Source organism: Musca vetustissima, unplaced genomic scaffold (genome assembly GCF_032173495.1).
Source record: "Musca vetustissima isolate MV318-11 ecotype Yass unplaced genomic scaffold, APGP_CSIRO_Mvet_v1 utg9860, whole genome shotgun sequence".
NCBI classification, from domain to species: domain Eukaryota; kingdom Metazoa; phylum Arthropoda; class Insecta; order Diptera; family Muscidae; genus Musca; species Musca vetustissima.
Window position 1 is genome coordinate 864 of NW_026888490.1, and position 72089 is coordinate 72952.

A 72089-nucleotide genomic window follows, 5' to 3' on the forward strand; every position below is an offset into this window, starting at 1 on the left:
ACGCAATTTATTCGAATAACTTCACAACAACAACTACTGTATAGATTTTTCTACATCCTTCCATTTCCTCTTTCATTTTCTATTTTGTTATTGTCGTACAATTCTTGTTAAACGTCATCATTGATGATCGCTTAATTCCTCTTTCTTTGTTACCCCCTCGCCTGTATATGTGTTGTTGTTATTGTTTACTCAATGTAAGTTTGTATGTGTTGTTGTTATTGTTTACTCAATGTAAGTTTGTATGTGTTTGTTGCATTGGTACATTGTTCGTAATCTAGGCGTACCAGATCGTCTAGAAATTTCTGTAGCGACAGGCAGGGCTCATATAAATAGAGGAAATGGAAAGGCAGTTAGTTAGTTGTGAATCAGATCGCGAATTGAAACCTTCGAGTAAAGTAAAGTGCAAAGTAAAGTTGTGTGAATAAAATCATTGTAATAATCGTAATCAGAAAGAACCCGCGTTTTATTTGATACGAATTGTATCGGGAAATAAAACAACGACTACACGGGATTAACTAAAATCCAAGAACGTAACAATTGGTGTCGGAAGTGAGATTACGATAGTACTACGATGAAGTTTAAGGATCTACGAGTGGAAGACTTGAAGAAGGAGCTGAATAAATTGGAATTGTCCTCTACTGGCAGCAAGGCTGAACTCCAAAAACGTCTGTTGGATGAGTTCGAGCGCCGTGGTATGAACATCGATACATATGAGTTTGACAGTAAGGATGAAGTGGATTTATCGGAAATGGGCGAATCCAACGGTGGAGAAGTCTCGTCAGTAGCTGCCAGGGGTGACGATTTCAGAGAAATGCTGGCTAAAATGTTCGAAGAGAATTCCAGAAACACGAGACGAATGTTCGAAGAGAATTCCAGAAAGTCAGAAGAAAACTCGAGACGAATGTTCGAAGAGAACTCCAGAAAGTTAGATGAACTCAAGGCAGAGAATTGTAGAATGAACGAGAAACTCGAGAACTTTACAGAAGTTATTGGAAGGAGAGTGGAAACCGTGGAGGTCCAAATTAAAGAGTTGGATAAGAAAGTGCAGTCGGTTGACGAGAAGATTCTGTCTGTGGATGAGAAATTTCTGGCCCACGACCACAGGTTTACGAATCTGGAGAAGAAAATGTCGGAACTGGAAATCAAAGGTGGTCCGGTGCGAGTTCCTGATAACACACTAAAAATCAAACCTCCTGTATTCGACGGCTCTACATCATTCAATGTTTTCAAGTTACAGTTCGAGAGAGTGGCTTCTAGAAATTCGTGGAACGACAGCGACAAAGCGGTTGCACTACTTCTGGCATTGAAGGGCAGTGCTGCTGATGTTATACAGAGTATTCCTGTCGCTTCTAGGAACAACTATGAAGATGTTATTGCTGCACTGGAACGTAAGTACGGTGGCGAACATAAACAAAACATCTACCTTATGGAACTAAGGGGAAGAGTGCAGAGGGCAAACGAGACGTTGCAAGACTTTGCAGCTGAGGTGGAACGCTTGGTGCTAATGGCGTATCCAGGAGAGAATCACCCATTGGTGGACCGTATTAAAATCGAAACCTTTGTGAATGGCATACGTGACCCTGAGATTAAATGTGCAACATATGCGTCACCAAAAGCGTCATTTGCCGAAACCGTGTCGTTTGCCCTTGCCCAAGAGACGGCAAGAATAATTGTTAAGCCCCAGACCCACAAGATTCGCCAACTGGAGACCGAAGGTTGCGAACCTAAATCTCTCGTTAACTCGATCAAGGACGCAATGAGGCAGGTAATGGAAGAAACAAAGTTAGTAGGGATGGCTAAGCCCAGGGTTAGATGCTACAACTGCGATAAAGCAGGTCATATTACGCGCGAATGCAGAGCTAAGCGCAAACGATCCAGGTCATTGTCACCACCTCCAACGAAAGATGGTAGAATAATGGCTCAACAGTCCACCAAGGAGTCACCGTTAAACTAAATCGAGCCAGTCCAGCGGGGCATGAACTGGCTCCCATCGACGATGGCCCCACAATCTCCATAGCAATAGGACAACAGAAAAGTCACAACCTAACAACAACTGGGTACATCAATGGTGACAAGCGAGTTCTGACGTTAGATACTGGCGCATCAAAGTCCATCATAAGATCGGATCTGGTAAAGGGAAAAATAACGCAACTTAATGGAGTCAGACTGCGCACAGCAACGGGGGAGCCCGCGGTAGTACACGGCAAGATTACCCTGAGACTAACTATTGCCAATAAATCGGAGAATTACGAGTTTATAGTTGCCGATATCGTAGACGAAGTGATAATAGGCGCAGATTTTATGATTGCCTTTGGTATCAATCTGGATATGAAAGAGCGTGTGATGACCTGGTCTAACGTCGAAATTCCGTTAAACGTGGGCTACGATGAAAGTACACCCATTAGACGTCTGACTACGGACCATCCAGAGATGATACCGCCCTGTGCCGAAGCAATAATATGGGTACCAATGAATGGAGATTGTGGAGCCGAGAAGTTGTGGGTGGTGGAACCAGCAGAAAACAGAAACAGTAACATCCTAATAGCGAATGCCCTGGTGAAAAGCAACAAGGACGGATTAATTCCTGTTAGAGTGTTGAACCTGTCAAACAAGCAAGAGCAAATTTGCCAATTTTCCGATGTTGGACAATGCACACCAGCTGAAGCTGTAGTTAATTTGGAAACTAGCACCGAAAAGCCAGCTGCCATGGAGAAGAAGCACCTCGACGGCTACATAAAAGAGTGGACACACCAATTATCACCTTCCGAGAGGAACAAGGCTAAGCAGCTATTATGGAAATATGCCTCTACCTTTGCGTTGACAAAAGAGCACCAAGGAAGAACATCAGTGGTGAAGCATGAAATCAATACAGCAGACGCGAGACCCATTAAACAGCCTCCAAGAAGTGTTCCCCTGGCAAAAAGAGACGAGGTTCAGAAGCTGATAAGTGAAATGGAAAAGAGTGGTGTAATAGAACCATCGTCAAGTCCATGGTGCTCCCCAGTGGTCTTGGTCAAGAAGAAAGACGGAAGCACCCGATTTTGTGTGGATTACAGAAAGTTGAATGATGTCACCAAGAAAGACAGCTATCCGCTCCCAAGAATCGACGACACATTGGACACATTAGCCGGGACGTCATGGTTCTCCACCCTCGACCTGCAGAGTGGGTACTGGCAAGTAGAGATCGCCGAGAAAGATAAGGAGAAAACAGCGTTTGGCGTAAATGGGGGTCTCTGGCAGTTCAATGTCATGCCATTCGGACTCTGCAACGCTCCGGCTACATTTGAAAGGCTGATGGAGCGTGTGTTAAAAGGGGTGCAGTGGAAGTCGTGCCTCATATATCTGGATGACATCATAGTCATGGGACGCAACTTCGACGAACACATCAAGAATTTAAAGGATGTTCTTCAGCAGCTTTCGTCTTCAGGCCTCAAGCTGAACCCAAAGAAGTGCAGTCTCTTCCAACGAGAGGTGAAGTTCCTGGGGCATCACGTGACGCCGGAGGGCATATCGACGGATACGGAGAAAATTCAAGCCGTCAGAGATTGGCCGCAGCCCCGAAATCTCCATGAGCTGCGAAGCTTTCTGGGTCTCTGCACCTACTACCGTCGATTTGTCCCAAATTTTGCCAACATCGCCGCCTGTCTACACCGCTTAACGCAAAAAGGCCGGAGGTTCCAGTGGGGCAACGACCAAGAAGAGGCATTCAGAAAGCTCAAGAACATGCTATGCAGAGCCCCCATTTTGGCATACCCTATACCTGGCGGCAAGTTTGCTCTGGACACAGACGCAAGTGCGTGCGGCATCGGTGGCGTCCTTTCCCAGGAAATCGACGGACAGGAAAAAGTCATCGGGTACTACAGCCGGACATTGTCGAAACCTGAGAGGAATTACTGTGTGACGAGGAGAGAGCTGCTTGCTGTCCTTGAGTGCGTTAAACACTTCCACAAATACCTATATGGCCAGCATTTCCTGCTAAGGACCGACCACGCTGCTCTCCAATGGTTGCTACAGTTTAAGAATCCGGAAGGTCAACTAGCCCGTTGGATCGAGAGGCTCCAGAGTTATGACTTCAGAATCGAGCACAGAAAAGGCGGAAAACACGGTAATGCTGATGCCCTGTCTCGTCGGCCATGCAAGGTAGAATGCAGGCACTGCTCAAAGGCTGAGTGCAAAGAGAATATCGTTGATGTCCGATTATTGCAGTTTGAGTCGGGTGAAGATTGGTCGACGAAACAACGAAGAGATCCCATTCTGGGCAAAATAATTTCGGCCATAGAAACGGGCAAGCGACCTAGTCGGAAAGAAATTACCTCCGAAAGCCCTCTTTTAAAATCCTATTGGGCCCAGTGGGACAGTCTACTTATAATGGATGGTTGCTTATATCGCAAATGGGAAAGTGAGGACGGTAAATCTCACCGGAACTTGATCGAGATGATAAGAGATGTCTTGTCGGAGTTTCACGATGGGCCAAGTGGAGGACATCTTGGCATAGCAAAGACCGCTGAAAAGGTAAAGCAGAGATTCTACTGGGTCGGCTGTCAAAAATCCATTGTCGACTGGATCGCCAATTGTGAAAGGTGCATAAGAGCTAAAGGTTCAACACGGAAGAGTCGAGGCTACATGCAGCAGTATAATTCAGGAGCCCCTTTTGAAAGAATCGCAATGGATGTAGCTGGACCGTTCCCCACAAGCGACTCTGGGAACCGGTATGTCTTAGTGGTCATGGATTACTTCAGTAAATGGCCAGAGGTTTATGCTATCCCAAATCAAGAAGCCAGGACAATTGTGGATGTGTTCAGCAAAAATTGGATTTGTCGCTATGGTGTTCCATAGGAGGTTCATTCCGATCAAGGTAGGAATTTTGAATCAGCGATCTTCAAGGAAATGTGTGACTCCTACGGAATCAAGAAAACCAGAACGACGCCCCTACATCCACAATCAGATGGCATGGTGGAAAGATTCAATCGCACCCTTGAAGAACATCTACGGAAAGTGGTGGACAGTGGCCAACGAGACTGGGATGAGCATATTCCAAAGTTTTTACTGGCTTATAGATCGGCCATTCATGATTCCACATCCCGGACTCCAGCCAAAGTTCTGTTCGGAAACGAATTAAAGCTACCTGGCGATTTGATATTCGGTGCTACCCCAAACGACGATGTGAACCAAGAAGAAGACAGTCAGAACTCTTTTAGTAAAGTCCACGATGCTGTTCGCCATCGGATAAAATTAGTTAGCAACCGCATGAAGGCAAGGTACGATCCAAGAAGGGCAACTGGTACTGTTGTTCAACCCACAACGAAAGAAAGGACTATGCCCCAAATTTCAAACGCACTGGGAAGGACCCTACAGGATTGTCACGAAAATAAATGACGTCGTTTACCGCATCCAGAGGAGCGACAGTCCCAGGTCGAAGATGAAAGTTGTACATTTGGAGCGGCTGACCCCCTACGGAACGGGAACTGTGCCTATTCGGGACGAACAGGCTTAAGCGGGGGGCAATGTTACGAATATAACATTAGATTTAAGTTAATTTAGATGAATTCCGTTAATTTAAGAATTTGAATTGTAACGTAAATTTCTACTACGCAATTTATTCGAATAACTTCACAACAACAACTACTGTATAGATTTTTCTACATCCTTCCATTTCCTCTTTCATTTTCTATTTTGTTATTGTCGTACAATTCTTGTTAAACGTCATCATTGATGATCGCTTAATTCCTCTTTCTTTGTTACCCCCTCGCCTGTATATGTGTTGTTGTTATTGTTTACTCAATGTAAGTTTGTATGTGTTGTTGTTATTGTTTACTCAATGTAAGTTTGTATGTGTTTGTTGCATTGGTACATTGTTCGTAATCTAGGCGTTACCAGATCGTCTAGAAATTTCTGTAGCGACAGGCAGGGCTCATATAAATAGAGGAAATGGAAAGGCAGTTAGTTAGTTGTGAATCAGATCGCGAATTGAAACCGTCGAGTAAAGTAAAGTGCAAAGTAAAGTTGTGTGAATAAAATCATTGTAATAATCGTAATCAGAAAGAACCCGCGTTTTATTTGATACGAATTGTATCGGGAAATAAAACAACGACTACACGGGATTAACTAAAATCCAAGAACGTAACAGTATGCTTCATGTCCATTCTCGGATAAAAGACAAAGACACTGATTCTTCTGGAAGCAAACGTCCGAAGACACCTACTACCTCAAAAATTACGTCATGGATACCCAGCATAATTTGGCATCTCTTTCTGACATCATTCAACGAAATTCGGCAACATTACTTCCTACCATTCTGGCCAAGATATCTAAAACTTATACTCTTCATTGAAACAACAATTATGAATTATCTGTTGCATTGTTAACACATAGATTAAGTACATTTTTTAGAATTATCTTATATCATTGAAATAACCTATCCTAATATCAACATCGAATATGAATATAACATAGTTTTACTTTTATTCCGCAAAATGGCTAAGATCTAACCTAGTGGCCCTCGACCCCGGTGGTGGCGGCAATGTTTACGCCAAGCGTAAAACTGATTAAAATGTTTATTTGCATTAAATTCCCTAAAATCTTTTCGTGTAAAAACGCAATGAAATGTACTAAGAGTAACAAATACTTTTAGTACAATTCATTGCTAGATTCTATCCATCTTGCAAACTTTTATTTCCGTCAAAGATTTTGCTCTTCTTGCACAAACTCTTGAAATATACACACGTATTTTATAACAACATATTGTAACCAATAAAAATCAATTTCCAACGAATTAAAATCCGTGTATTAATTATTGCATGGTTACATTGATTTTATTTTATCCAATGCTGTGAGCAAACAACCAAAAAAAAACAACCTTGTTGTTTATATATTGTCTTTGGCTAGAGAGAACAATCCACCCATTGCTTGGCAAGCTGTTTGATAAAAACACTTAGATATTACCAACAATAGTCTTTACTGCTTTATTTTTACATGGCTGGGGAGCCTTTTCTGCTTTGTAGTTTTTTAACTAAAATCCATATATTATATTTAGCCAACAAATCTACTACGTTGTGAAAATAATTGGTTTTCAGTTTTTACCGTTGGTACGCCCACAATATCAAAAAAAAAAAAGAAATGGTGGTCCACATTACCGGAAGTTTCTCTACATACGGCAGATTAAATAAATTAAGTACGGGAGAACATTTAATAAGGAACAATTTCGAATTGTATGCATGCCCAATTTTCCCGTTAGGTGATTTTTTAAAACATAACTTGTCATATTCATATTGACAGGAGCATTAAACGGCATATATGTTAGAATTTTTGCCGGGTTAACCTACTTTATGAGGATTTATTTTACGTATACGCAAAGGAATTGACAATTGAAACTCACTGGGTTAACGAAATCCGGTTAAATGTTAACGTACTATTACGTTCGAATCAAATCAGCTGGGTTATGTATTTGTACCATACTATAATCTGTAAATTTAGACATATATGATGTCAAAATTAATTAATAATATTGCTCTAAAGATATAACTATAGATGTTACAAAATATATTTATAGATTATAGAGGCTGGAGACTTCAAGATAATAAACATTTTGTAATTATTGCCACTGAACACGTGTTGTGCGTACATTTCGAAGGAGGATATTTTTTCATTTAAATTTTGAAAACTGATTGTTGTGAAAAGTAAAATTATGAAAAAATTAGAATCATATGTCTGCATGAGACTACCTTGTGTAATTATGCCATGCAACATTGGTTAGAAGAAAATTATGATTTGTGGATGAATCAAATATATGTAATATTATTTTGAATATATACCCTACCTTATATAATTGTACCATGGCGAAGAAAAATGAAAACAATTTTGCAGCCTGTTTATGTATTTCGAAAGAAAGGTTTCTTTCGCTTTCAATGCGAATGAAAATCACTTTTGGTTCATATAAAAACTTGTTACAGGCAAAAGAAGTCGAACGATAAACAACTCGAAAGAAAACGTAAACGTATATTTTTTCTTTACAAATTGGGTTTATGTATGATGAAAAAGCTGTCATCGTGCGAACGAGAATGTCAAATTCACTCACTTGCTTTATAGCTTTCGAATGAATTGCAACATCGCGAACTTGCAATTAACAATTTTTTTTTACAAATATGAGATTGTATTTGTTTAGTTTATTCTCATTTCCCATTTGACTCTCATTTATTGAACATTGTTGTAAAACTTTACATTTAATTTAGTAGTTTTTCGCATGGTATACGTAACGGCAAACGAACGACAGCTTTCGAAATACATGAACGCTTTTTTAAAAGAAAGTGAGAGAGTTACTTTCGCATTGATTTTCGTTCGAAATAGAAAAACAGGCTGTTAATTCAAAATTCAATTTTTGTGAAGAAAAAAATATTTTTTGTTTTTACAAAATAGTCAGGCTGAATCCCAGTTTGTTGTTTTTATAAAAAAAAAACAACTATTTATTAGTGGGGAATGTATGGCATCATGGTACAATTATAAAAGGTAACAGCAAATCCCAGCTGATTTGATTCCAACGTAATACTAGTGTCAATATGAATTTGACAAATTATGTTTTTAAAAATCACCCAACAAGAAAATTGGGAACGCATACAATTTGAAATTGTTCTTTATTAAATGTGCTCCCGTATTCAATTTACTCAATCTGCCTGCAGGGAAAGTTTCAGGAAGCAAATCTTTCTTCAAGGAATAACTCGCTATTCCCAACATTTTCATATGTGTTACACATATATGTGGCAATGGCTCAGTTATAGGAAAGATGTGGAAGCGATAGAAATATAAATTTGAAAAATTTTCATTCATGTTTTTCAATTTTCATTTTGAGGATTCGAAAATATTTCATTTTGAAAATAAAAATAATTTGATGATAATTTGTTTGTTTGTTTACATTTTTCTGTCAAATGCGTTGACACTAGTAGAACTTACAACAACAAATTTCCATGTGGTTGTTGCATCGTTTTTTGTACAACAACACTTGCTGTTACCTTCTATTATTATACCATGGTATGGCATTGTTTGCCGAGGGGTAAAATATTTTTTTTTTTAAATTCGAATTCATTTAAAAGGAAATTATTGGAAAATATTTTTCACATTTTTAACCACTAGTAACCACACACATTTTTCGTTTCATTTGATTTTTCCAAGATTTAAAATATATTTTTCATGTGTTAACAAATTAATTTTTGAATATAAAAATCTATTTCGGCATTTTTGTGAATGTGTTCTATGGTTTTTTATTGAAATTCAAATCAAAACAACATAGTTTGACCAAATATGTAGATATCAGGTGTACTTACTGAATGAAGTAATGCATACGCCTTGATGGGGCCATTAACCCCTTGACGTATCAGTTAGCGCAAAGGAATTCGTGTCCAACTGTTCACACACAATTTGCACAAAAAAAAAAGATCAAACTTCTTGGTTTCGAATAATATGTATTTTTTTTTTTTTTTTTTTTGAATAAAACAAAACTTTTTACACTTTTTTAACGCAAAAAACAAATGCTCAACACATCACTGATTTCATTTTAATAAACAACTGCTTTTTTACCACCTTTTATAAACATTTTGTGTATTTTAGGATAATTTTTAATCAAATAGTAAAAAAGCGTTCATGTATTTCGAAAGCTATCGTTCGTTTGCCGTTACGTATACCATTCGAAAAACTACTAAATTAAATGTAAAGTTTTACAACAATGTTCAATAAATGAGAGTCAAATGGGAAATGAGAACAAACTACACAAATACAATCACACATTTGAATATAAAAAAAAGGCAAATGGAAATTTTCAGTATTTGTGAGAATTGTGTACAATTTTATTTTACAAAAACATGAATAAAAAACCCAAACGATACCTATAAAACATGTTCCAAAAATTTTTATTTTGTTTAGAGACTGTGTTGTGTGAAAGTCTTTGAAATTTTGGTACATAGTTCGCGATTTTGCAATTGATTCAAGTGAGTGAATTTGACATTCTCGTTCGAATGAGGACACTTTTTTTCGTCATACATAAACCCAATTTTTAGAGAAAAAGTATACGTTTACGGGTTCTTTCGAGTTGCTTATCGTTCGACTTCTTTTGCCTGTAAAAAGTTTTTATATAAACCAAAATTGATTTTCTTTCGCATTGAAAGCGAAAGAAACCTTTCTTTCGAAATACATAAACAGGCTGTTAGTTTTCGCCTCGGCAAAACAAATTGACGTTAAACTTAAGTTTTTTTATGAATTCGCTTACTGGCCGTCCTTTATAGGCCTTGCTATGGTTATTTTTCTGAGTTGTAAAGCCACATAGCCCAATATGCCTGATGAGCCGCTTAACCAACGGCGAAACGCGTCGCATAATGGTGGGTACGTAGGTTCTTCTCCTGGCTTTCCTTTTCATTGCAAAACTTAGATCATCAAGCTCGACTCGAAAGAGTATAAATAACCACTTAAAATGAGTTCAATATATTTTTACTAAAAATTTAGATATCAGTTGCCGTTACTGGAAGACCTTAATATATAGACCATGTTCATAAGAGTAACAGGGAGGCGAATTCGTAGTCTTCATTGACTGTCAAATTTATTATTTGAAGAATAAATCAAGGCCTATATAAGGTCGGACTGTAAGCACAGTTGTGAAATCATATGTTGAAACCTACACATACATACAAATTTATGTTAGACGCCAAAACGAAAATATTAATATATTGTCAACATTCAATTTTAATTTATATCGCCCAATGCACATATATTAGGAAGTCGCATCGGCGAATTACTACAACAAAGCAACTTTTTTTGGGAACATAATATGTCAAAATTTGTAAACAAGGCAAATAAAATTCAATTCGCCTTGACATTTCAAAATTTAGGCAAATTTGATTCAACCAATCTGAACAAAATGTTTTAATACCCTACACATCTATGTTAAAACTATGTGTTGCCTCAAGAGTTTGTAGCTGCACTACTCGTAGACTCAAATTGTTGTATATCGTTTATCATATATCCGTCTGTCCATTATAATTTGTAATCTGATTATCATGATCCAAATCAAATGGTGATTGAAAAAATTATCTTCTGAAAACACAACATTAGCACTATTTTGAATTAACGAATCAGTATGTGTCGGCATCTTTCAATAATTTCCCTTGATGAATTCTGGAAATTTTGTATGTATATACGGCAGGGATGGTCCGTGTAACGAATTTTTAAGTTTTCGACTGTCAAAAAGTTGTAAACGTCGAAAACGTCATATACCTGTATAAAATGTAATAAATGTAGTAAACGCCATTTATTTCAATTTTTTCGCCAGATACAGTTATTTTCATGAATATATATTTTTACGTATATCTGATTATTCCTTCATAGTCCTGACAAAAAATTCTAAACTTATTTGAGATTTTTTTTTAATTTTGATATGGGTTTAATTAAAGCATGTGTAGTTTCCATATTGACTAATGGAAAAACTCTTTTGTCAAAAACCTAATGGGTTTTCATGGGTTTCCGACGTTTCAGACGTATGTATTATACGTCGGAAATGTATGTCATTTACGTCACTTTTTCTGACGGACCATCCCTGGTGTCAATTTTCAAATGATTTACTCCCTCCATCATAAAGTGGAGTGTATATTCCATTTGTCAAAGCCCTTTCGTTCAGCCTCATTTCTTGTAGCTTGGGCATGTTATAGCACAAACTACAAGAAATGAGTCGTACATCTACAAACTCTTAGGCAATCCATACTGTTAACATAGATGTGTAGAGTATACAAACATTTTGTTCTGATTGGTTGAATCATTTCTTGTAAATTAAAACACCTTTCACGAAAATCTTTCCAGTGTTGATGTAGCCCTCATATTAAATTCCTGTTCATTTTTAGACATTTTGGTCCTTTCGAAGTAAAATTGGAAAAAAATCACGAAACTTCAATTTTATTTACAAAAATTGATTAATTTTTAAAGCGAATTAAAAATTACAACAATTTGTTTTGACATTCAATGTTACAATGAACTGGGTCGATGCGACTACCTAATACATCTACCTTGATATCGCCTTTGTGAAGCACATTTGAACTTTTTCAAGATTTTAAAGAACATTTTCAAGTAAATTATCTTACAAAATTATAAATTGTGTTTGTGTTTTGGTTGTTTTTTATTTAAAGGCGAATCAATTAGTGTTCGCCTCGACAAAAAAATTCAATTCCCCTACTGGCCGATCTTATATAAATAAACAAAAAAATTTGAAATAACGTTTTTTGAATTATATTTTAAAATTTTTATCCTGTTCTGGTTGGTATTTCGCGATTAAAAATATGACAGCAAGAGAAGAATAAGGCATGAATTCGCCTGCCGTTTAACCTTATGAATAAACCGTGGTACCAAGGTTTATTCATAAGGTTAACAAGGAGGCGAATTCGAAGTCTTCATTGACTGTCAAATTTATAATGTGAAGAATAAATAAAAAAAATAATAATAATTTTTATATATGTACATTACTATCATTACGTTTTCTTGAAAGATATTTTGAGTTTTTATCCTGTTCTGGTTGGTATTTTAAAATGTTGATAGCAAGAGAATATAAGGCATGTATTTGCCTGCCTGTTAACCTTATGAATAAACCTTGCGTGGTACAAATTGTTACTGAATGTTGTTTGATAACCATGACATAATTATACAAGGTAGTGTCATACAGACATATGATTTCAACTTTTTCATAATTTTACTTTTGACAACATTTAGCTTTCAAAATGTAAGTGTTCAGTGGCAAAATTTTCGAAACTATTAATAGCTCTGTCTGTTTACTCGATATTTGGTAACAATTGTTATCAAATGTTACTAAATGTTGTCTATTTACCCAAAAATCCAGTAAAAGAGAGTCAAGTGAGAGAGCAAGTTTGACAGTTGAACAACAACAAACTTACTGGAGTTTACTGAAAGAATTTTATGCAGTAAGATTTTGCAAACTCAGCTATTTTTGGATCAGCTGTTTTATGATCAAACACGCAAATTATTCAAAACATTTTTTTAATTTGCAAAGTACAATTTGAAGTTAAGTTGTATAAAAATTACAGAAAATGGAAGAAAATTCGTAACTAATGCAAAGTTTCATTAAATTAGAAACTAATTCCTTATATAATTTTAGACAAGTTCCAGATAGAGGGCAATGTATTGATGCAGGAAGCTTAAATGTTCCCGGGGAACATACCAAATCAGTTTTTCTTTTATAGTTCATTTTATTTTTAATATTAAATGCAATACAAATAATTGTGTTTGTCCTTTGTTTGTTGTTTATTTTGGCTCAAATCAAATGTTTTCTTGAATCAGCTGTTTATTTGCTAAATCTTACTAAATGTTGTCAGTTTACTTTTCTCAGTATTATCGCAAAAGAGAGTAAAAAAAAGGGTTACTCTCTGAACTAGAACATACTGAATAAATGTTACTGGAAAAGTAACCAGACACACTTAATATTGGTTAATAATTTGAATTTGTTTTCTTTCAATCATAAAATACTTAAAGGCCTTAGAAAATATTAATTTTTAATTTGTTTAAAATGTGCCAATCGCCATGCGTACCAGTTTTTGGAATTTATTTTACATATTATTTGAAATTGATATTGATGATTGCCATTATAAATTTTTTAAATGTAAAAAACAATTCAATTGTTTTGAAATAGATTTTTCATATTTTAACAAATTTAATTTTTGTGTATGGGTACTATGGTTTTTTATTGGAATTCAGATCAAAACAACATAGTTTGACAAAATATGTAGATATCAGCTGTCCTTACTGGATAGACGTTAGTTAAGAACTCTTCAAATTGTGGCATATACATTTGATTTCTTACTGGAGTTTCACACGAGAGAACAAACTCTCTCAACATAAGTTACATAGTAATTTTTACTCAGTAAGAAACCTTATTTTTAATACTCCAGACATATGTAATTTGCTTCAACTATATATCTCGGCGTTTTATTAATTAACATTTTCTTATGAGTAATACATGTTAATCTCTTTAAAACTTTTTCATTAGATTACGGCAACAACAATATATCTTAAAATGTTCCATACTGTTGTCACAATGATATGTTCTATAAGCTTTAGATGATAACGTATTTCAAGAGAAGATTTAGCCAGTCACCGCTATTAATTTTACACAAAAAAAAAAAACACTTTTTAATCGTAGCAACACAATACAAATAAAAATAGATTGTCATTTATTTACGTGATAGGGTTTTACATAATACTTTGCGTACAAAATAACGATTACTATAACAAGATTGTACTGAAAAATCGTTATCGTTATTGCCTAAAAATAAATTGAATACATTGTATACATGTTAATGTTGAATAAAAATAAATCAATAACAAATATTTATACTTCAATATAATTATGATCCTCCAAATCAATATATTATCACAAGGAAGAAAAATCCGTCCAGTGTACATTATCGATGACTTTCGAATTTATTTTATTTTTTAACACAGCCATTACAATAAAAATAATCTTAACATTTACTTTTCATTGCCTCTAAAACATTAGATGGTAATTTTGAAATAATATCAGAATGAGATACGTCTCCGTTTGTTGCCAAAACACCTTGAAGATTTGGGTGATTAACATTCGCACCATACGAGTAATGATTTCCCAGCATATCAGTAAGTGTTCCACCTTGTGATTCCAATACAGCTTCGGGGGCACAAGTGTCCCACTTTTTGCATCCTGGACTAGCAAAGACATAAGCATGCGCTTTTCCCTCCAACAATTGCAATACCTTGTATCCAGCGCCACCAACTTTAATAACGTCAGTAGGGTTGAGGGCATCTAAAGCCGCTTGCACAATGGCATTAGAATGTGATCGGGTTGTTGTTACAATGAATTTGTCTTTCGGTGGTGAAATACGCTCGAAACCACCTGTACCCAATCCTTTTAAACCCCAAATAGTACGACCCATTTCTCCACCAGGATTTTTGAAATAGGGTTGATGAATGATTCCACCTACAGCAGAATCCTTGACAGCTATTCCTATTAAAACCGTGACATGATCTAGGAATCCTTGAGTATATTCCGAAGTGCCGTCCAAAGGATCTACCCACACAACAACATCATCATCATTGACATTAAGCCACTGATCCGGGCAAGCGTTTTTTAAGAAATCCTCATCTTCCGTTGTGACCAGCCAATCGTTTTTGACGTTAAGGTCTGAACCGCCTTCTTCTCCAATAATCTTAATTTTGGGAAACGATTTGGATAAGGATGCAATGATGCAACGCTGTGCCGAACGATCGGCTTCCGTCTGTAAGTCATCTTTACCCTAAAACGACAATAAAATCAACAGAGTAGGAATGTATTTTATTAACAAAAATAAAGAAGCAAACAAACCTTATCGATAATTCCTAAATTGCCCTTTTGCATAACATCCCTTATAATGCTTCCAGCACGTTTTGCAGTGTTGATGGACAAAGCCATCAGGCGCATCATCGTTGGCTGAGACATTTTGACTCTTATCTGTTTATAATGGAATGTTATTTTTGTTGAACTTCATCCAATATAGTGGTCATAATTAATAACTCAAAGGCAGTCTATTAAGTTATTGGCGCCGGAAAGACCGAATTATTACTAAACTGTGTTTACATGCCTCAGGAAAGTTGAATTTATGAATTGTGAAAAAATAAGACAGCATTTGAATTTTGAATTCATAAACGAAATTATAATTGTGTATTGTATTGTAACCCGAGGTCTGCGTAACAATTTTGGTTGTCGATAATGCTGTCAACTTTTTGGTTAACGTTTTCATACGATTATGTCAGAATTGAAAGCATGTTGTAAAGTCACCTTTTCCACAGGCAGATTTTTATTTGTCAAATTTTTTGTTTTCTCTTTTGAAATTTTCGCTTGCTTTTCCATTAGCAAATTTTTCTTTGCCAAATTTGCGAATCAAAATACAAAAGAAAGAAAATAAAAGTCAAAAGTGTTTGCATTTTAAAGATTTTTTTTAATATTTTATTTATTTTTTATATATTCTATTATATAAATTGCAAAAATTAAAAATTAAATTTCACTTGCACAAATTAAAGCAATAGGCTTGTAAACAAAAGCCGGCTGTGTGTCAGTAAAGCGAATAGGTTCAAAAGGAAATGTCAACAAAATTGTTTTCAACGAACAGAGCAAAGCAGAATTTGCGTGTACGGCAAATTCTGAACAGGCAAATTTTTGTTTTTCTTCCTCGCACCCCTCTCGCCTACAAACTCAGTATTTGCCAAATAAAAATTTGCCTGTGGAAAAGCAAACAAACTATTATTCAAGGTAATCGTATCAAACCAGCTGATGGTAATATTATTGGACTGTATCCGTACTGCAAGAATCTACCTGATGTAACAATTTTGTTTGTCGATAATCTGTCAACTTTTTGGTTTACGTTTTCTTACGATTATATAAAATTTGAAAGTATGTTGTAAACTATTATTCAAGGTAATCGTATCAAACCAACTGATGGTAACATTATTAGACTGTGCCCGTTCTGCAAGAATCGTAAAGGAAAAAATGTTATCGTACTAAAAAGTTGTAGATACATGCAGTAGGTAATCTACTATATATGTCAAAACAAGTTGCTGTTCTTGGTTTCCAACTTGTAATAAATTAAATTTACGAACAAGCACGAATGTCCAGTATAAACATATATTAAAAAAACATAGCAAAATAAATTTCTTATCGCCGTAATACTATTACCGCTACGTATTTCACAAAGTGGCGAACGCAAAGCGTTACGCTATTTATTAGGTCGGGACATTAACCTTTGGACTTGTCATCGTTAAATCTGATGTCTTTTCAAGAAATTGATTGAAGAAAATTAACTTTAATTGTTGTTAATATTTTTGCAGTCAAGTTGCTTCGGATTGAAATTATTAAGGATGTCGCGCATTTTGGTTGGTGTTAAGCGTGTTGTTGACTATGCTGTCAAGGTAAATACTTCTGGTTGCTGAATTTGGAACAGACTTGAACATACTATTGTCACAAATAAATCAGAAAGAAATGGAATTTTTCTTATCACATTTGTTATATTTTGCGTAATCACTTTTTTTTGCCCTTTTAACATTGACAAATATAGGTTCGTGTCAATCCTGAAAAGACAGGTGTGGTTACACAGGGTGTTAAGCACTCTATGAATCCTTTCGATGAAATCGCCGTCGAGGAAGCCGTGAAAATGAAGGAGAAGAAGTTGGCTAGTGAAGTTATTGCCGTTTCCATTGGCCCCAGTCAATCTCAGGAAGTAATTCGCACAGCTTTGGCCATGGGTGCTGATCGTGGTATCCACGTTGAAGTGTCTGGAAAGGAATACGACTTGTTGCAGCCAATTCACGTTTCAAAAATTCTTGCCAAGTTGGCCTTGGATGAGAAAGCCGATTTAGTAATTTTGGGCAAGCAAGCAATCGACGACGATTGCAACCAAACTGCTCAAATGACTGCTGCTGTGCTCGACTGGCCACAGGGAACATTCTGCAATAAAATCGAAAAGACCGATGCAGGTTTAACCATCACTCGTGAGATTGATGGAGGCCTTGAGACCATTAAAACAAAAGTGCCAGCTGTTCTCAGCGCTGATTTGCGTTTGAATACCCCTCGCTACGCAACTTTGCCTAACATCATGAAAGCTAAGAAGAAGCCATTGAAGAAGGTTGGCGCTAGTGATTTAGGTGTTGATACCAACCCACGTATTGATGTAATCTCGGTCGAAGATCCCCCAGTCCGTCAAGCCGGCGCCATTGTTCCCGATGTTGATGCTTTAGTTAGCAAACTTAAGGAAGGTGGTCATTGCTAGACTGAAAAAGGAGAGTTATATATTTTATAAGTTGAAATTCTAGGATACCCGTGCATTTATAAAAATACTAAATCAGTTTATAATGATTTTGCAAAGCATATCAAAGATTGTAAATGACAGTTTTGTGTCAATAAATTTATAGCAAATTAATAAGAAATCTTGGCACTTCTATATTATACTTATGTGAGTTAACGCCAAAACATCGCCCAGAAATTTGTTTTTGTGTTTAGAATGTGTTGAAACATTGTTGTTGTAACAGGTTGTTTGTGGCCATGTGTTTCTCGGTTGATGTGAAAATACCAAGACGATTTGTACGTGATTGTGAATATTTTTATTCATTGATTGCTGAGAATAATGCAAAACACTAGAAGATATCTCTTACGTAACAATACAACACTACTGCTGGCAAATACTAATCTTCAGCATAGAAATAATAATAGTTGGAAAACAGAATCAAAACGGCATGAACTTAACTCAATCCAAGATTGGACATTTGGATACTTTTTTTACACAATTTGTCGTAAATTGATGGAAATCACCATGAAACATTGCAAAACGTTATCTTTTGCACTGTTCGATTTTTTTTTCGACTTTCCCACGCCTCTCATTCCCACCCCTGCCGACCGAGGGTGCGACCTCCTCTTACGTAGGGATCGCGTACACACCATGATCCGAATCATGATGGGATTTGAGAGTGGAATAGAAAAACCAGCTACAGAATCTTCTTCAACAGCCAGTTTGTTATTAAGTTTTACTACTCATTTAAAAAAACAATAATATTAGATTTTATTTGTTCTACGCTAAAGCAAAAATCTACATTAGAGTGTACAGAGTTAAAGTCAATACACATTTTACTAAGAGGATCTCCCATAGAGTAATTCGTGCGGTGGAAGTCTACATATAACAATTGATAGTGTCTATTAGAACGGACAGGAACATTTATTCTAATAGTAGAAATTAGGAAATCCGAAGGTATATTACCATTTAATATTTTTAATACCATCATAGTATTCAACATAATACGTCTACTTTTCAATGTAGGCAAACGAATTAATTTTAACCTGCTAGTATAAGATGGCAACACAAAGCTACTATTCCAATGTAATCCTCTCAGTGCAAAAAGTAAAAATTGTTTCTGCACGGATTCGATTTTATCGGAATATATTGCATATTGGGGATCCCATACAACTGAACCATATTCTGAAATAGGTCTAACAAGAGACGTAAATAGTTGTTTCGTTATATATGGATCCGAGAATTCTTTGGCCCACCGTTTTATAAATCCTAAGACACCATAGGATTTATTTACCATAGATATAACATGATTGTTAAAATTTAATTTTGGTTCCATTAGAATACCAAGATCAACGAAAGAATCTACAGTTGATAAAACCGAACCATTAATATAGTAATGTCTTATCGAGAAAGAATTTCTAGAAAAACACATATGTTTACATTTATTTAAATTCAAGTCCATACAATTTACGCTGCACCATTGAAATAGGCTATTTAAATCATGCTGGAGTAAATCAGCTTGCTTTTCAGAATGATTAGTAATGAACAACTTGACATCGTCTGCATACATTAACAGTTTGGAATACGATACAGAATTTGGCAAGTCATTTACAAACAATAGAAACAGAATTGGGCCTAGGTGACTTCCTTGCGGAACACCTGATGGAACATTAATCGATTTTGAAAGACATCCCTGAAACAAAACTAGCTGTGTCCTATTTTGTAAGTAAGATGAAATCCAATTTACCAAATTTATACTAAAGCCAATATGATTTAATTTATAAAGTAGAAGTTTATGGTTAACTCTATCAAAAGCTTTACTAAAGTCTGTATAAATTGTATCAGTTTGTTTACGCTGAACAAATCCCTTTATAACAGTAGAAGTAAAGTGTATGAGATTGGTAATAGTTGAAAGACCACTACGAAAACCATGTTGATATGGACTTAACAAGGGTTGAATTCTGTTTGAAATAACAGTAGTAATTAACTTTTCGAACAATTTTGGAATAGCACTTAATTTTGCAATTCCTCTATAATTCGAAACATTCGTTAGACTACCAGACTTGTGTAAGGGTATTATATAAGACTTCTTCCAACAAGTAGGAACATAACCATATTTAAGGGAATAATTAAATAAAAACGTTAGAGGTAATGCTAATGTATCTGAACAATTCTTTAGAATTATGCTGGGTATACCATCAGGGCCTGGACATTAAATAGGTTTTAAACTGCGTAGATTTTTTGAGACCTCTCGACTTTGTAAGAAGGGCATAAATATTTGATCTATCTTTGATAGTTCATAAGGATATGGGTCTTTAACCTGATAAGTAGTATTAGAATAAGTCGTGGCAAAAAAAAAATTTGCAAAACATTCTGCAATTTCGGAGTTTTTTGAAAATTCTTGGTTATTGTATTTTAAAATTGTTGGCTTAGAAGAAACTTTTCTTTTTAGATTAACAAATTCATAAAATGATTTTGGATTGGATTTAAAATTATCCTTAATCTTGTTAAGATAAAGATTATACAACCTTCGGGATTCTATTGTATATTTAGATCTAGCAACAGAATAGTTAGCATAGTCTGTAGAGGATCCTGATTTTTTATATTTTTTAAAAAGATTCAGTTGTATCTATGACACTTTCAGAAACTGTTCGTGATACAGTACTCCCAGCAGAAACTGAGGCTTTACGAATAGGCAAAGTTTTACCTGGCGCCTTTTTCGTAGATCTCTTGCGTTTCTGTCCAGAAACTGACGGCGATGACACAAACACTTCTAGATCTTGGTACTTCTCGAACATTGAAGAAAAGTTTTCAAATCGGGTCGATAATGAGGAAAATTCACTTCTTATCAATGCTAACTCCGATCGCAAATCTTTTACAAAATTGTAAAAGTCGGCAGAAAGTTTTCTACAATGCACGCAGCACCAACGAACACCAACATTTTCTCTAATTGTATCCACTACTCTTGCATTAATCCATGCCATTGATTAAGGCAAAGCCAACACGTTACACATAATGCATAATCTGTAACAATATTGCACAATTCGTAGGGACACGACATTTTTAATATCTTTTTTTACTAATAATTGATGTTAGAAATAAAAAAATAGCTGGAATGTGAAAAGTGTTGGCAACTCTGTAATGACAACTCGTTTGAAATTTTCGCTTGCTTTTCCATTAGCAAATTATTCTTTGCCAAATTTGCGAATCAAAATACAAAAGAAAGAAAAAAACGTCAAAAGTTTTTGCATTTTAAAGATTTTTTTTAATATTTTATTTATTTTTTATATATAAATTGCAAAAATTAAAAATTAAATTTCACTTGCACAAATTAAAGCAACAGGTTTGTAAACAAAAGCCGGCCGTGTGTCAGTAAAGCGAATAGGTTCAAAAGGAAATGTCAACAAAATTGTTTTCAACGAGCAGAACAAAGCAGAATTTGCGTGTACGGCAAATTCTGAACAGGCAAATTTTTGTTTTTCTTCCTCGCACCCCTCTCGCCTACAAACTCAGTATTTGCCAAATAAAAATTTGCATGTGGAAAAGCAGACTTACAACAACTAAAAAAGTAATGTAACAAGAGGAACGCACAGGTAATGAAACAAAAAAAGGTTGATTTTTATAATTAGACTGAAAAAATACAATTATTTTAGCACTAATCAAAAATGATTTACCACACCAGTTAGTACAATATGCACAAAATTATTAAAAAAACACTTTCAAACACTTTTTAATAGACAGACACTTATTTTATAACAAAATTTAAAATGACAATAGTTTTAAGTTGCCATAATAGTTCATATTAAAGACACATTCAAATTCATTATACTTTCAACATGATTACTTTAAAGCAGTGTTGGGCAAAATTAAATTGAGAGCAAGTGTGTGCGAGCGTAACTGAGAATTCACCATTATAAACGTCTATAGTAAAGAGAATATATGTCTACCAATCGACCCTTTGTTACGGTAGCGTATATGGGTAAGCATGCCTGCTTTAAAGCCATACTAAATTGAAAAGCTGTGTTCCTTACATGCTCATTTTCATATCTAATGTTTGTTATTTTGAGGCTATTTGTCTTTTTACACAAAATGCATTAAAATAGTATAAATTGAGAGAGCTATATTACTGTACGTTGCATTACTGAGTATTTTAAAGTCTTACCGGAAACATTTATTCGGTACAGTTTTTTACATGGCAAAACAAAAAAACAATAAACGTTCATTGTCAACTCATGTATTTTTCATAATAATTATTCATGATTTGAGGATTATTACAAAATGTCGCTAAATCCTTGCATTCTGGAGAAGGTACATTTTTTGAAAAAAGTACAATAATAGTACAAAACATATATAATAGAAAGACCAGTAAGGAAAATAGTAAAGTCGGACGGGGCCGACTATATGATACCCTTCACCACTTTGGGTATATTCAATAGATGAAGCCTAACATACGTCGCATTTTTGAAGAACCAGTAAAATGAAATTGGATCCATAAACATGTCATTCTGCAACCTATACTAAATTTTGCATTTGGTCAGATATAGAGTTGCTTCTTAAATGGGATAAAATTATGTAAATCAATTTAAAGCAAATATCAATCGGAAACCCGTTGATTATTTTAATAAATATCTGATAAACATGAGGAGTTTGGTGTACCATTTACTTAAAATCGGACGAAAATATATATAAAAGCTATATCGAAATCTAAACCGATTTCATCGAAACGTGTCACAGGTTTTGAGTTCTTGATGCATCATTTACCTAAAATCGGGAGAAAACATATATGTTAGCTCTATCCAAATTTGAACTGATTTCAACAAAACTTTCCACATGTGAACTTCAGTACGTTGTGCAAAATTAGGTATTCTGGATTACAGGGAGTAGGAGAATGAGAGTAAATTTTGTGCGAATTTTTTCGCTAATAAATTCAAAGGGAGCTGACTACAAAAATATAAGTAATAAATATTTTTATGAAAAATATTGTTACGTTCTTGGACTTCACTTATTCCCGTGTAGACGTTGTTTTATTTCCCGATACATTTCGTACCAAATAAAACGCGGTTTCGTTCTGATTACGATTATTACAATGATTTTATTCACACAACTTTACTTTGCACTTTACTTTACACGACGGTTTCAATTCGCGATCTGATTCACAACTGACTAACTGCCTTTCCACTTCCTCTATTTATATGAGCCTTGCCTGTCGCTACAGAAGTTTCTAGACGATCTGGTAACGTCTAGATTACGAACAATCTACCAATGCAACAAACACATACAAACTTACATTGAGTGAACAATAACAACAACACATACAAACTTACATTGAGTAAACAATAACAACAACACATACAAACTTACATTGAGTAAACAATAACAACAACACACATACAGGCGAGGGGGTAACAAAGAAAGAGGAATTAAGCGATCATCAATGATGACGTTTAACAAGAATTGTACGACAATAACAAAATAGAAAATGGAAGAGGAAATGGAAGGATGTAGAAAAATCTATACAGTAGTTGTTGTTGTGAAGTTATTCGAATAAACTGCGTAGTAGAAATTTACGTTACAATTCAAATTCTTAAATTAACGGAATTCATCTAAAGTAACTTAAATCTAAATTTATATTCGTAACATTGCCCCCCGCTTAAGCCTGTTCGTCCCGAATAGGCACAGTTCCCGTTCCGTAGGGGGTCAGCCGCTCCAAATGTACAACTTTCATCTTCGACCTGGGACTGTCGCTCCTCTGGATGCGGTAAACGACGTCATTTATTTTCGTGACAATCCTGTAGGGTCCTTCCCAGTGCGTTTGCAATTTGGGGCATAGTCCTTTCTTTCGTTGTGGGTTGAACAATAGTACCAGTCGCCCTTCTTGAAACCCATCGGTATTTGCCGCTCGATCATACCTTGCCTTCATGCGGTTGCTAACCATTTTTATTCGATGTCGGACTGCATCGTGGACTGTACTAAAAGAGTTTTGACTGTCTTCATCTTGGTTCACATCGTCGTAGAAACTTGGGAATATGCTCATCCCAGTCTCGTTGACCGCTGTCCACCACTTTCCGTAGATGTTCTTAAAGGGTGCGATTGAATCTTTCCACCATGCCATCTGATTGTGGATGTAGGGGCGTCGTTCTGGTTTTCTTGATTCCGTAGGAGTCACACATTTCCTTGAAGATCGCCGATTCAAAATTCCTACCTTGATCGGAATGAACCTCAGATGGAACACCATAGCGACAAATCCAATTTTTGCTGAACACATCCACAATTGTCCTGGCTTCTTGATTTGGGATAGCATAAACCTCTGGCCATTTACTGAAGTAATCCATGACCACTAAGACATACCGGTTCCCAGAGTCGCTTGTTGGGAACGGTCCAGCTACATCCATTGCGATTCTTTCAAAAGGGACTCCTGAATTATACTGCTGCATGTAGCCTCGACTCTTCCGTGTTGGACCTTTAGCTCTTATGCACCTTTCACAATTGGCGATCCAGTCGGCAATGGATTTTTGACAGCCGACCCAGTAAAATCTCTGCTTTACCTTTTCAGCGGTCTTTGCTATGCCAAGATGCCCTCCACTTGGCCCATCATGAAACTCCGACAAGACATCTCTTATTTTGGAATCTGGGACGACGATCAAGTTCCGGTGGGATTTACCGTCCTCACTTTCCCATTTGCGATATAGGCAACCATCTATTATAAGTAGACTGTCCCACTGGGCCCAATAGGATTTTAAAAGAGGGCTCTCGGAGGTAATTTCTTTGCGACTAGGTCGCTTGCCCGTTTCTATGGCCGAAATTATTTTGCCCAGAATGGGATCCCCTCGTTGTTCCGTCGACCAATCTTCTCCCGACTCAAACTGCAATCGTCGGACATCCACGATATTCTCTTTGCACTCAGCCTTTGAGCAGTGGCTGTATTCTACCTTGCATGGCCGACGAGACAGGGCATCAGCATTACCGTGTTTTCCGCCTTCTCTGTGCTCGATTCTGTTTAACGGTGACTCATTGGTGGACTGTTGAGCCATTCTTCTACCATCTTTCGTTGGAGGTGGTGACGATGACCTGGATCGTTTGCGCTTAGCTCTGCATTCGCGCGCAATATGACCTGCTTTATCGCAGTTGTAGCATCTAACCCTGTGCTTAGTCATCCCTACAAACTTTGTTTCTTCTATTACCCGCCTCATGGCGTCCTTGATCGAGTTAACGAGAGATTTGGGTTCGCAACCTTCGGTCTCCAGTTGGCGAATCTTGTGGGTCTGGGGCTTAACAATTATTCTTGCCGTCTCTTGGGCAAGGGAAAACGAAACAGTTTCGGCAAACGACGCTTTTGGTGACGCATATGTTGCACATTTAATCTCAGGGTCACGTATGCCATTCACAAAGGTTTCGATTTTCATACGGTCCAGCAATGAGTGATTCTCTCCTGGATACGCCATTAGCACCAAACGTTCCACCTCAGCTGCAAAGTCTTGTAACGTCTCGTTTGCCCTCTGTACTTTTCCCCTTAGTTCCATAAGGTAGATGTTTTGTTTATGTTCGCCACCGTACTTACGTTCCAGTGCAGCAATAACATCTTCATAGTTGCTTCTAGAAGCGACAGGAATACTCTGTATAACATCAGCAGCACTGCCCTTCAATGCCAGAAGTAGTGCAACCGCTTTGTCGCTGTCGTTCCACGAATTTCTAGAAGCCACTGTCTCGAACTGTAACTTGAAAACATTGAATGACGTAGAGCCGTCGAATACAGGAGGTTTGATTTTTAGTGTGTTATCAGGAGCTCGCACCGGACCACCTTTGATTTCCAGTTCCGACATTTTCTTCTCCAGATTTGTAAACCTGTGGTCGTGGGCCAGAAATTTCTCATCTACAGACAGAATCTTCTCGTCAACCGACTGCACTTTCTTATTCAACTCTTTAATTTGGATCTCCACGGTTTCCACTCTCCTTCCAATAACTTCCGTAATGTTCTCGAGTTTCTCGTTCATTCTACAATTATCTGCCTTGAGTTCATCTAACTTTCTGGAATTCTCTTCGAACATTCTGGAATTTTGCTCAAACATTTTAGCCAGCATTTCTCTTAAATCGTCACCCCTGGCAGCTACTGACGAGACTTCCCCACAGTTGGATTCGCCCATTTCCGATAAATCCACTTCATCCTTACTGTCAAACTCATATGTATCGATGTTCATACCACGGCGCTCGAACTCATCCAACAGACGTTTTTGTAGTTCAGCCTTGTTGCCAGTAGAGGACAATTCCAATTTATTCAGCTCCTTCTTCAAGTCTTCCACTCGTAGATCCTTAAACTTCATCGTAGTATTATCGTAATCTCACTTCCGACACCAATTGTTACGTTCTTGGACTTCACTTATTCCCGTGTAGACGTTGTTTTATTTCCCGATACAGTTCGTACCAAATAAAACGCGGGTTCGTTCTGATTACGATTATTACAATGATTTTATTCACACAACTTTACTTTGCACTTTACTTTACACGACGGTTTCAATTCGCGATCTGATTCACAACTGACTAACTGCCTTTCCACTTCCTCTATTTATATGAGCCTTGCCTGTCGCTACAGAAGTTTCTAGACGATCTGGTAACGTCTAGATTACGAACAATCTACCAATGCAACAAACACATACAAACTTACATTGAGTGAACAATAACAACAACACATACAAACTTACATTGAGTAAACAATAACAACAACACATACAAACTTACATTGAGTGACAATAACAACAACACATACAAACTTACATTGAGTAAACAATAACAACAACACACATACAGGCGAGGGGGTAACAAAGAAAGAGGAATTAAGCGATCATCAATGATGACGTTTAACAAGAATTGTACGACAATAACAAAATAGAAAATGGAAGAGGAAATGGAAGGATGTAGAAAAATCTATACAGTAGTTGTTGTTGTGAAGTTATTCGAATAAACTGCGTAGTAGAAATTTACGTTACAATTCAAATTCTTAAATTAACGGAATTCATCTAAAGTAACTTAAATCTAAATTTATATTAGTAACAATATTTACACAATAATAAATAAGCAAATTTTTAACTGGAAAGCAACAAATAAAATGACATTGGAAATCCTATGCATGCTGAACCAAATATTGCCAAGGAATGTATAAAGATAATAAGGAGTATTTAAGTCGAGTTTGATGCATTTTGGAGGCGAAATACAGACATTTTGGTTGAGAAAAAAATTGAAAAATTATGGAAAAATTAAATTTGCTGATGAGCCACTTAACAGTGAAAAACTTAAATAAAAATTATGAAAGAACAAAAATAAAGCTACAAAAAAAAAATATTTTTTTTTTCAAAATTATCGCGTACATGATTTGAAAGAAGAAATAAAGGAGTAGGGGCAAATCATAACATAACTGGCCACTTTAAGAATTTGGGGAGCTAAATATCGAAATTAAATAAAAAGGCACACAATTATGTAGTGAAATAATAAACTGTGACTTAATTAATTCAATCGCAGATTTCTTCCTATGTTCTTTTAATTGTAATCCATTGTAGTTGTTGCACCAAATTGCATCAAAACAATGAACAGCTCTTTCACATGCCATATTGTAGGTTGCCATATTTTCGAACTTCAATTTATTTTCGTTTAATTACAAAGCATTTATACAGCGGATTCTTGATATTTCACATTTGTATTGCGAATTTTTTTTACATGCGAGATATCTCCCTAGCAAATATCCTGAATAAGGCTGAATATTCTAAATCGTCATAGAATAAGTATTGTGTAAATATTTTTCATAAAAATAGTTATTACTTATGTTTTTGTAGTCAATTCCCTTTAAATTTATTAGCGAAAAATTTCATCTCATTCTCCTACTCCCTGTAATTCAGAATACCTAATTTTTCCCCAAAGCGGCTTTTTTCGCTTTCGAACTTCGTTCAGAATAAGGCGAAAGCGAGAATGCTCAGAATAAGCCGATAAACCTTGGTATTGCGAAACAAGCTGTTCAAAATTCGCAGATTTTAATTTACAATTTTGTTTTTTAATTTTTTGGTTCACATAACATCATTTTTGAAATTTATTTGTACCAACAGTTGGGCCGATGCGGTTACTTTATTAAAAATACGTTGGTTTCACCCGAACTGTCAAAATTCTTTCAATTTTGAGCAAACCAAAACTTTTCTGTAGCCAACTTCAGCTTTTTGCAACGAATAACGAAACAATACAGAATTGCGGAGAACAAGTATATCTGTACCCCCTTTTATTCCTCTCAAATCCTTAGTCCATAAATTGAATTTACTTTACCACAAACCATGACACAATAAATAGGTAGTCCGTTTCGTTCGTTTACTCAATAATTTGTACGAATTTGTACAAATTATTACAAAATGTTGTTCGTTTACCCAAAAGTCCAGTAAAAGAGAGTGAATTGAGAGAACAGATTTGACAGTTGTGTTACTGAGTATTTGCAAATTCTTACAAGGAAAATTTACTCAGTAAGAATTTTCTTGTACCATCAGCTAATATTTAATCAGCTGTTTTGTTATGTTTTGTTAACAAAGAAAAAATTTTTCTTAAGAAAATTGATTGTTTTGTGAATTTTATTTTGATTTTGTATCATTAAATACCAAAATGGATGAAGAAAACGCAAGTATTTAAATAAAAAAAATAAGGTAATACAATAGTAATTGGCGAACGATTTTTTAGGTTCCAAATCCAAACAAAAAGTGTGCATCCCTAACATGTCTGGAATATGTCTGTAAAAATCAATCAACATCAATATTTTTCCAAATAAATAGTTAAAACTTACCGGTCACAACCCTTTTAAATGTTTGTGGGGAACAAACAACATCAATTTTCCGCTTGTTATCCATTTTTCAATAAAAATGCTGTTTTTTAATTTGCGCCAATTTGTTTGTTGTTTTAATCAGCTGTGTCGAAACAATCTTTTTACTGGATGTTGTTCGTTTACTTTTTGCAGTTTTCTCTCTTGAGAAGGAAAAATTCGTATTTACTCTCTGCAAATTCTTACTGAGTAAATATTACTGGGAAAGTAAACGAACGAACCTTTTATTTGAATTCGATGTGCGAGTTGCCAATTTGACAGATGGTGGAGACAAAAACAAAGGTTTTTGTTTTGATACATCACCTTATTATTGTATCATGACCACAATCTTTGCCCGATTTTGGCAGTTAATCGAGACATCATGCAGTCTAAAACGGCATGTACATTAGAACTTTTTACCGGGTTAACCTACTTTATGAGGATTTATTTGACATATATGCAAAGGAATTGACAATTGAAACCCAGTGGGTTAACGAAATCCGGTTAAATGTAAACGTACTATAACTCTCTTTAAACGGCATTTATATTAGAACTTTTTACCGGGTTAACCTACCTTATGAGGATTTATTTGATATATATACAATACAATTAACAAAATCCGTTATAATGTAACCTACTACAATTTTTACAAAAAAAAGTCAAAAATTAAAAAGATATTATCGTAATCTCACTTCCGACACCAATTGTTACGTTCTTGGACTTCACTTATTCCCGTGTAGACGTTGTTTTATTTCCCGATACAGTTCGTACCAAATAAAACGCGGGTTCGTTCTGATTACGATTATTACAATGATTTTATTCACACAACTTTACTTTGCACTTTACTTTACACGACGGTTTCAATTCGCGATCTGATTCACAACTGACTAACTGCCTTTCCACTTCCTCTATTTATATGAGCCTTGCCTGTCGCTACAGAAGTTTCTAGACGATCTGGTAACGTCTAGATTACGAACAATCTACCAATGCAACAAACACATACAAACTTACATTGAGTGAACAATAACAACAACACATACAAACTTACATTGAGTAAACAATAACAACAACACATACAAACTTACATTGAGTGACAATAACAACAACACATACAAACTTACATTGAGTAAACAATAACAACAACACACATACAGGCGAGGGGGTAACAAAGAAAGAGGAATTAAGCGATCATCAATGATGACGTTTAACAAGAATTGTACGACAATAACAAAATAGAAAATGGAAGAGGAAATGGAAGGATGTAGAAAAATCTATACAGTAGTTGTTGTTGTGAAGTTATTCGAATAAACTGCGTAGTAGAAATTTACGTTACAATTCAAATTCTTAAATTAACGGAATTCATCTAAAGTAACTTAAATCTAAATTTATATTAGTAACAATATTTACACAATAATAAATAAGCAAATTTTTAACTGGAAAGCAACAAATAAAATGACATTGGAAATCCTATGCATGCTGAACCAAATATTGCCAAGGAATGTATAAAGATAATAAGGAGTATTTAAGTCGAGTTTGATGCATTTTGGAGGCGAAATACAGACATTTTGGTTGAGAAAAAAAGAAAAAAATTGAAAAATTATGGAAAAATTAAATTTGCTGATGAGCCACTTAACAGTGAAAAACTTAAATAAAAATTATGAAAGAACAAAAATAAAGCTACAAAAAAAAAATATTTTTTTTTTCAAAATTATCGCGTACATGATTTGAAAGAAGAAATAAAGGAGTAGGGGCAAATCATAACATAACTGGCCACTTTAAGAATTTGGGGAGCTAAATATCGAAATTAAATAAAAAGGCACACAATTATGTAGTGAAATAATAAACTGTGACTTAATTAATTCAATCGCAGATTTCTTCCTATGTTCTTTTAATTGTAATCCATTGTAGTTGTTGCACCAAATTGCATCAAAACAATGAACAGCTCTTTCACATGCCATATTGTAGGTTGCCATATTTTCGAACTTCAATTTATTTTCGTTTAATTACAAAGCATTTATACAGCGGATTCTTGATATTTCACATTTGTATTGCGAATTTTTTTTACATGCGAGATATCTCCCTAGCAAATATCCTGAATAAGGCTGAATATTCTAAATCGTCATAGAATAAGTATTGTGTAAATATTTTTCATAAAAATAGTTATTACTTATGTTTTTGTAGTCAATTCCCTTTAAATTTATTAGCGAAAAATTTCATCTCATTCTCCTACTCCCTGTAATTCAGAATACCTAATTTTTCCCCAAAGCGGCTTTTTTCGCTTTCGAACTTCGTTCAGAATAAGGCGAAAGCGAGAATGCTCAGAATAAGCCGATAAACCTTGGTATTGCGAAACAAGCTGTTCAAAATTCGCAGATTTTAATTTACAATTTTGTTTTTTAATTTTTTGGTTCACATAACATCATTTTTGAAATTTATTTGTACCAACAGTTGGGCCGATGCGGTTACTTTATTAAAAATACGTTGGTTTCACCCGAACTGTCAAAATTCTTTCAATTTTGAGCAAACCAAAACTTTTCTGTAGCCAACTTCAGCTTTTTGCAACGAATAACGAAACAATACAGAATTGCGGAGAACAAGTATATCTGTACCCCCTTTTATTCCTCTCAAATCCTTAGTCCATAAATTGAATTTACTTTACCACAAACCATGACACAATAAATAGGTAGTCCGTTTCGTTCGTTTACTCAATAATTTGTACGAATTTGTACAAATTATTACAAAATGTTGTTCGTTTACCCAAAAGTCCAGTAAAAGAGAGTGAATTGAGAGAACAGATTTGACAGTTGTGTTACTGAGTATTTGCAAATTCTTACAAGGAAAATTTACTCAGTAAGAATTTTCTTGTACCATCAGCTAATATTTAATCAGCTGTTTTGTTATGTTTTGTTAACAAAGAAAAAATTTTTCTTAAGAAAATTGATTGTTTTGTGAATTTTATTTTGATTTTGTATCATTAAATACCAAAATGGATGAAGAAAACGCAAGTATTTAAATAAAAAAAATAAGGTAATACAATAGTAATTGGCGAACGATTTTTTAGGTTCCAAATCCAAACAAAAAGTGTGCATCCCTAACATGTCTGGAATATGTCTGTAAAAATCAATCAACATCAATATTTTTCCAAATAAATAGTTAAAACTTACCGGTCACAACCCTTTTAAATGTTTGTGGGGAACAAACAACATCAATTTTCCGCTTGTTATCCATTTTTCAATAAAAATGCTGTTTTTTAATTTGCGCCAATTTGTTTGTTGTTTTAATCAGCTGTGTCGAAACAATCTTTTTACTGGATGTTGTTCGTTTACTTTTTGCAGTTTTCTCTCTTGAGAAGGAAAAATTCGTATTTACTCTCTGCAAATTCTTACTGAGTAAATATTACTGGGAAAGTAAACGAACGAACCTTTTATTTGAATTCGATGTGCGAGTTGCCAATTTGACAGATGGTGGAGACAAAAACAAAGGTTTTTGTTTTGATACATCACCTTATTATTGTATCATGACCACAATCTTTGCCCGATTTTGGCAGTTAATCGAGACATCATGCAGTCTAAAACGGCATGTACATTAGAACTTTTTACCGGGTTAACCTACTTTATGAGGATTTATTTGACATATATGCAAAGGAATTGACAATTGAAACCCAGTGGGTTAACGAAATCCGGTTAAATGTAAACGTACTATAACTCTCTTTAAACGGCATTTATATTAGAACTTTTTACCGGGTTAACCTACCTTATGAGGATTTATTTGATATATATACAATACAATTAACAAAATCCGTTATAATGTAACCTACTACAATTTTTACAAAAAAAAGTCAAAAATTAAAAAGGCACAACAAGGAACATAAAATAGATATTCAAACACTTTTGTACTTTATGTTAATCAAGAAATTATGCCATGCATATGGTTTCCAATGGCATAAGTATGTCATGGCCCAATAATAAGTTCGTCCGAAAGGCCAGAAAATTTCAACCGAGTTATCAAAATGCTTTAACTTTTGACTTACAGCCTGTTTTTTGTAAAAATCCAAACGAACAAATTCGAGTGATTTACGACCAAACCTTTATTTATGTTTATAAATGTTTTCTGATTCAAAACAAAATTAAATGATATATTTTTCAAAACCAAGGATTTTGGTCGTAAGTCACTCGAATTCGTTCGTTTGGAATTTTACAAAAACAGACTGTTAATCGTATAAAAGCGTAAACATAAAATTGACAGTATGGGGCATAATATTGGCCGCTTATTTTAATGGACCTTGACATTTGTCAAATATTATTCTTTTTCTTTCCGAGAATATGTCAGATACTAATGGAACAGAAAAACAACGTAGACGAATCCAAATTAGTTTGAATTTACACATAAAAAGGTAAATACAACTTAACAAAACCCTGGGAAGAAAAGTCGCACAAAAGTTAAAAAGTTGCCATCATAGTAACAAGACATCAAAAAAGATGCAAACGACTTTTACGGCAACCCTGCTTTATACAACTTAACAAAACCCTGGGAAGAAAAGTCGCACAAAAGTTAAAAAGTTGCCATCATAGTAACAAGACATCAAAAAAGATGCAAATTGCGACTTTAGTCGCACAACGGCAACCCTGCTTTATACATTTGTGATCAAGGTATATTTAATAAGGTAGCCGCATCGGGCCAGCTGTTGGACAAATAAATGTCAAAAATGTTGTTGTAATGTTGAACCAAAAAATTAAAAAAACAAAATTATAAATGAAAATCTCCGTATTTCTAATAGCTTTTTTGGCAATACTTTTATTAACAGTTTCTACAAGAATTTGTGTAAAAAAAATCTTGCCAATCTGTTTGTTTTGGCAAAATATTTTTGACATATCAAAATACAACAACCGATGTTTGTTGTAGAAATTCGCCGATGGGGCTACCTTGTATATCTACCTTGTTTGTGATGTTGCCATAAAAAGAAAACAACCCATATCGTCATTTTTCAATTTTTGCCCAAAAACATCGCCAAAATGACAACAAATCGTCTAATCTGGCAGCCGTGCACACATATCGTATCGAGAACAAAACAATCAATGCAAAAAGAAGATGCTAACGCGTATTTAAACGAACAAAGCCAGTCAGCGGACAACAAACAGCTAAAGTGCATAAAATTCGGAAACAAAGGCAAGAAGTGCAATCGCCAGATACTAAGTACGTCGGATATTAGTGAAAAAATACTGAAAAGAAAAACAACAAAATGGCTCAATACGAAGACCAAACTGGAAGTTTAGTTAGTCGCTCAACTAACACTGAAGATTTTCCCGATGCTTTCGGGTCGTTGGGCACAAACTCCCCGAATAGCTACTACAGTGGTGGCTACAACAATGCGGGAAATCAACATCAGATGCAGCAAGGTGCTATAGCCCAATTGGCGAACAAAGGTTTCGGCGGCACATCTACAACAAATTATACTGCGAGGATGCCTACTGACCGCCATGCTGTAGAGTACAACATGCGTCATAAGAATCGGGGACTGGCCCTAATTTTCAATCACGAGCATTTTACTGTGCAAACACTGAAATCGAGATCGGGCACAAATGTTGATTGTGAAAATCTGGCCAGGTGTCTCAAACAACTTGACTTTGATGTGCAAATTTATAAAGATTTAACACTGAAGGAACTTATACGTCATGTTGAGTGGGCAGCAAGCCAAGATCATACTAACAACGATTGTATATTGGTGACGATTCTTTCACACGGCGAATTAGGCTACATTTACGCCAAGGACACTCAATATAAACTGGACAGTATATGGAGTTATTTCACAGCTCAACACTGTCCTACATTGGCGGGGAAGCCTAAACTATTCTTTATACAGGCTTGCCAAGGTGATCGTCTGGATCCTGGAGTAACAATGAAACGTGCAGTGACTCAAACTGACGGTGAGTCATCGATGAGTTATAAAATACCAGTACATGCCGATTTTCTTATCGCATACTCAACTATACCTGGTTTTTATTCGTGGCGTAATACAACCCGAGGATCTTGGTTTATGCAGTCATTGTGTGCTGAACTCACAGCGAATGGAAAACGGTACGATATACTGACTTTACTTACGTTTGTTTGCCAACGCGTTGCCGTCGATTTTGAGTCCTGTACTCCTGATACACCAGATATGCACCAACAGAAGCAAATACCGTGTATAACAACAATGCTTACACGAATACTACGATTCTCCGAAAAGAATCCAGCAGTACCAGCTGCCAGAGTTTAAAAGGAAAAGGAATGCGTACCAAAATTTGAAGTACAGTTTCGTGCTGTTAAATGTGATAGTGATAGTATGGAAAAACATTTTCGGAACTGTGAACCCCAAAAACAATGGAATCGTCACTCTTATTAGGGTTGGCGCTGTCGTTACAACACAATATAACATTTGTTTTATTTATTAAATTTTGAAAATTTTTACACTATTGTCAAAAGAATCCTTCACGACGTTATCACATTGTATTATATCGAATTGTAACGTCATTCATAATACCGATTTCTCGTATAAATGCGACAATACACTATTTTCGACACGACAACGCCGATCGTAATAATGGTGCATAACTATATGTATTTCTAAACGTAACAAAAATATTTTTTGCATTTATATTCAGAACAAAAAGTCCATTTGATTATCAATTGAAAATATTTAAGAATTATCAAAGAATTAAACTTTACATTCCAATGGTAAACACGCAAAAACTAACTATGTTTCAAAGTTACAATTTGGTTTCTAACAATAACGTTACTGAAACAAGATACAATAAATCTGACCTCATAAACTATAGAACACTTCTATTGGAATTTTAAATATTGTTACGTTCTGAAAGTCAACTACGTTATAAAATACACTTCTCATTTGTTATTGATATATCCAGTATAAATTTAATATTTTGATAACAGATTATAATTATACTTATATCCAACAAGTCTAATAATTAATATATTGAATATCTTTTATATACATTTTGCCAAAATTTGAGAATATAATAGCACGAATACATATTTATTTTGATACTTGTAATTGATATTTGTATACAACATAAATTTTTTAATAAAAAAAACAAAACTGAACAATAGCATGCTTTTTTGTAAATCATTGTGTAATTCCTTATTTAAAGGTTGACATTTCCTTAAATGCCTACTGCTGACATTGCATCAAACATTAAATATGGCATTGTTTAAAATTGTCTATGAACAACATATCCATACATGGTTTTTTTTTTTTAATTATGTAACTATTAATTAGTCATATAGCCACACTACATATAGCTACGAATTTGTTGTGTGATAAAAATTTAACTTTTATTACCTTTTTTATGTTGTAAAAAAATCAAAAATTCTAAGAAGCTGTGTCATTATCATGGTCGAACAGTACAAGGTAACCGCAATACTCAGCTATCAATAAAATACAAATTACAAATTAGTTGTAAATGAATAAAAATTTCTGAATGGAAGGGATATTATCAGCCTTATTCTGGACATCAATTCACCGCGAATTTGTTCGCTCTTCCCTCTAATGTTATTCTGAACCAGAACTCTCAGTGAATTTTTTCGCATTTTTTCTTTCCTCTTATTTTTAATGAAGTTCGAAAGTGAAAAAAAAATCAGCTTTGGGGAAAAATTAGTTATTCTGGATTACAGGGAGTGGGAGAATGTGATGACATTTTGTGCGAAATTTTTCGTTAATAAATTTAAAGGGAGCTGACTACAATAATGTAAGTATTAAATATTTTTATGAAAAAATATATACCCAATACTTAGTTGATTACGATTTTGAATATTTTTGCGTACGTCCCTGGTTGTATGCATATTTGTAACTCCTATTCCTATTGATAACGATGCATGTTCAACCAAATATTGCCACGGAATGTATAAAGGCAATAAGGAATATTTAAGCCGAGTTTGATGCAATTTGGATCCAGAATAAAGACATTTTGGGTGAGGATTTGTCTTTCCAGAAAAAAATATTAAAAATTATGGAAAAACCACATAGCCAAATTTTTCTGATGAGCCGCTCACAGTGAAAAACTCAAATAAAAATTATTAAAGAACAATAATAAAGCTAAAAAATATGTTTTCTCTCAAATTTTTAGTGTGCATGTTTTGAATGACGAAGTAAAGGAGGAGGAGTATATCATAAAATAATTTACTACTTTAAGAATTTGGGAAGATAAAAAATGGATTAAGTTCGAAGATGGAACCCATTGGTCCGCTCCTTCTGGCGGGTGACCCCGTCCGACTTTACTGATACGCACACTGGTTTAATGATAACCAATTGTGTTTGTTGTAGTTCCGCAGTTACCTTGTATAATTGCATCATGCGTCTTTTGTGTCAAAGAAATTATAAAAAATAGGCCAATAATGCAGACGAATTTTATTATTTGATCAAACTTTACTTTTTGAAAAATATTAAAGTGATTTTTTTCGAAAAGGATGGTGCGTATTATTATGCCTCACAATAGTTTATTCATATTCAAATGTCAGTCCGGTGCCGCTGCAATTCTTTAATATCCAATTATCAAATTTTTTAGACATTTCCTCTGATATGTAATTTTTCCAATCACCAATCTGGCCCTTACGAATAAATTTGATTTCACAATTTTTTGATTCATCTCCACCTCTTCGATTGCCATTTGTATCGAAGCGATTTAATATTGGATCCAAATTAACTGCTGGATTTGATTGCATTTTATCAAATTTAAGATGATCACAAATTCTCTTCATATCTTCCTCTGTTAGTTGATAGTCAACATTTAAGAATGTTGCGCATTTTTTAATTGTTGCCGACAAATCTCGTTTCATGTCCTCATATTTCAGAAATAGAACATTGGGGTGATTCCTTCGCTCCCAAAAGGGCAAAACATGTTTCCAATATGAGCCAATTGGTGTTAGTTCATCGATAAATAACTGCAAAAAATCGTTAAATGTGCCCTGTATCCCATGCATTAGTTTGCAATAGTGATAAAATGACACACAAAGATCTTTAGGGTTTCTCGATGTATATATAATCTGAAATATGTACAAATATGTTTCAATTTACTTATTAACAGTTATACAATCAGTGAAAATTACCTTGGCATTAGATATTTCCAAATCCTGTGGCAACAAATGCCACGGCAAGTGGGAACGTGCAAACCTGGGCCTCTGAAGGTTTCGCACAGTCTCGACAGTGTTTCCAAGAGTATCGCTGTCCGTTGTATGTGAATGGAAACATGAAACATTAAACAGTTATATGCAGACATATAAATCGCTATTCTGTCTATGTTCCTTATATGTATATATTCTCACTAGTTTTAATTATTTTGTACTTTTTTTTTTTTTGCTTACGAATCCCCAATCATTAAGATTTCATCTAATCTTATATAAACACTCATCAGAATATGATACTGGAACACGTATTGGTTTCATTATTTTTGTGGCAACAATTTTCTAAATTTCCATAGGAATAGCTTTCCATTATGTCAAAAATACAAATTTTCAACAACGCCATTTGTGGTTAGGCAACTATTTGGAAGCATACTTTTTGAAGAAGTTATTATTTTTTTTTGGTCCAAAGGAGAGTTGTATTTTAAATTATATAAAATTTAGAATAGGATTTCGAGCAAATCGAGATATTGTGTGGATTTAATTTTGTATGGTAAACTAAATTGAACATTGCTCTCAAGATTTAACCATTGTATTTATAAGTTTAGAGGGAGGGAACTTCAAAATATCTATAAATTTAAATGATTTAGCAATTTATGCCACTGAACACATTAAAAGGCGTGCATTTCGAGCATTCGTTGTGATTCGTGAGCGAATGTCAAAAATAATTTCAATTACCAACACAATGAACGATCGCTGTTGGGTGCTCTCACTCGTATGTTATGAGTGTGTGAACATTCTTTTGGCGAATGTTTGTTTGGTGAAGAATTTATCGCCATAAATGCATTCGCAAAATGTTCCTTGTGTGGCATTTTACGGAAATTTTTAATATAACTGAAAGGTTTATTCATAAGGTTAACCGGCAGGTGATACGTTTTTTTTTTATTTTTTTGAAAGATATTCTGAGTTTTTATCCTGTTCTGGTTGGTGTGCAAGAGAAGACTAAGGCATGAATTCGCCTTCTTCCTGCGCCATTACAACGAAAAAAATCAGCCTTATTCTGGATATTCGCAAGGGAGTGATTTCACAAGCTTTCGTTGGCTCCCCTTAGTCTGCAGTAACATTGAAGAACCAAAAACGGGAGCTGTAGTTCTTATTTAAGCTATAATGTGTGTTGCCCAATTTTAATCCAATTTTATGTTTACATTTTATTTATTTTCTAACAATAGAAATTTTAAATGAAGAGAATCCAAGTTTAACAACGTTACCTAAAATCCAACGAAGCGTAAAAAATATTCAACTTCCCCACTATGGCGAAATGTTTTGTCCGACCGTATTACCCAAATACGTCGACTCCATATCCCTTACAAAAATATTTTAAATTCCTTGAAGCTGAGGCTTGCAATCTTATAGCTCGCGAAATATGAACATATTATATTATAAAAGGATGCTGACATTTTGAAGCCGGATATTCGGTGTTTTTTGAATTTTTTCTTACAATCAGGACGCGTCATATAATTGGCTAAACTGTTTATAGGATTGTAGAACTCGTAATTTTGCTTCGTTTAGTGTATATCTAATGAATATGCTCAGCGTAGTTTATTTGCTATTGGATTCCCAAGACGAAAATTTGGTGCGTAAATTTTTTCAAAAAAAGTCCATTCATTCCGCCTACGGGGAGCAGAGCTGAATGCTAACGGACGCGTCCACAGGTTGCGGATAGTGGGAAGCCCAACGCCATTCGTTAGGCAACTGTGAATAACCAATAAACAGTCGCGGACAATCAGCGGGCTGAGGGGGAGAGAAAAAAAAAACAAAAACAACGCATGCGATTTTTCGACTGATGCTGGTGTGGCTGCCTTGGTAAAGACCCTATGCCATGTCTCAAACCCCCCTCACACACAGACTTGATTCTTTTAATAACCCCCCCCCCAAAAAAAAAACAAAAAAAAAACAAAAACAAGGTCAGATATCAAGGTCAGATATCAATGAATCCCCCCAAGTGTTGACGACCCAAGCAATCCCCCTGGACCTCTCTTTAGCCAATTGTCCTTCTCTCGACGACGTTAATACAAGCCTGGAGAGGCAGTCGGATCTTCTCCTCAATCTTCTAGAGGAAACCGGCTCCTTCCGCCTTAGCCAGGAGAGCATCCCGAATCAGCTCTGGGACGACTCGCCCTTGTCGGACGAGGATGACATTATGGACTCCCATCGTTAAGATGGATGACTCATCAGTACCATTATCTGCTAGACAATCCGACGCTAAGGAGATCGCTGCCAAGAAAATGTATCGGGGAGCAGTAAATTACTGTAAACGATACATTGGGCGGGACAGCGACTCCATCACGGGGAAGGAGTTCCTGTTAATCAAGAGGAACCTCAAACTCATTAGGATTATGGTGATATTTTTCATATTTTTAGCCAGCTCCCTTTTAGCCCCAAATTTTTAACCAATCTTAGAACAAATTTCTGTTCACAGTTTGAATACGAATCGATTCAAATAATTTGGAATGTATACACAAATTAGTACTGTACACAAATTTACCCTCTTCTCTATATGGAATGGCTCATAAATTTATCAAAATTTTGAATTTTTTGATTTTTCTTTTGATATGAGTAGTCAATAACCAGGTCTTGACATATGTGGTCTGTTCCCGTACTGCAAGAATCTACTAGATTTTACTATTTTCTTCGATATCATAAAGGAAAATTCGTTATCGTAGTAAATAATAGTAGATTCTTGATGTAGGAGAACAGACCAATGTAAAACATTTTGTTGCCCGTGGGCCACAAAGGGTTAATTTATTGGCGAAAAAATTCACACAAAATGTAATCACATTCTCCCTTTCAAACTTCATTCAAAATAAGGGGAAAGCGAAAATATTCGCTGCGAGTTGTTGTACAGAAGAACTTTAATGGGAAGAGCGAATAAATTCACGGGGAATTGATGTCCTAAATAAGGCTGATTAAAATTTACAATGACACTGCGAAAAAATGTTCACTCATCTACATTTGGTCGACAAAAGCTAAAGTTTTTGACGCTGTTTGAAAACAAGGTTGCCGTAAAAAATAGTTACGGGTCGGAAAAGGTGCCCCTCTCCCCTATATATATATATATATATATATATGCTGACATAACGGTTGTTTTCTAACAGTGAAGTATACAGCTTCCACAAAAATGACGTTTTAAGAATAATAGCTTCATCGATTTATACTTACGAAACCCATTCGTGGTGATCAACGCTGAATAGAGCAGACAGCTCGACTATTGGTGACCGTATCTGCTGCATCTGCTTAGCCCCTTCGAAATCTAAGTGGTTACCAAGCAACCATATCATTTCTTGGGCCCAGGTTGAACCAGTTCTAGGATACGAAACTAACCAAACGTCATCCGAATATGTTTTCAGATGTCTAATTGATTCGCCAATTTCCCTAAATTTCCTCGGAACTATAACATTCCCTGGCAATACCTCGATGAAACAGTTTTTATCGATGTAAAACGCATCGACGCGCTTGGCAATTTCTGCTTCCAATTCTTTGAATATTAACGACATTTTTTCAAATCTATTTAATCGAGTTTATTTTTCCGCTTTTTAAGAAGAGATGCTTTAGAATAAGCAACCGTTTATGTCAACGATATTCGGAAAACTGCAACATAAACCTTGGCTATTGTTGCACATTTCGCATGGAGCTAAGTGGAGCGCTTTCATATTCAGGCAGTGACGCCAGTGAAAGTTTGAATATCAAGTTGTTGTTAAAAGCATTTTCAGTTTTCCGCATTTACAACTGAACAAAACTGGAATTTGTTTTTCACTGGCACTAAGCTCAACAGGTTTCTATTTTGCAAACATTGGACATCGCTATGATCCTATTGTAAATAGTTAAAAATAAATTCATACATTTTGTGCTATTGAATATATATATATATATTTCCACAATTCATCATTTGCTTGTAATTTCCTTTGTAATGTAACATAAGTTAACAATGCAGATTAATCGTTTGGCTATGCATTGTCTTATCTGTAGTACATTCCACAAAAAGTTTTCGCATAGATTTACTGCTACTGCTATAATGCAACAACATGCTAAAAAATATTATTTCGGATATCACATACAAAATTGGGTAGGAAATGGTCCAACCGAAAGTGATCAATATTGGCATATATTTAGTTGCCGCCCATTGCAATTTAATAATTCTGGTGTCCAATGATTTACAAAATCCCGACAGTTTTTCATTATATCGGAAATTAAAATTAAATTTCCTCAAGATATCTTACTTTATATTTTTGTACGATGGATATACTGGCAAATGCCAGTATATAAAGTAGGATATCTTGAGATGTATAACAGAACAAAAAAAGAAACAACGCCACAGCTTGTTGTGTCTATTTAATATATTTTCAACACATAACTAATAATAGTTCCATTCCAGCGTGACCTAGTGGCACAACGGTCACGCTGGAACGGAACGGAAGTATCAATTTTGATACTTTTTTCGGCCATGCCACTCTTGTGCCACTTTTTTATTTTGATACCAAATGTGCCACTTTTTGAAATTTTCTGCAACTTCTTCATGTGGACCATTTTTCAATTGGTTTTATTGAAATTGTCTATTAGAATTTGTACATCCTGTGGTACAGGGAATTGTTATTCCGCATTTGATGACATACGAAAGTATTTTTGTAACAAAGACTATTCATGGGATACCGACTTGGGATGAGAATAAATTGGATTTTGCTAAAATCGTCATATATATTGAAATATTTGAAAAAAAAAACTTAGCTTTTGTCAGATTTTAAAATTTGCAAGTACCGTCCATATATAATTTCATCAGATTCCATGTTAATATGTAGCAAAATAGTGTGCCACTTTTTGTGCTACCTTTTCAAAAGATTTGTGCCACTTTTTTCAAAAATTATATCTGTGATACTTTTTGAAAAATGTCAGCGGTCACGCTGTCCCGTTCCAGAACCTAAAAGAATCTACTAATTTTACAAGTTTTGCAACTTTTTACTCGAAAACCGTTCCTAAACACACAAAAGTGGTAAAACATTGAATCAAATTTAAGAGTTGCCGCCCATTGCAATTTAATAATTCTGGTGTCCAATGATTTACAAAATCCCGACAGTTTTTCATTATATCGGAAATTAAAATTAAATTTCCTCAAGATATCTTACTTTATATTTTTGTACGATGGATATACTGGCAAATGCCAGTATATAAAGTAGGATATCTTGAGATGTATAACAGAACAAAAAAAGAAACAACGCCACAGCTTGTTGTGTCTATTTAATATATTTTCAACACATAACTAATAATAGTTCCATTCCAGCGTGACCTAGTGGCACAACGGTCACGCTGGAACGGAACGGAAGTATCAATTTTGATACTTTTTTCGGCCATGCCACTCTTGTGCCACTTTTTTATTTTGATACCAAATGTGCCACTTTTTGAAATTTTCTGCAACTTCTTCATGTGGACCATTTTTCAATTGGTTTTATTGAAATTGTCTATTAGAATTTGTACATCCTGTGGTACAGGGAATTGTTATTGCGCATTTGATGACATACGAAAGTATTTTTGTAACAAAGACTATTCATGGGATACCGACTTGGGATGAGAATAAATTGGATTTTGCTAAAATCGTCATATATATTGAAATATTTGAAAAAAAAAAACTTAGCTTTTGTCAGATTTTAAAATTTGCAAGTACCGTCCATATATAATTTCATCAGATTCCATGTTAATATGTAGCAAAATAGTGTGCCACTTTTTGTGCTACCTTTTCAAAAGATTTGTGCCACTTTTTTCAAAAATTATACTTTCTGTGATACTTTTTGAAAAATGTCAGCGGTCACGCTGTCCCGTTCCAGAACCTAAAAGAATCTACTAATTTTACAAGTTTTGCAACTTTTTACTCGAAAACCGTTCCTAAACACACAAAAGTGGTAAAACATTGAATCAAATTTAAGAGATCACACAACAAAATGGCGTTCTCTTTGTAAACTATTTACTCGAAAAATTTGGGCTGTTGTTTTGATTTTTAAGTAAAGACATCTAATTTTGAAATATTTACTGAATTTCCGTTCCCGAACTTTTCCAATTTTTTTGTACTCTGAGAGAGATTTTGGCATTATTCCCTTTTACTAGATTTACTATTAAAAAAGAACTGGAACAAGGTAGGGAAAGATATTTGAAATTTGGTGGGTAACTTCAATTATTACAAATTGAATGATGGACAAACACATTTTTTGTAAATTAGTACTAAAATGTACTAAAAAGTTGTAAATATTATATTGCAACATAACCGATAGAAATAAAAATGTGAAACTTCGCATATAGATTCAACTATTACAAATATAATGCTATGCGTAATTTTTTTGAAATTAGTACTAACATGTACTAAATAATGTAGTATAATAGAACCGGAAGAATAAGAAATCTGAGATGTGGTACGTAGATTTATCTTACAAATACTATGCTATACAGTAATATATTTTTGAAATTAGTACTAAAATGGTACAAATGGTACAAAATACGCCAAAAATTTAGTAAATTATACTCACGGTACTAACAAGTACTAAATATTGTGTACGGATAAATATAGCAACCTGCTATTAAATGCTTATTCGAATTGTTTATATCTATGAAAATAAACAATTATACATAAATATTTTCCAGAAATAAGTTCTAAAATGTACTAAAAAGTACAAGACATTGTATACGGCGGTACGGGTGGCTTTTTTATGAAAAACAATGCTTTTCGCAATTTTGTTTGACATTTGTACTTAACGTATAAATATTGTATACGACAGAACGAGTCCTGAAATGTTGAATGTATATTTAGTTAGGTAGCGGATACAATATTATGTTTATTATAATCATATTGAATTTCTTTATTTTATATTTAAATGAGATGGCTTTATTCCATTATTTAACTCAAACTTATTTCTGATGGAATTTCTCATATAACATTATTTTATAATGAGTATTTTAATTTATATTATTGAGACTGATCACATTTTGCATTGAGTGATAATTATCTCTTGCGCTCTCGCATAACGCTTTATTGTAATGATAATATCTCTACTCTCTTTTGTACCGTTTGAGTGATTGTTTTTATTCTACGTGTATGTGATATTTTTTGTGATTGTTTTAACTCGATCACTCTCGATTTTGTATTCTTCATCTCTGTGATTTCTATTTTACATTCTATATAATAAGACGCATAAATAAATGAATGTCATTCTGTTAGCTGAAGCGATTAATAAAACAATATAAGAACAGAAAACCGGAGTTTTATTTAATTAGCACTTAGAGAGGACGAAATTGGACACCTGTAGGTCCATTCAGTAACTTATAACGATCCGACAATCGACAATTTTGTCCACACATAAAATCGTAACGAAAATGTTATTCTGTAAACATATTGTCGTCGAACTTTCAAAAACGTTGAAATATATCTTCCTTCGTAAAATAATAATATAAATACATATATTAAAATAATCGCGAAAAAGTTGCACATCTTCGCGAAATATGAGAAAAATAATAAAAATATACGAGATTACGTCAATATTTTCATTATATTAATGACATGTATCAACCTAAATAATTTAAAAATATCTACACATTCTAAACAAGTCTGTGTAGCGGTTTGTAAATTACAGAGACAACAAAACAAGATATTGAGGGAAAATATTTGTTTTTGGTTCGAAGAAATAATGTCATCATATTTATTTTTTTAATTTTATAGTACGTTTATATTTAACCGGATTTCGGTAACCCAGTGGGTTTCAATTGTCAATTCCTTTGCATATATGTCAAATAAATCCTCATCAAGTAGGCTAACCCGGTAAAAAGTTCTAATGTAAATGCCGTTTTATACAAGAAATTTCAGAAAAAAATATTGGGGTTATTCTTCTATTTTACCCGAATTTCGCCGAAAAATTGACACTTTTTGTGTATAAGTATACACCTTGCGGATTGTACCAAGACCGATAAATCTTGAGGTTCTATAAATAGGAATAAATCTTAAAATAAAACTATATTATGAAATACACAATTTAAATTGGTCTAAATCGTGTAATCCTAAAAATCATTTGATGCGCATGCGGTTTCCAGGAAGTACTGAAGTTTATCTTCCAATCCATGTATATTTTGCGAAATTTTATTTGACGGTTAAGATGTGCCACATGTTGCATTGAAGTACCCAAAAACTCGTGAACGCGAATAATTTCCGAAACCTCCATATGCCATTAACGCGCATCCGATTTCGGCGTGCACCCTAAAAAATGCATCGATCTATATATATTTTAATGCGGTCCATTAAGAACAATGGATGACCTAGCTCACTCTATTTTTGAGATAAATTGGGCACATCTCTCTTTCGGCTGAAGTTTTTAAAGTTCCCTTTCGCAAAAGTTCAAAATCCGTGTCAGGTCATTTATTGAGATGGAAATGATCCACAGAAAACCCAATTAAATCCGCGATATTTTCAAAAACACTTTTAGCCAAATTTCGTGTTTTTGGAAGGCCAGTTCCCGCCGTTCTAATTGATGGATTTTCACGAAGAAGATTTTATATCATCCGAAACGTAAAAAAACTTAATGATCGCGGGTACCCGTATCATTCAGTTGACAGATCTACAAATTTAGCCCGAAAGATAGGTTTTTTAGAAATTTGATCGCACAAAATTTTCACCTTCGGATGAACAAAATATATATCAAATTACTCAGATTCGCGACTACAATAATCTTATAATCGATTTTTTAGAAATTCCTATTAAATCTAGAAGTAAAATTAAAAAAAAACACTCAGGTAGATGCAGTTCAAATTTTGAAAAATGATACATAAGAGACGTAGTCCCCATTTTGTTGGCTTGGAATGAATAGCTTAATCACAAATCGATAGGGAACATAAAAAACTGGTTCGCCTCAACCTGTTTTTACACATTTTTTTACATTAAAGTTGACACAGCTTCCACCAAAATAAAGTTTGAAGGGCCAATATAATGAAAAGTTTGCAATTACCGATCAGTTAACCCAAAACTCTTCACTTTTTTTCATATACTTAATTAATTCCCAAGTTATAAAGGGGCGAACCTCGGCTTCAGCTATGTTAAAAAATTGGCAATATTGCCCATATATATTAAAACGCACATGAAATTAAAATTCAATTTAAACTTCTTTACTCTTTGATGTCTCAAACATAATGATTTTTTCTTCGTCTTTACATTCTTTGTTCTTGTATGCAATTCTAACGGCCGTTAGAAACCGGTTTCTTGTTCTGCGTGTGTTATGTTTTTGATGACACGAACATATTTTCGGTTTCAATGTGGTTAAGTCTTAGATGATTTTCTAGCTAGTTTATAATCAGTTGAATAATAATTTCTTTATAACTAAACATATTGTAAAGTCCTACAGGGAGGATATTACGCAAGGTAGATATATAAGGTAGCCGCATCGGCGAATTTCTACAACAAACATAGGTTGTTGTAATTTGATATGTCAAAAATATTTTGCTAAAACAAACAGATTCATACGATTTTTTTTACACAAATTCTTGTAGAAAATGTTAAGAAAAGTATTGCCAAACAAGCTCTTCAAAATTCGGAGATTTTCATTTATAATTTTGTTTTTTTTTTTTTTTAATTTTTTGGTTCTACATTACAACAACATTTTTGACATTTATTTGCACCAACAGTCGGGTCGATGCGGCTACCTTATTAAATATACCTTGGTATTACGTATTTTTGCATATGTTTTTAATAGGCAAAATGAAACGAGATAGACACATGTATTCCTTTGGAGAATATGCATAGAATCACTTTCTGAGTCGATTTATGCATGTCCGTCTGTCTGTCCATATTAAATTGTAAACAAACTACTGGTCGTATTTATGATCCGAATGAGATGAAATTTAGCACAGCCAAGGACGAACCCTACCCGTACTTAATTAAGTACAATATGTGACGTATGTGAAGTTTTGTTGAAATCGGTTCATATTTTCATATAGCTCACATATATAATTTAGCCCGATTTTATGTTAATACTGCACCGAATTGCCAACATTTGTCCGATTAGGACATTTTGCACAGCGTAGTGATTTAAATAGATATTGACGTATGTGATTTTTTTTTTCAAATCGGTTCAGATATAAATATAGTTCTCATATATAATTACGTCCGATTTTATTTAAAAACATTGCAAACATTTATTCGATTAAGACAAAATTTTGTACAACGTACTGAACTAAGTACAGATTGACGTATATGAAGTTTTTTTTATCGGTTCGATTTAGATATAGCTCCCATATATTTGTTTTCGTCCGATTTTAAGTAAAAAGTACGCCAATTCAATTGAGTACAGGGGTAAATCAAAAAACGACCAAAACTCACTAACACTTCATTTTTAGTTTTATTCTCCTAATATTTATTTTGTACATAAAACTAATTTTTGGATCATGAATATTCTCTTAGATTATGGTAATTCATTGATGAAACAAGAAAAGAAAATCGTAACACTAATAAACAGTTTAGTATGTTTAAATAACCGATTATGCATGCAATTATAATGAAAGTAGAAAAAAATTTAACTAAATTTAAAGTAAATCAAAATATTGAATATTTGTGGATCAGTTGTAAATCTTAAAGTTTAGCCTCCAAATATTTCACTTTTTTATACTTATGTTATAATAAATAACACTAGTCGGGGTTTATCTCATTAGCGTTTTTATATGATCTTTTCACTGGTAAACGAACGGGCAATGCAGGGCAACTATAATTTGTTGATTACAGTATTCATTATCCGTAACACGCTGCATGTCCTACGAAAATAATATATTCTTCTGTACTATCCATATAATGCATAATGTAATCGATGAGTGGTAAAATATATTTTTATATAGATCTTTAGTAATATGTTAAAGAATTTATTCTCCCGATTTCATTAAATAATTTATTGGTTTTAAATAAAAATATTTTATTGTTATTATATTTTCAGTAGTTTTTGGCGGGTTATTTGGGATACATTTGTATTTTGTTTTTGCAAAAAAAAAAAAAACTATTTATTAGTGTGGAATGTATGGCATTGTCCGCCGAGGGGTAAGGCAGGGAAGACTATAGTTTATATTTTGTAATTCAAAAAATATAGATGTTACATAATGTTTTAAAAGGAAAATTAAACGTATTCACAGGATATTTATGGACACGGGCAATACAAATATTTCCATTATTATCTGAAAAAATTGTTGCAATAATAAAAATATGGACATAAGAATATTTTATTATGATTTTATTACTTACACTTTTTAAAGATCAGATTCATTATTTATTGGAATGCTTCCAGTTTTATTACAATTATGTTAAGAATTAATATTAATTTCATAATTTTTAATATTTTCTTTGTTCACTTCATTTGCCCAACGTTTTTTTTTATTCCTTTTGCTAATTCAACAAAATTATGCCTTTATTGATGCACGACACAGACAAAACTGATAAATTTATACTCCGACATGATAGCGCAGGCAGATAACGGGAATTCTAAAATAAAAATCAAGAAAAAATTAAATATTGCATTACCTTGTCGTATCGTTTGGGAAACGAGTAGGTAATTATGCATTTTTGTCAATTGAATTGGGGTGTATTATATAACGTATCTAGAATAATGTCTTTAATGTTTTACATTTTTGTTCAATTATATTCTTTTCTCGATTCTTGCGGATACATTATGTTATGATTATAATGTACAGTATTTTTCGGTTAATTGCACATCAAAATTTGCACAAATTTTTGTTCAATTAACCGAGGAACCAATTATCCGAACCCGCTTACTATGAAATGAAATATTTTTGACCCATCATGTGGTTCAATTAAGCGTGGAAACCAATTAAACGTAGGCTCAATTAACCGAAAAATACTGTATTACTAAATCGATTCGTTCCCACTTTTCCCACGGGAAACACATAACAAAACCAGTAAGGAAAGTAGTAAAGTCGGACGGGGCCGACTATATGATACCCTTCACCACTATCTTCACCAGAACAATTAACATGAAATTGGATGAACTAAAATATGTGATATTTATGTGAATCAAAATATATCAATCTATTTGCATGTCATTTGTTTCTTACAATGGGACAAATGTTGGGCCGTTGGGCTATGTCTGTACTTCTAGAAAACCCAACTACGTTATTCTATGCTCAATTTTATGCGTTGTGCAAAATTTCATGTCAATTTGACAAACACCATTTGCACCGTTTACTTAAAATCGGACGAAAATATATGTGGAATTTATATCCAAATATGAACCGATTTCAACAAAACTTGTCACAGGTTGGGTTATACTAATTTCAGTACGTTTTGTTCCTATCAACCATATATTGGTTCCTTGGTTCGTCAATTACTTAAAATCAATCGATCTATGCAATATTAGAACTTTGGTACATTATTTACATTAAATCTGACGGAAATATATATATATTTTAATCTGAACCGATTTTCACGAAACTCAGCACACATCATTCCAGGCTCAATCCTGTATGCTATACCAAATTTCGTCCAAATCGAAAGATTTATAGGAACTTTGGTGAATCTTTAACATAAAATCGGACGAAACTATATATGGAAGCTATATATTAATCTGGACCGATTTTTACGAAACTTGGCATAAAGCACTCTAGGATCAATTAAGTACGTTATGCCAAATTTGGTGCAAATCGAAAGATATATAGGGACTTTAGTGCATCATTTACATAAAATCGGACGAAACTATATATGGGAGCTATATCTAAATCTGAACGGATTTTCACGAAACTTGGTAGACATCACTCTAGGCTCAATTCAGTATGTTATGCCAAATTTCGTGCAAATCGAAATATATATAGGGACTTTGGTGCATCATTTACATAATATCGGACGAAACTATATATGGGAGCTATATCTAAATCTGAACGGATTTTGACGAAACTTGGTAGACATCTCTCTAGGCTCAATTCAGTATGTTATGCCAAATTTCGTGCAAATCGAAAGATATATAGGGACTTTGGTGCACCATTTACATAAAATCGGACGAAACTATATATGGGAGCTATATCTAAATCTGGACCGATTTTCACGAAACTTGGCAGACATCACTCTAAGCTCAATACAGTACGTCATGCCTCATTTCGTGCAAAATGAAAGATATTTAGGGACATTGGTGCACCATTTACATAAAATCGGACGAAAATATATATGGGAGCTATATCTAAATCTTGACGGATTTTCACGAAACTTGGCAGACATCACTCTAGGCTCAATTCAATACGTTATGCCAAGTTTCGTGCAAATCGAAAGATATATAGGGACTTTGGTGCACCATTTACCTTAAATCGGACGAAAATATATATGGGAGCTATATCTAAATCTGAACCGATTTTTCCCAATTTCAATAGGGTCCTTGGGCCCAATAAGTGAACTGTGCCAAATTTCATCCAAATCGGATCATAAATGCGACCTGTACTTTGTTCACAAAAATACATGGACGGACGGACGGACGGACAGACGGACATGCGTAAATCGACTCAGAAAGTGATTCTATGCATATTCTCAAAAGGAAGTATGGGTCTATCTCGATTCCTTTTGCCTGTTACAAACATATGCACAAAGACATAATACCCTGTACCACAGTGTGGTGAAGGGTATAAACACTGGAAATACATAACAAAAATAACAACACTTACATTTCATGTGGCTCCCTCGCAGAAAGTACTTTCGGTGAGTGGCTGCTTTGAAGCAGCATTGTGTGAGATGGATATCAGATGGTGCTATTAAGAGAAACATCAATTACCAATAAGAGAACGAAGTTAAGCTTGTAATTGAGATACGCTGCGGAACTTGCTGAATGGTTCCCAAATATAGAACCATCAGCTATATTCTATATCTTTCCAAAACGGTACCTCTCTGACTTCTACAATTTACCAAAAAAGAAACCGGTAATTATTTTTAATGCCATACATGCAGTTTTGCTGAAAAAAAAAACTGTACACATTAGCAAGACCAATCAAAAAAATTGGTTTCTTTATAATTAATGATTTTATGTGGTAATACCTAAATTAATTTGTATTCACTATGATATTTTTCTAATAACTACAATAGACGTCGATTAGTTAGAATACTTAACAATACCACAAATGCTGGAAGTTTACAAATATTCGTTGTCGATTTTTCATCATGCTTGTCGCTTTGATTTTGAAAACGTTTATTGCCAATTTGTCAACAGGCGTTTACAATTCTTAGTATTTGACCACGATACGTTGTCATGTTTGAGAAAGAGACAACGGACGTTTTCAAATTTTATAATATGACAACGAACGTTGTCAACATGTATTCATATCTGTTCAAATCAGCAACAACACGTACCAATCGAATGCATTTTATTAATTGTTATCGTGTTTCTGAAAGTGAATAGACGCATTGTTTAAAAAAGAATTAAAATAATGGCAAATATTTAGAAAATTGATTTTCAAGAGCAAAATGAAATAATTGTCGAGTATGTGGAAATCGACGGTGATATTGGTCAGTAATACATGCATTTCAAACGCCAAAGTTGCAAAGGATGGTGATGACGATAATCAACTTATAAAATTGCTATGAAATGTAGTACTATATGCATAGCTTTAAAAGGTACAATAACGTAAATATAGTTGTTACGTAGGACCGTAGAAACATTCAAACATTCAATTAACTTATTTCTTCTAATAAAACATGTTTGCAATAAATAAAAATATTTGTTTTAAATGGAATTACTCTGGGAACAAAATGAAAATTGAACGGTATGGATATTTCAATATTGACACCAAAGAATGTCCATTCGACACCGCTATGGTGACAATTTCTGACCACAGAAGTAAAATGTAAACTTGTGACTACTATAAATCTCTCCCCATTATTTGAATTCGCCCGCCCAATCACCGGACTTTAACCCCACAGAATATTTTTAGGATTTATTGGAGCGTAAGATCCGCAAACATAACATTATCTCCAATGAAATATTAAAAAAAACTTCATTATGAAGGAATGAATAAAACTACTGAAGAAGAAAAATCAATGCCAAATTGACTTACAGAGGTTCTTTAACGCCAACATATTTTTTGAGTTTGAAAATTGAATATTTAGGAATTGAATATTTAATTTAACGGGATTTAACAGTGGTCAGCATTTTACAACAATTACTACAACAACAATTACTACAAATTTCTTAATAAAGCAGATATTTAGCTTTTTTTAGAAAAATGTACGAAATAAATCTATAGAATTTAAATAAACAAGAGGTTTGCTGCTGTCGGCATTTGAATGGGAACCAGGCATTCTGTAAATAATTGTTAGCTCAAAATTGCGAAGAATTTAAGAATAAACACTTGAAGTCAGTTTCAATTATAAAGAAACTCAAAAAAGCCGGAGATTTCTTTCATATATGCGTATTTTATATGGATTTATCGGACATAAGACAGTTGTTTCTTATAAGCGTACATACGCATATAAGAAATCTTTCGTATATGAATATAAATGTTTAAATGAAAAGCGTGTTTTAAAAACAGTTCACAGTGTGACTAAAAATATTTATTTTCTTTCATCACGCTGATGAAATAAATTTCTTTATTTCTTATATGAAACGTTTTCAAATACCTTTGTCAGCTTTGGTGTTTGAAAAACATTTCGTATATCAGTGTTTTTCTTATTCGCATTTTTCTTATATGAAGCCATTTTCTACACTGAGGAGATGTAAAAAGGCTCGGTGTTTTTGATAATATTCCTTATATGCGATTTTTTCTTATATGAGATGTGCTTGTATCCGATATCTACTGTAACGTCAAACCGGAGTTCTACACTAGTAATTTCGGCAACAGTCATAATGCTATGCAGCACTGGATGCCTCCTCATTGTTGCAAAAACCTTCGTCGGCAGGTCTTCTCTGAAGACATTTTTGACCGAGTGTAATCTACATTAATTTCAATGAAATTTTATATTATTTCTAAATATAAATGTACACACACAAATCTCAATTCAGGTGCCACTCTGTGTACATCATCATTAAGAAATTAATTCATTAAAATATTTACGCTCCTCAAAATACAAATTCTGAAAAAGAAAGTTGTTCAACGGCTAGTCTGCTGCATCAAACTACAAAACTCGCTTACTCACACATACACGCGCACACACACACAAACAATATGAACGAAAACATAACGTTATTGACGTGTACCTAAGAATGATAGTGTGTTGCTCCAATACCTCGTCTGGTGAGGAAAGTTAATCGCGTTTTACAGCAAATGTCTGAGACGCGTACACGAACATTGTTCGTTTGCAACCGTACCCGACTCATTGCAACCGAAAATAACCACACAACATGTTTGACTTACTTGTGAGACAAAGAAAAAAGAAAGACCTAACAAAACGTACATACATATGTGTACATAGCAGAACGAAGTCGTCTTGACACAAATTCGATGTTCAGGTAAAGAAGCCAAGAACTCATTTCGAGGCTTGAACTCGAATTGTTGTGAGTATTGCTGGGTACTGATCAGAAGGAAAAACATCTTCATTGCAGGCGGAGGCTTCGTCGGGCGTGCACGTTGGTAATAGGAATTTAGTTGAAGGCAGTAGTCGATCGCTTTTCAAAGCGGTGCTCGTCGACAGAGTGAACTAAAACATTGATTTGAGTAACAGACTTTGCTTACCGAAACAGAGTGCAAAATTAAAAAGCGTAACGTTATAATCGGGACTGAGTGATTGTGAAAGTTTCTTGCGTGTTGAAAAATGTTGATGAAAAAGGCAATATTGCTATTGGCACTGCTGTGCTTCAATTTGTCCTTTGGACATACTACACAGCGACCCAGCCGTTCTTCGGCTGCGGAGGAAGATTCAAATCCTCTGTTTGACATGGCCTCGATGTTTATTCAAGAGGCCATGAACAATCAAAATAACGGTGCTCGAGGAGGTGGTGGTGGGGGCGGTGCCGCATTGGCCGGTGTGGCTTCGTTAATCGGCTCCTTCATGCAGGCCAACAACGGTGGAGGTCAAGGCAAAGGTGCTGGATCTGGTGCAATGCAAATTTTATCTGGCCTAGGAAGTCTTTTGGCCAATGCTGGAAATAACAATGGACGCAGTAGTGGCGGATTTGACCCATCAATAATCGGCAACGTCATTGAAATGTTCACACAGGGCGATGATGCCGAAGACGATGATGGTGTCGATAACCATCAACATCAAAAACGAGAAAGTAGTGAACCAGGAATCGATTTAGGTTCAATTTTTCAAATTGCTTCTGCATTTATGGGTCAGAATAATGAACAGCCCTTCCAGCGAAGCTCTCATCATCATCAACAAAAACGAGCGGCAGATGGAAAATCTTCAAATGGCCAACAGGAAGAAAATGGGTTTATGAGTTTATTGCCGCTAGTGATGCAAGCTGTCAGTTCATTCGCCGGCCCCGAAGGCCAACATACACAGGAGAAACATAAAGACCATGCCTGGGTTTTGCCACCATTCCTTGAACACCTACACGTCCTGTGGGATCATTTCTCAAACTCGGAATTGGCTGATGCATTGTATGAAAAATCTGGTGTAAACAAAATCTTGAAGGTATGTTGTTGGACGCGTCTTATTTTAAGTACCAGTATTTCAAAATTTTAATTATTTCTGATAGGGGTTCAAGGGACGTGACGGCAAAGTGGATTATGACAAATTATTTGAGTCGCTTAATAATCAATCATTCCGCAGACGTTGGATTAAGTCGGCAACATTGTATTTGGCCGATTGGGCAAGTTATTTGGCTAATCCTGAAGTCTACTTAAAGTAAGTACAATTATATAAAATTAATTAATACTGTAGAACATTTATATTGTACTGGGCTTAGCAAATTCAGTAGACATAAATTGTCAGTTTCATTACATAAGTCAAATAATTTGTTATGGTGGAGGATAACCCGGTAAAAAGTTCTAATATAAATACAGTTTTTATAACAATAATGTACAATTCTTTATTAAATCACAATTAGTCCTGATTTATATTAGGCGAGTTTACTTGCGGCAATTATTATCGTTCCCTTTTGAACATGCTTCATGCGTCTATACAAGGCAATTCGGTTTCGAAAATATTTCTTTTTTCATTTGATGTCAATAGTTTTTTCACATTTAAATAAATATAAAATGTCAACAAATACGAAATACACAAAACGAATTGCCAGAAAATTGTCGGTACGAGCAATTTTTTTCCATTTCTATTCCCCTTGCCCTTCTCTCCTACAGTCAAAGACTTGCCGCAAGTAAACTTGCCTAATCTAAATTGTGACTTAATATCGAAAAAAAAAATAGCAAAAATTATTAGATGTTTGGTTTTGATACCAGCATTTTTAACTTTTATGGACCACAAGCAAATAAAATTGTTTGGTGCTTATAGAATACGCGATGAGTAAATAAATATTTTTTGATTATATATGTTAAGATCTAATCATTGACTCTATATCTACATTAACAATTTGTGTATACAGCACAACTTATTTCAATCGTTCTCGGATCGGATTGTATGATATTTGTTCATATTTTTGGATTGTATATTTTTTTCATATCGTATTTAGCACATTTAAATAAATTCTATGCACAGAAAACTGTATGACCGAGAAAATTCGAGCTTCAAAGAAATAAGTTTATCACGGATATAGTAGTACATAGAAATGATACGAGGATATGAGATATATCGATAGACACAATTGATGATTGAAAATCTAAGTAATGGTCATAGAGTGAGTTCAGTAATTTTTCACAATTGGTTTCCTTCTCTCGACCAATCCAAGTTGTATTCGGCAAAGGCTGGGTGTCTCAGAACCTACTATAATAAATTAAGATGCCTCGTCAGTGTAAGAAAACAATCCTTTTTTTGGTAAACGTTTTTATTTTCTTTTTAATCTAATTTTCGATTTTAAGGTATATTTCACTTTTAACCAGTCAACGCTAGTGAAATATCTGATTATAAATTTACAACGTTTATAGAAGAATATCCAACAATTATTTGTTTGTTCTTTTTAAAGGACAGTGGCGTTAAATGAGTTAATATCTTCAAAATAAAATATTTAGTTTGAAGATATTTATTGTTTTATCATAACCAATATACTCAAATTGATTATTTTATTTCGTAAAGAAAATTCTTGTCGTTATCTGGGTTAATTAATTGCCCAAACGATATTACTAATTGTTAAAAGTGAAATTTGCTTGACGACCGACTAATTATACATTTATTTCAAAAACAAACATTTAAACAATTCTGTTTTTTTATCATAAAGTTCCACTTAATTCCATATATTTATGCTTGGTGAAATCTGGCATTCTCCTCTTGTCGCTGAAGAAGAAATTTCATGACCTACTTTTTATTCCACATTCAGTTAACAGTACAGCCAAAAACAAAATACATAACTGGTGAGAATTGAATCTCATACAAAGGTGACTCGATTCGTATAAACGCACAACTGTGGGTAGATCAGTGACAAGTTGTTTCAGTCCAGCTGATCCATACAAACGGTTTGAATCTAACCGTATAGTTGCGTGTACGAGTACGTTACAGTTATAATAGCGACACATTCAAACATGTTTGTAGCGTACATACGTATATACCAAAACTTTCGGTGTACACAGAAATAAATGTATATAACTATTTGTTTACATGAAGTCGTGATGAACCTGTTAACGAGCACCGATCTTCTCTCCACCATACATTCTTGGAAATCAACTCTGCGTTAGATAGTCCATGGACGGGAATGGTATTTCTACATAGAATTGGTTTTGGATGTGTGCGACTTATTTGGAGCCTATGTGTTGTGATCTGCCGACGTTGTGTATTGAGTGGTTTTGGACTGGTCACAAGAAAGTTTTTGTAAACAAATTTCAAGTGGAAATAGGGTCAATCAGAAATTAACATCAACTTGATTCTTTGTATTGCTTTATACAAAAGTTTTTCTTTTTTTATCAAATTAAAAATTTCTCAAGAATATTTGATACCATTTATTCTCAACATGGATGAGGAAGATAGTTTGTATATAGATTTCCCTTTTCTATTCTCCCACTTTTTCGAGTAGTTTTGTGTATTTTTATTTTCGCTTTTAAGTTTCACTTTTAAAATATTAGCATATTTAAGAAAATTAAGTGATAGCGGAACCATTTCATTTTGTGTTAATATTTTTTAGAAAACCGGTTTCCAAAAATGTATTGGACAGTCTTTTTTGCGTATTAACTCAAATAAATTTGAACAAACTTATATTATTTATTATTTAGAATTTTGTAAGAATACCAACTCTTCACAACTGTAAGGTTTGTTGAACTCGGTATTACCCAAATACGAATGAATCTATGATTCATGATTATTAACCGATTGTCGAAAATTATTTCAAAAATTTAACAGATATCGACAAAAAGTTTATCTGATTAAAAAAGAAAAAATTCTCTATGTACGAGGACATTGTTTTGTACAAATGACCCTAACAAAATTCAAATTTAATTGAAATAAAATCCATTTATTGCAGAATTCTTCTGGAAGAAATTGCACAGTTATAGATGAAACAAACATTTAGTTGTATTCCCTAATCGATTTTGGGATGTCCAATTTCCAGTTTTTTTATTTATAAACACGAATATAAGGTCCTTACGCAGTTAGGTAATACGGACTTTTAACAAATCCTAAAGTACGAGCCTATGAACTTAACTTAAAAATTCTATGACTAAAAACTTTATTTGAATCTTTAATTATTCGATAAATTATTTGAATCATTTTAACTAAACAAATTGTTTGTAGCATTCTGCAAGAATCTATTAATTTTTACTATTTTTTTTCGATATCAATTGTTCAGACTTACAGTTTCCTCAGTTAACCTTTTGTTATAGTTTCGTTAATTTTCAGAGTTTTTAAATAGTCTTTAGGGAACATTTCATACAGACATCTTAAATAAAAAGTTTGGATTTCATTTATTATAATACCGACCATATCAGAATCCGCTGTGAAGAATCATTATATGAAAATATTCTGGTTACCAAGAAAACTTTGAGTTCTTCAGGATACAAAATGTATAACTGGATATAGATAAAAACGCACATCTTTATATCAGTAAGAAAAATAATACCCACATGTAAGATAATCACTATACAAATCGTAGATTTCATAATTTGCTGCATAAACATTTTTTTAATTTTCACTTAACATGTAACAAATCAATTCTTATTACATTCACATTTTTGCAGGTATTTCCAAACAGCACAATTCATGTTCAATGGATTCCTCAAATCTCAAGGCTATCCTAAGAGCACGTTCTTCGATCCAAATCGACCAAGTGAAACTATATCCAATTTATTGGATCACGTTGCCAAACATCATTTGAATGTCAAAATCGATTCGCGGCAGTATGTTAAACCCGCAGTTGGATACGCAAAGGATTTGCTGCAGCTCGGACAGGCCCGAGGACTTTTGCAATTTAATGCCACCGAAATTAGTGACAAACTGACAGACACCATTAACTTGGAGGTAAATTAACAGAAGGACAAAAAAGTCGTTAATCTCAAAATATACTATACAAAGCCTCTAATGCTAACAATTTAATAAAATTATTTTTTTCCATGATGTAGGTTATTGAACCAGTTCTAAAAGTTCATCGTGCGTACCGCTACATTACCAAGCAGCCGCAATGTGATCGTTATGTTTTGTGTCAATTAAATGATGCCGAACAATATTCTGCTGAAGAATCAAGAGGTCTAATATCTGGCGTCAGTCCGAAAATTGTTAAAGTTGGCAGTATGGGTGCTGCGTTCTTCATTAGTACAGAAACAGGAACTCCATTCTGGACATTGTTTAGTGTCATTACATCGGCATCGAACTGTGAGGTGAGTGCAAACAACTTTAGTGATATGTTGTGTGTATGTGTGAAATAATAATTAGAACAAACCAACAAACAGTTCTGTTACCATTTATAGACATATTTGCAGCAATTATTAGCTCTTTTTTCTCTTCATATCCACATACAAACACATATTCTTTATTGTATAACTGGTTGTCTTTTCCACCTGAACATTAATTTCTAACACATTTCTTTCAAATTATTTTCTAGGTCAAATATCCTGTTGATTGTAGCGGTTTTCACGAAGGTGAAGCTAGGGTGACTACTGAATACATACACAACGAACTATAATTCCTTCAACTGACTCTGATAGTAGAGAAATGCCAATTAACAGAACAAAGTCGTGGTACTATATTTATCTATGCATGTATTGTACGCTCTAGTTACAGACTCGCAGATAGAACACGCGTTAATTTTTTATTTTTTAATTTAAGATAGCATTAATTTAAGATAGCATTTGGTTCGTTGTAAGTGCATCGTTGTCCCAGTTAAACGAAAACATGACAATTGGAATTCAAGTTTTCTGTCATAATCTCAATTTGCAATAGGTTATTATTAATTCTTCGATACTTTAAGCTATAAAACTAATTTAATTTTACACGATTTTACTGTGAACATTGTAAGGTTTAAATGTAAATAGTATTATCTCATATGACTAAAAAAAATAAATGAAATTTAAATTAACTGTGGTTTATGTATGTGTTTACAATTGTAAAGAAATATTTTTAGTAGGGTTTGTGGTATATTTGTGATACCATTTTTTATTCTTGCAAAACTAGCTTACTTTGTATTGATATCATAAAAAATATAAGGTTTATTCAAAAACTGTTGTTGGGACAATTTCCATGAACCTCATGTTATTAAAAGAAACGTTTACAACTCATTTAAATATTTATTAATGGTATAAGCATGCATCTTAAGTAAATTCAATCATAAATGCAATTTCTTTGTCCTAACCATAAAACCCTTTAATGTCCTCTATAAAAAAAATCCGCTTTGGGAAAAACTAGTTATTCTGGATTACAGGGAGTGGGAGAATGTGATGAAATTTTGTGCGAAATTTTTCGCTAATAAATTTAAAGCGAGCTGACTACAAAAATATAACAAATAAATATTTTTATGAAAAATATGTACACAATACTTATTCTTTGACGATTGTGAATATTATAAATGGTTGTATGCATATTTTTAACTCAAAAACAACAAATAAAATGCCATTGGGGAGATAAAATATCGAAATTAAATAAATTCAATTCAATTTATTTCATAAACAAGAACCTAGCCCAAAGGGCCATGAGCGATTCCAAAAACTTCTTTACATGGACTACTCCAAAAGCTTAAAATTAACAGTATATCACTTAATTATATCATAAACAACAATACATGAACTACGAAAAAGGCACACAATTATGTAGTGAAATAATAATCTTTATTATGTTTAAAAAACAATAAAAACGTAAAAGTTTTTAATAAAAACAATTAATAAATAAAACATTGAAAAATATTACAAAATAAATTACAATGGGGAAACACACATTACAACTTAAATTACAATATAGCAACACGAACATTTTTTTCAACCACCATTTTTGAAAATTCGCATTTTTTGCTTTTTCTATTCATTCAGAATAAGGCGAGAATGTGAAAGCGAAAAAAAAATCCAAAGCAAGATATCTGCCCAGCGAATATCTAGAAAAAAGCTGATAAAGTTTTGTCTGTCTATTAGTGCAGGCCTGTGCAAAGAATTTCCTTACCCAGCTTATTTTTATTCCCGCATGTGAGTGGGTTAGTAGACGTAGGCTCCAAAAGGACAGGACAAAATAACCAAATGTTTACGCTATTAAATGCATTTTCAATGTCCAGGAGCAGATTACTTATACTTACGATAATTGTCACAACTTAATATGGCGAACGTCACCCGGGCGATGCGCCCGAAAGGGACCCTCACGGGGAACACATATCAAAATCTATCAGGCAGTTCATATGGGAAAACAAAAAACTTCTAAGACTATTTTTTATATTTATTGAGAAATAAAAAAATCAATATCTTCATAGGTGCATATTTGTGTTTTGTGTGTTATAAATTGTATTGATTTAGTATTAATTGTAGTTATCAAGTATACACATCATATTGCAAATTGTATATGCCTTTGAAAAGGGGGGAGGGTAGCAAGAGTTCATAAAATACAAACATTATCACAGTGACTCATCATTTCTTCATGTGTTTGCATACCCAGTCCATTCCTTCCTGTAAAAGTAGTAAAATGCATAAACCAAACAGTTAAAATATAAACATTACATCAAAATGTAAATTCTACATACTTTGATTCCCGTCCCCTCCACAGCTGAACATGCCTTAATTTGCCATGTGCGCTCTTCCAAACGTACCAAACCAATTGCCTCCGCCACTTCAGATGATGTCATTGCATTTGGTAAATCTTGTTTGTTGGCAAATACTAAGAGAGGCACCTGCTTTAATCGATTGTCCATTAATATTTCGAAGAGTTCGTTTCCCGTTTCACCCAATCGTTCCCGATCAGTACAGTCTATTACATAAATCTTAAAAGAAATTAAAACGTGAAAAAGTTTTCATATTTCTTTTTTGGTTAATTCGCAATGAAAATTTTATATTAAAGGAAAACTTGGGCATGAATTTGGCTCCTGTGTCACCTTTTATTTATTTTATTTATTTATATATTTCATAGTGCCCAGTCTTTCGACCTTAAGGCTGTAAGCTACATTTGACAATTAAATATAAATTTTATCGTATTAAGCGGCTTAAATGTAAAAGGGAGGGATATTGAACTACTAAAGAATATTATACCGATCAAATTACAAAAAAAAAAGTTTTTGTTTATTATTATAGGTTATGATTAAAAAATTTGATTAATTGGATTATGACTACTCCAGTAGGAATGGAATGGAAAATTATTATATATAAAAATGAGTTGTGTTTTTATCTAAATAATTTGTATCACAAATATAAAAAAAAATTAAACATACATACGTACATTAAAAAATTTAATTGAATTGAATGAAACCCATGGAATCCACATCGAAAAGTGAAACCCAAAGTGAGAAAGTGGAACTAAAGCCATATTCTGATGGACAGTTAACGACGTTGATTCCACAAAAATTACTTACAGAAATTAATCCATTCATTAAATGAACAAAATTTATTATTTGATATTTTATCCCAATTTTTGTTTGTTTTATATTCTAATTAGAATCGAATGGAAGCAAAGATATGTGGAATTAAGTGGGCAACTTAACTTACTTTCCTCTATTTTTTATTTATTATTTCATTATGTAACAATAAAGCCTTATAAGGCCAAACTAAATATGTTACATTCTAAAAATGTACGCCTAAAATAAATTTCCATTCATATAATTAAACATTTTCAAATATCATAAAAATTTCATTATAATTACGTAATACTGTTTTGTTTCCCCAACCAAAAAATATATAAATATTGAAACAAAATAAAAAAGTCCAAATTAGCAATAACATAGTGCAAAATCACATTAATTTCAAATAAAATAGCATATATAGATATGAGAGTATAAGTATATATCAAGTGTTTAAGAAGTAATCATTTATTTTTCTACGATTTATTTTTCAACTCCTGGCAACACGAACCTAAAATGATCTCTCAAATATAGAACAAGATATCCTCGGAATAACCAAATTTGGGTTTCTCGTTGACCGAGAAAAGGTAAAAGACTGTCGAAAGGAATAAGGAATTCCCCTTTTGGCCATATTGTAAAAAAACTGCAAGTTACATCTGTCCACATAAGACATAAATGGAACTCCCAAAAATTGCTGAGTATGTTCAGAAATGTGATGCCATCAACCCAGGTTGAAAACAAAAAGAACTATGGTGTTTACTAACCTCTTCAGTCTCTGCATATTACAAGATCGAGTTCCTGAAATAATTTCTAAGTCATACCGTATATTTGGCATCAATAGATCATGTGCTAACCTTATTTTAACCCAACGTGGAAAGTACACACTACAAGAATAAATTTTACGTAGTGTACCATAAACTTGTGGTTAATATGCAAAAAAAAAAATAAATATGTCATCCGCAAAAAAGAATGGAGTACAGATATCGGAGTCTAAAACTGAGAAAGATCATTTAGATATAAAATAAATATCGGGGGCCCAAGGACAGATCCCTGTGGGACACCAGATTTCAAAGAAACAATTTTAGATCTTGCACCATTGATTTCAACAAACTGAGACCTATCTGTCAAGTATGAAAGTACCAAACGACATGCAGACTTTGAAAAATTGAATTGTGTATGCAGCTTATTAATCATTATTGAATAAGATATAGAGTTAAAAGCCTTGGTCAAATCCAAGCAAACTAAGAAGGACATCCTCCCTATATTAGCATTACATCTAACCATATCAGTAACATGTAGCAATAATGATGTGGTATTATGACCACTACGGAATGCATGCTGGTTATAAAATAAATCATTCTGAATTTGTAACAAAATCTGCTTCTTCATCAAATGTTCACACACCTTCGACAGAACAGGTAAAATTGAAATATGTCTTAAATCGTTGGGAGAAAGTACCGATGATGTCTTAGGTATTGGGACAACCCGTGCTTTTTTCCATGCCAACGGAAAAACAGATGTTGTAAGAATACTATTCATCAAATCCAAAACGATTTCAGAAACATAAGGGAAAATAGCATTCAAAAATTTCAATGATATGTTATCCACACCAACAGCCCTCGACTTTATTTTTTTAAGTGCCAGAACAACATCTTCAACGTTTACACATCCAAAAGCAAATGAATTATCCGTTTCAGAAAACAAATTGAAATCAACATTATTATAAACAATAGAATGAACATTATCAGAGAAAAAATATTCAGCTCATCTATGTTACCATCGTAAAACATACTATCATCACCAACACATGCAGACTCCCTAAGTACCTTCCATAGTCCGCATGTATCCATACCACTAAACTGCTTCATATAATGCCTTCTTTTCTTCTTACGAATAATAGATTTGCCCTTTTCCTATACTTAGTATACACTTTCCAGAGTCTATCACAACGATTCTGCCGATATGCTTGATGACAAGTCTCTCAATGATCTAAAAAAACGTATCTCATTGCAATCCATCCAGATATCCACCTTTAAGGGTAGTCTCCTTTTAACAATCGGAACAAATTTGTGTAAATCATTAGACTAGAAAGTACATCACACTTAACGTTAACATCACAAGTAGCATAAAATGTAGAAAAACCATAACCCGATAGATAAGCCAATAACCTATCCCACTCAATATTAGTGTAACCGTGAAAAAATACAAACTGTTCTGATTTCTCAAAATTTATGTGAAATGAAGAAAATATGAGAGCATGATGCGACATTACAGGACACTGCATCTGGCCAGATGAAAGGATGTTTAAATTAGGACTCACAATCATAAAATCTATTAGGGAAGATGAACCGTGCGCGACATCAAAATGAGTGGGTCTAGAGTTATGATGAATAGAGAGACATAACCTCGAACAACAAAGACGGAAAATAGATGACAATGAAGTATTGAACAAGTTTGTGTTGAAGTCACCAACTGCAATAATATTCTTATATTTTAAAAATTTTTTATATACATTCAATTTTAAAACAAATGTGAATTTTCTATTCCATATACATGAGAGATAAACCAGATATATATTTCTTTTCGCTAGTGCTATAAACCGTTGTTTTTCAAACAACGAAATAACCCCCAGAGAACGCAGTTAAAACGAATAAGGAATAACGGGTTTTAGAAAAAGTATTACACAAATCGCGGACAAAGGTATATTGATAAAAGATATAACTTTGGCCATAATTAATTTATAGCTTATATTATTTTTTACCAAAACATCGGTATTCGCAAAGTAGTTCTTCCAGTAAGGTCGAATTTTCCACTGGCCTCCAATATCCCATACATTTAATTTGAAACCATCTGCAGATACGGATTTAATGTTAAAACCAGCAGTCGGCGTAACCTGAAAAGGATGAATACTAGTCAAATAAACACATACAATTACTAATCAATTGAGCTTACCGTTGTAATTTCTTCGTTAGCCAACTGTTTTAATATAGTCGTTTTCCCCGCGTTGTCTAAGCCCAGCAATAATATTCTGGCTTCTTTCTCAGGATTTGGTCTCAGCTTTCTAAGTAATGACAACAGACCCTGGAAAATATACATAAATTGTTGGTACAAATTGAGCTTTCGAAAATGAATAAATAAACGAAAATGAATGAATGAATTTTGCGAACACTCATTTCTTTCAATATGTTTTGGCATTTGAAGTAATTTCCTGTGCAGATAGTGCTAATTAGCGTCCAAATAAAATTTGGGAAAAAAGACATATTCTGTGAGTCGATCTCCGGCGAGACAGGCATGTATTGAACAAAATAGTGTCAAAGTATTACTAAAATATCCGGTGGGTTGTAGCCCGAAGTGGAATGGCAGGTTGATATGTACCTCTAGGAAGATCACTACGAAGTTTCGCTACACAAACATTAAGAAATATTTTAGTGTTACCGTACCAGAGCACAACGAAAGTCGTAGTGTTTAACAAATTGTTTTGTATGTTCGCTTACCCAATAATTTGAACAAATTGTTACTGAATGTTGTTCGTTTACGCAAAAGTCCAGCAAAAGAGAGACAAAATTTGACAGTTGTGTTACTGAGTATTTACAAATTCTTACTGGGAAATTTTTCCCAGTACATATTTTGCAGTAACATCAGCTGTGTCTTGTTTACCTTTCCAGTAAAATTTACTCAGTAAGTTCTATTTTAGAGAGTAAGTCGCTTTTATTCTTCTATTTGCAAAAATTGTGTAGAATGTTCAAATTTGAAATTAACTACTGATTGAAATACATCGAACTGTGCAAAATAAATGTTACTAGAAAAATATTCCTAATAACATTTATTATGTTCTCACTTTTACTGGATTTTGGAGTAAACAGTAACATTTGGTAACAATAGGTTCATTCGTTTACTTTCCCAGTAACATTTACTCAGTAAGAATTTGCAGAGAGTAAATACGAATTTTTCATTCTCAAGAGAGAAAATAGCAAAAAAATAAACGAACAACAACCAGTAAAAAGATTGTATCGCCACAGCTGATTTAAAAACTACAAACAATATGTCGCAAACAAAAAAGCAGCATTTTATTAGAAAAATGCGGTTTCTTTATCCATTGTACTGTTTAATGATACAAAACCAAAATAAAATTCACAAAACAATCAATTTGCCTGAGAAAAATTTTGTTTTTTACAAAACATAACAAAACAGCTGATTAAATATCAGCTGTATCACAACTGTTAAGTCTGTTCTCTCAATTCACTCTCTTTTATTGGACTTTTGGATTATCGAACAAAATTTTGTACAAATTTGTATCAATTATTAAGTAAAGGAATGAACAGTAAACAGACGCAACCAAGATCTAATAAATAATTTCACCCAGCTCACGAAAGTCAACTGTTTTTTCTCAAGTCTAATGTCAAAAAATGAACTTTGTTTACATTTTCATGATGGTAGTTAATTCACAATAATGGATTTTGGCAGCAAACTTGAGAGGCAGCTGTTATCCAGCTGGTCTCCCTGGGTGACCTTATTAATAGACCTTGGTCGGGACAAAAACAAATGCATGGCCTATAAATAAGGTCACCAAGGGAGACCAGCTGATTATCGATACCTCTCAAGTTTGCTGTCAAAATCCATTATTGTGAATTGACTTCCATTATGAAAACGTAAACAAAGTAGACATTTTTGACATTAGACTTGAGGAAAAACAGCTGTTTTTCGATTTCGATTGCTATCTTGGTGACCTTATTAATAGATCTTGAACAAATGTTTTTGTTTTGATACATCAGCTCTGTCTGTTAACTCGATAATTTGTAACAATTGTTACCAAATGTTACTAAATGTTGTCTGTTTACACAATAATCCAGTAAAAGAGAGTCAAGTGAGAGAGCAAGTTTGACAGTTGAACAACAACAAAGTTGCTGCAGTTTACTGAAAGAATTTTATTCAGTAAGATTTTGCAACTCAGCCATTTTCTGATCAGCTGTTTTCTGACCAAACACAAAAATTATTTAAAACATTTTTTTTAATTTGCAAAGTTCAATTCAAAGTTAATTACAGAAAATGGAAGAAAATTCCTAAGTAATGCAAACTTTCATTAAATTAAAAACTAATTTCTTATATATTTTTAGCCATGTTCCAGATAGAGGGCAATGTATTGATGCAGGTAGCTTAAATGTTCCCGGGGAACAACCAGATCAATTTTTCTTTTATTATTCATTTTATTTTTAATATTAAATGCAATACAAATAATTGTGTTCGTCCTTTGTTTGTTGTTTATTTTGGCGCAAATCAAATGTTTTCTTGAATCAGCTGTTTAATTGCTAAATCGTACTAAATGTTGTCTGTTTTCTTTTTTCAGTATTATCGCAAAAGAGAGTAAGGAAGGCTTACTCTCTGAACTAGAACTTACTGAATAAATGTTGCTGGAAAAGTAACCAGGCACACCTATCATCACCTTATTATCGCGTTTTGAAATGCTGGGTGACTTTATTAAGAAATGAAGACAAATACAATTTCGATACTTTTTCATTTTCCAACCCTTGTCCCTACGCATACCTATTAAAATATAGGCAAAATACGAAAACAACAGTGACACCTTTAAAATGCACTTTTGTTCCAAGTAATATATTTCTGAGCCTATGAATACAATATTTATTGGGCCACATATATGCAATACCGAAAGACAACATCTTTTTTGATTACTGTGGGAAGATAACATCTGATTGTGGGTAAGTAAAAGTATGAATTTGTTGCCATGGTAACTTCTTTTGTTTTCGAATTACACACCACAATATTAAAAAAATACATAATAATTTATTACTTTTTACTTCCAAATCCATACCATTTTAACTGCAAATCGTTTTGCAAATATTCACAATGATTTTGGAACAATCAATGTCGCGAAAACAATAGAAATAAAAATTGTACAACGATACACTTATGAGGTCTAATACACACTGACACCGACGTGGCGTGACAAGTTAACTGAATGGAGGGTGGCAGTGGCAAACTTGCATGTAATTACAATGGAGATCACCTAGCAACGGCTGACATAAAGCACAGCGGAAAACAATGGCTGGCTTGTGGTTCTAATCATTTCGGCCAGTTGGATATATTAGAAAACGAACGTTTAATACGATATATGAAAAGTAAGTTACAAAATTTGTTTACGCCTCGAGTTAGTATTGTAATCTTTGCACAGAAATTGCACTCGAAGGAAGTATTCGGTGCCTTACATCTTCATGGAGTTATGTGGCAGCCATCAATGGATGTTCAATGCAAATATGGGGTTTCATCAACTGTCAAACGAAAAACATAAAAAATATAACGGTCGACAACACAATCAAAACTTTAGCATGTTGTGATAGATACTGCCTACTTTTGCTGAATACCGGAACGGTATTCAAATACAATGTACAATGTCTAGATGATAATTTGGAGGAAATCAAGTTCCAAATAAATGAAAGTCACAAACCGAAAAGACTGTCCATCTTTGGGAGTTCTGCAACGTCTTCGTCCAATTCGGTTTTAAAAATAGAAAACATAGCGTGTGGAAATACTATTATGGTAGCCATAGGTATGTCTAATGAAGTATTTACCGGAACTACTGAAGTACATCGTTTTCCTAAACATGTTAGAACAAAACAGTTGGTATGTGGTTTTGAACATGCCCTCTTGTTAACACATAACGGAGATATTTATACCTGGGGCAATGGTTTGTAAGTATCCATATAGATATACATGTATATTTGCCATTGAAAACTATAAAGCAAAGACAAATATTTGTTTTTCAGAAGGGGCCAATTGGGATTGGATTCCATAGGCGTTAAAATAAAACCCATCCTCTTAGAAGCAATGGCTGGAATCAAGGTAGGCTGCAACAAAATAAGTCGTCTGTTACGTGTCTATAGAACATCGTTTTGGGGGATTATCCTGTTTATTTTTGAAATACCTTCATTAATTGTAATTATTTTTTCGTATTAAAACTAAATACCAGAGAACAAAATATTATACAGTAATAGACATACCCATGGTACAATGCCTTTTAAAAAGTGGTAAAAGTAGGGAATACATTTCTGAGTTTTTCTGGGATAATTTAATGCCTTAATTATGCCCCCAACTAAACTTTGGTAGACTAATTATTCGTGTTTTTTATAAAATAAAAAAAATATTTGCAAAAAGTAGGACAATTTGTTGCATTTGTATTGTATTTATTCTGACTTAACAAACCATAAGCTATATCTGTATTTTTCCTTCATTGTAATAATTTACATAAGGGCATTTCCGGAAAAGGTAAACCAAAGTCGAAGATTTTTTTCTTTAATTGTACTTATTTATTGAAGTTGCAAAGTAAGTAAACATTTGTCATTTTTTACACAATTCGCGGAGTTCTCCCATTATTAGCAATGCTGTTTTGCGGCTTTTATTTCATTTATAGTTTTATTTTGCCTCCGTGACCGCGAAAGTGTACTATGGGTAATACTGGGTTTGGGACTAGTTTGGAATATAGTTAAAATCAATATTCATGGAACAACTCAAAAAATTCTTTGAATTTAGAGTGAGAATTGCAACGAAAACATATAGACCAAATATTAAGGATATTTTTAAATATGGACCTATTTTGAAAGATTCCGGAATACCAAAGTACGATTGGTAAACGTTTTTTGAAGAAAGAATTCCAATCATAGAAGTATTGTGTATTGTGCCAAAAAAAAATTATTTTCGATAAATTAAGAATTGTCTTTTTCGGGATCAAATATTCTTGTTTATCAATTCAGACATTAAAGTGCTAACATCTCCAAAAACTTATTTACATATATTATTTTTTTTTTTTACTCTTTATTACATTATAGATAATTTGTATAACAGCGTCCGGATGGCATAGTGCAGCCATTTCCACATTCGGGGATCTTTACACGTGGGGATTCAATTCTAATGGACAACTTGGTTTAAGAATTTATAAAAACGATACCATTAAAGAACCGTCTATATACATGGTACCACAATTGATCGAATTAACAGACTTAAACTGCTGTGAACAAAAGACAGAACCTTGCATTCCAATAAAAGTTACAGGCGGTGCGAGACATACAATTGTGCTAATGAATTGCGGAGCTGTTTTTTCGGTAGGTTGGAATGCATATGGACAGTTGGGCTTGAAAAACAACAGAATGTACATAGACAAATTCACACGTATACTTAAAATCGAAAATTGTATCGACGATGTGGAAATTGTGTGTGGATCTTGGAATACATGGATAACTATGCATACTGACAGCAAATATGTACATTATAAAAACTGATCATTCTCCTCATTCTATAGAGTGTTTGTTATTGTTTAGGACTATGAACTTGTACTTGGCTGTTGTGTTTTATTTATTATAATTATGAATGCTTACATTTTTGGGTCAACTTAGTCAATGAAATCTTCGAAAGGTATACGATCATTATTATATATGCGTATGTTATTACAAAATTATACAATTGTTCGTTAACTTAGTTTCAATAATTTACAAAATAAAAAAATGGAATATATTTATATATTTTTTAAATTTTCATTAAAAATTACTTTAAACAGACTATCAGGTAGTTTTTGAGATTTAAATATAAATACAAAGACTTGAGTTTTTATCGTAAGTCAATTCAGCGTTGGAATGCATTCTGTATTAAGGGGTGGTATGTTATCTGTTGATGTTGGCCTGCTATCATTATTCTGCTCAAAACTATTTTCTGCACTCGTGTTAGTAACACTCGTCAAGCTGGAATCGTTGAAAATGCTTAAATTTGGCACATCTGCATCGTCGTCATCATCAACATCGTCTTCATCATCAGAATTGTCAGTCTCGTTGTCTATTACTGAGTGAATCATGTTCATCTCATGGCCTATGGCTTCTACTACGCAAGGTACCTCGCAGGACAGTATGCCAATACTGGTTGAATTTGTAGAAGTGCTGCTGGCACAAAAATTTAGAGCCACCGATGGCACGTCTTCTTCCATGTTATTTATTTCTTTGGAAGCATTGTCTCGTTCACCATTTAAGTTTAAAGCGCTTATCGCTGGTAGGTCATGGCTCATTTGTGTAACATTACCAATGTCATTGGAAAATGAGGAATTATCGCTTGCAGGAATGTCGTTATTTGAACACTTATTTTCGGCAGATGAAATGGAAGAATTTCCTCCTATTAAAAAGCTTAAATTTGGCGTGGAATCGTTTTTTAAGCTGCTTGAGGACTTCATCAGTAAAGGCAAATTAGGCAAATTATCTGCCGTTGTTGATGAGGCATCCCCATTCGCTGTTTCATGTG

The 72089-nt window shown here is 33.9% G+C and overlaps 8 protein-coding genes across 8 annotated transcripts in view; 4 read left to right on the forward strand and 4 right to left on the reverse strand.

Annotated features, from left to right (window-relative positions):
- Positions 1 to 14207: 14207 nt before the first annotated feature.
- LOC133336357 (3'(2'),5'-bisphosphate nucleotidase 1) lies at positions 14208 to 15500 on the reverse strand. The gene is made up of 3 exons (XM_061544650.1): positions 15374 to 15500; positions 14510 to 15305; positions 14208 to 14299 (listed from the first exon to the last, which is right to left on the reverse strand). The coding sequence occupies exons 1-3, from the start codon at positions 15485 to 15487 to the stop codon at positions 14208 to 14210; spliced, it is 1002 nt and encodes a 333-aa protein (XP_061400634.1). The 5' UTR covers positions 15488 to 15500.
- Positions 15501 to 16819: 1319 nt separating this feature from the next.
- LOC133336353 (electron transfer flavoprotein subunit beta) lies at positions 16820 to 17818 on the forward strand. Its single transcript, XM_061544645.1, has 2 exons — positions 16820 to 16953; positions 17100 to 17818. The coding sequence occupies exons 1-2, from the start codon at positions 16903 to 16905 to the stop codon at positions 17808 to 17810; spliced, it is 762 nt and encodes a 253-aa protein (XP_061400629.1). The 5' UTR covers positions 16820 to 16902; the 3' UTR covers positions 17811 to 17818.
- Positions 17819 to 33986: 16168 nt separating this feature from the next.
- On the forward strand, positions 33987 to 34900 carry LOC133336355 (caspase). The gene has a single exon (XM_061544648.1). The coding sequence runs from the start codon at positions 34031 to 34033 to the stop codon at positions 34898 to 34900; it is 870 nt and encodes a 289-aa protein (XP_061400632.1). The 5' UTR covers positions 33987 to 34030.
- A 2237-nt stretch (positions 34901 to 37137) lies between these two features.
- Positions 37138 to 41312, reverse strand: LOC133336356 (luciferin sulfotransferase). The gene is made up of 3 exons (XM_061544649.1): positions 40978 to 41312; positions 37747 to 37861; positions 37138 to 37683 (listed from the first exon to the last, which is right to left on the reverse strand). Exons 1-3 carry the CDS (start codon positions 41310 to 41312, stop codon positions 37138 to 37140), a joined length of 996 nt encoding a protein of 331 aa, XP_061400633.1.
- A 13241-nt stretch (positions 41313 to 54553) lies between these two features.
- On the forward strand, positions 54554 to 60027 carry LOC133336354 (uncharacterized). The gene is made up of 5 exons (XM_061544647.1): positions 54554 to 55378; positions 55443 to 55591; positions 59020 to 59299; positions 59401 to 59655; positions 59880 to 60027. The coding sequence occupies exons 1-5, from the start codon at positions 54554 to 54556 to the stop codon at positions 59958 to 59960; spliced, it is 1590 nt and encodes a 529-aa protein (XP_061400631.1). The 3' UTR covers positions 59961 to 60027.
- A 1851-nt stretch (positions 60028 to 61878) lies between these two features.
- LOC133336348 (ADP-ribosylation factor-like protein 3) lies at positions 61879 to 65894 on the reverse strand. The gene is made up of 4 exons (XM_061544641.1): positions 65751 to 65894; positions 65560 to 65691; positions 61992 to 62228; positions 61879 to 61917 (listed from the first exon to the last, which is right to left on the reverse strand). The coding sequence occupies exons 1-4, from the start codon at positions 65892 to 65894 to the stop codon at positions 61879 to 61881; spliced, it is 552 nt and encodes a 183-aa protein (XP_061400625.1).
- A 2878-nt stretch (positions 65895 to 68772) lies between these two features.
- On the forward strand, positions 68773 to 71086 carry LOC133336349 (E3 ISG15--protein ligase Herc6). Its single transcript, XM_061544642.1, has 4 exons — positions 68773 to 68932; positions 68986 to 69502; positions 69578 to 69653; positions 70637 to 71086. Exons 1-4 carry the CDS (start codon positions 68773 to 68775, stop codon positions 71084 to 71086), a joined length of 1203 nt encoding a protein of 400 aa, XP_061400626.1.
- A 335-nt stretch (positions 71087 to 71421) lies between these two features.
- Positions 71422 to 72089, reverse strand: part of LOC133336351 (protein Tube) — a 10814-nt gene continuing 10146 nt past the window's right edge. The window contains exon 2 of the mRNA XM_061544643.1: positions 71422 to 72089. This exon is cut by the window's right edge and continues 402 nt beyond it. Within this exon, the coding sequence (XP_061400627.1) occupies positions 71422 to 72089 (668 nt within the window).

Bases quoted from the DNA above. Each gene is read 5' to 3' on its own strand.
- LOC133336353 (XM_061544645.1), top strand. From the start codon at position 16,903: ATGTCGCGCATTTTGGTTGGTGTTAAGCGTGTTGTTGACTATGCTGTC. The intron at 16,954-17,099 runs GTAAATACTTCT...TGACAAATATAG, and splicing joins TTGTTGACTATGCTGTCAAG to GTTCGTGTCAATCCTGAAAA.
- LOC133336356 (XM_061544649.1), bottom strand. From the start codon at position 41,312: ATGTCGTTAATATTCAAAGAATTGGAAGCAGAAATTGCCAAGCGCGTC. The intron at 37,862-40,977 runs GTAAGTATAAAT...TACAACGGACAG, and splicing joins GATCACCACGAATGGGTTTC to CGATACTCTTGGAAACACTG. The intron at 37,684-37,746 runs GTAATTTTCACT...TACATATTTCAG, and splicing joins TGGAAATATCTAATGCCAAG to ATTATATATACATCGAGAAA.
- LOC133336355 (XM_061544648.1), top strand. From the start codon at position 34,031: ATGCAGCAAGGTGCTATAGCCCAATTGGCGAACAAAGGTTTCGGCGGC.
- LOC133336349 (XM_061544642.1), top strand. From the start codon at position 68,773: ATGGAGGGTGGCAGTGGCAAACTTGCATGTAATTACAATGGAGATCAC. The intron at 68,933-68,985 runs GTAAGTTACAAA...ATCTTTGCACAG, and splicing joins TTTAATACGATATATGAAAA to AAATTGCACTCGAAGGAAGT. The intron at 69,503-69,577 runs GTAAGTATCCAT...TTTGTTTTTCAG, and splicing joins TATACCTGGGGCAATGGTTT to AAGGGGCCAATTGGGATTGG.
- LOC133336348 (XM_061544641.1), bottom strand. From the start codon at position 65,894: ATGTATATTTTCCAGGGTCTGTTGTCATTACTTAGAAAGCTGAGACCA. The intron at 62,229-65,559 runs GTAAAAAATAAT...ATTTCTTTTAAG, and splicing joins TTGCGAATACCGATGTTTTG to ATTTATGTAATAGACTGTAC. The intron at 61,918-61,991 runs GTATGTAGAATT...CTACTTTTACAG, and splicing joins TGGAGGGGACGGGAATCAAA to GAAGGAATGGACTGGGTATG.
- LOC133336357 (XM_061544650.1), bottom strand. From the start codon at position 15,487: ATGTCTCAGCCAACGATGATGCGCCTGATGGCTTTGTCCATCAACACT. The intron at 15,306-15,373 runs GTTTGTTTGCTT...TTGTCGTTTTAG, and splicing joins ATTTAGGAATTATCGATAAG to GGTAAAGATGACTTACAGAC. The intron at 14,300-14,509 runs GTAAATGTTAAG...ATTTATTTTTAG, and splicing joins TGTTTTAGAGGCAATGAAAA to GCAATAACGATAACGATTTT.
- LOC133336354 (XM_061544647.1), top strand. From the start codon at position 54,554: ATGTTGATGAAAAAGGCAATATTGCTATTGGCACTGCTGTGCTTCAAT. The intron at 55,379-55,442 runs GTATGTTGTTGG...TATTTCTGATAG, and splicing joins GTGTAAACAAAATCTTGAAG to GGGTTCAAGGGACGTGACGG. The intron at 55,592-59,019 runs GTAAGTACAATT...ACATTTTTGCAG, and splicing joins AATCCTGAAGTCTACTTAAA to GTATTTCCAAACAGCACAAT.